Source organism: Littorina saxatilis, linkage group LG9 (assembly GCF_037325665.1).
Source record: "Littorina saxatilis isolate snail1 linkage group LG9, US_GU_Lsax_2.0, whole genome shotgun sequence".
Lineage (NCBI taxonomy): Eukaryota > Metazoa > Mollusca > Gastropoda > Littorinimorpha > Littorinidae > Littorina > Littorina saxatilis.
Window position 1 is genome coordinate 28802222 of NC_090253.1, and position 70947 is coordinate 28873168.

A 70947-nucleotide genomic window follows, 5' to 3' on the forward strand; every position below is an offset into this window, starting at 1 on the left:
TGATGCAACCAAAACGTTAGTGTGTTCTTTAGTCCTCTCAAAGATAGATTATTGCAATTCTCTTCTGGTCGATCTCCCTAAGTACCATTTAGATAGACTTCAAAGGATCCAAAATAACGCTGCCCGCCTGGTCTTCAAATCTTCCAAGTATGAACACGCCACACCCCTTCTTCACTCTCTACACTGGCTGCCAATCACTAAAAGGATCGAATACAAACTCTCCTCTCTTTCTTTTGCCGTCGTTTCTGGTTCTGCCCCAGAATACTTGTCAGAACTCCTCAATCTCTACACCCCCTCTCGTCAGCTTCGCTCCGCCGCCGACACTCGACTCTTCCGACTCCCCACAGTGCAAACAAAGACATGTGGCGAGAGGTCCTTCGCCTATCAAGCCCCTGTGACCTGGAATAGATTACCACTGCCTCTCAGACACACAGATTCTCTCACTACATTCAAGACAAATCTCAAAACACACCTCTTTCAGCGCAAGTGATTTCCCTACCAGCATCTCCCCACCCACCCCATCTCGCCCCACCTCACCCCCTACCTAGCGCCTAAAATAACGTGTATATATATTTTCTGCGCTTTGTGTCAGCACTGTTTGTGTGTGTGTAAATAGTACCGTTGACACGTTTTTATATAGAAGCCTACTGTGGTTCTTGTGCTTAGGCTGTGTATTGGACTGTCATTGTATGCCTGCATTATTAGTTGTCAGTAATTATTACATGTGCTGATTGTTCTCTTTGCCTGCGCGCGTAGTATGTTGGTTATGTTTGGTCATAGTATGTTTGTTTATGTTTGGTCGTTATCTTGCCTGTGCGTGTATTGTATGTTTGGTCGCTTTCTTTGCCTGTGCATGTATAGTTTGTTGGTTATGTTTGGTCGGTTTTTTTGTCTGTGCGTGTATAGTATGCTTGGTCGATGTATGTATTGTAAAGCGCTAAGAGTAGACATTTTTCTAGAATAGCGCTATAAAAGTTTGCATTATTATTATTATTATTATTCGGTTTCCATTCAATCACAAAACATGAGAAAAATGTTTACTTACAACCTCAACATGTCAAATGGCGGTGGCTATTGCCTAATTCTTTATTGCATTGTTTAGCTACAGTTCTCCAGGACTTGGGCTATTTTTAGACCGTTGACGTCACTTCGTGACGTTTCGTAAACCAAAGATGGCGTTTGAGACTGTTCTGTTTACATTCGACACTATCAACACCACTTTGCAACACTGAAATAATTTTTTCTGTGTTCGAAAGCTACAGCCAGTCGTTATTATATCCCCTTAGGTACAGTTTTATAACATTATTGGCAGTTAATATTATCCCGTCGATGTTTCGTGTCTGTGTGATTTGTGCTTCTGTTACCGTATTAATTTTTCGTACGAAATGTGGCTTTAAGACAAACAAGGGCAAATAACTCGCACAGGCTGGTCGACTTCTTCGCTGGTATCGCATTCAGGCAGGATTATTATTTTAGTTATTCACACACAAAGGTCTACAAACTAACTCAAATGAGCGGTTATCTCATCCCCAAGCTGGATTTGTAGGTAGGCAACTTCATATCCTCCCACTTTTGTGCAGTAGAAGTCCGTGGAATCTTGTAATTTACACAATTACTTCGGTCAACGTCTCTCTCTCTCTCTCTCTCTCTCTCTCTCTCTCTCTCTCTCTCTCTCTCTCTCTCTCTCTAACGAGCTATCTAGCAAGCTAAGTGCCAATGTGGTAATCTTGAACTTTAGTGTGTTAAATTCATAGCAAGTCCCTTTAATCAACCCAACAAATAATTATTGTGAAATTAATTGACTCATTGAGCTCCAAGATTACCAATAACGTTGAGAAATCATGAAGGATCTATAACTAATCTAATCATAGTTTAATCATTCAAAAATAGAAGATAAATCTCTCTATATATATACAGGGATGTCGTTAGGCGTCGGACATCGGACATACTCATAGACCGATTACAAGGCTCACATGTCCGATTCACATAGCCGCATTGCGGTCAGATGTCCTATCGTTTTCAACTGAGCGCGGTCATGGTCCGATAAGAACTCCATTCCTTCGGACAGCGCGATATTTGATAATATTCTTTTCGTGATAGTGCTGAAGTTGTTGGTCGTTTTTTTAAGTTTGTTTCTCTTTTGTGTGTGTCTTGCACACAATGTTGGTGCATGTACTGATGTGTGTGTTTGCACATGATAATTTTGTGTTTTGCACACAACTTTAATATCCTATTAAAATGTCTGAAAACAGTCAAATGTCCTATTGATGTCGAAGAGCTGTCCTATAGGTATGAATTTGTGGCAACATCCCTGATATATATATCGTCGCTGTCGTGCGCTAACCGTGCAACTGCAGAATCAGTGATTTTACAGGAGCCTAAAAAAACGCGTTGTCGACGGCTGCAACGTCATCCCACATGAACTTGTTTCTTATGCTTTACCTATGTGTAAACATGTGATATAATAAAAAAATGCAAACTATCTAAAAATGTTCGTATTATTTCAGTTACACGCTTCACGACAGAAAATCTGACTGAAGTTACACGGGTAGAGAGAGAGCTAACCGTGTAAGTGGCACATATATGTCAAGAGAGAGAGAGCCTAACCGTGTAAGTGGCACTCCTAACGAACTCTCATGCACATACACGGTTAGCGTGTCCGAGAAAACAGGATTTCCGGTAAATGCGTTTACAACATGTGACAAATTAGAGCATTTCCATTGGTCGCAGACACAAGATATTTATAGAAGACATGTGTGAAGTCTGTGATTAGGGTTTGAGATGAAAAAACATTTTTGTCATATTTTGTCAGTTACACGGTTAGCGCACCACAGCGACGATATGTGAGTGTTCAGCCGTTTACTCTCTCTCTCTCTCTCTCTCTCTCTCTCTCTCTCTCTCTCTCTCTCTCTCTCTCTCTCTCTCTCTCCTTTCTCTCTCTCACACTCTCTCTCACACACTCACATTTCCTCACTTTAGTTCTCAGTGTCATATTTGTCACTGTCAGTGTATGTTTATGCTTTGCTTACGTGCACTTGCAGTTGAAACACATTTGAACGGCTAAGTCAAGTTGTGTGTGACCATGGGAAAGAGGAAAGGGGATAACCAGTTTGCAGACGATGATGGTAAGTAGCTAAGTTTAGAAACAAGCAAATAAGGTGACTAATATAGTAGTGCCAAAAGGTGCATGTGCACAAGATGTGAACAAGAGGAGGTGCCATAAACAGTTGCTAGTAGTAGACAAGACATTTTTGTGTTTTCTGAAATTTGAAAGCATAAAAATGCCCTGTAGAAGAAAAAGATAATTACTTTTATGGTTTTTGAGAAAAAGACATCGTTATTAGAAGCAACGTGTCGGACGTAAGATATTAGCAGATTCCAACTACTTCAAACAATCCGTTTAAAAACGTTTCTCAAAGTACTTTCTTTCCAGTTTTCAGTATTTTTTTGCGTGAACTACATGCATTCTGCTTATTAAACACAGTTCTTCATCATTTTTGGTGTTTCAAGGTAAGACTGTTCATGTGTGAATGTGATAAGTTTTCCGTTTGCATTAAACACGTCTTACCTCCGACACCCTGATTTTTTGTTTTGAATAAAAAAAGTTTGGAATGAAAGCAAGAGCAATTGCACTGGCATGGTACGTTGGTTGTGTAAAACGATGTCTTTTTTGTCCATTTGACCAAATTTTATTGTATTTTGGTCGGTCTTGAGATGCATAATCGATGTAAACAAAGGCAGTATCCAACATATATATTATGTCTGCATTCTGAAGGTCTGTTTTCGTTCATTTTTGTTTTGTTCTTTTGAAACTCCCCAATTTATGTTCAGTTCATAGCCTGGAGCTGTAAGTATAACTTCCATTATAATAATCCCTCCCTTATAATATTAACTTTAACACCTGATTTTTTTAGATTTATGAAAGTCGTAGAACTAGAAGGGTGATTCCACTGTACAAGCTTTTCATGAATTTCTGTTCTTAACGTAAGCCTCCTTTTACCTGGCAACCTGCAATGAGACACTTCTGGTGTCATTTGTACTCATAAAATGTCTTGTTTTCTGACAGTTGCGCCCAAGAAGCACAAAAAGCACAAGAAAAAGCACAAGCACAAACGATCGGAGTATGATGACCATGATGACTCTCCTGTACCAGAGATCACTTCTCCTAAAACGTCATTTAAACTCAAGCTGAAAATTGGCGGAGAAACTGTGAGCACAAAAAAGTAGGTGCTTTTTTTTCTTTTGTTGTTGTTGTTGTAAGCTGGATTTCTGGTTTTAAAATGTCGGTTATTTCTCTCTTTCTTTTTTTCTTCTTCTTTTTCTCTGTCTTTCATTGTTTCCCTTTTCCACTGCCTTTGTTTTCCGCTTTTTCTATCAGTTAAGTGAATCATTCAATCATATCATTGTTGTTTTATACAATTGAAAATGGCCTTTGATTTTGTCTTACGTTATCGTCTGTCTCCATCCCTCTTAGTCAGAAAATGTTCAACACCAATTTGTATTTTAAAATCCTGAAGTTATACATGCATGGATTGGATCTTTTCAGTGTATTTCACTCAGTTTCAGCTAAATTTTTACATTGCCAGGGGTTTTCAGTCATGCCTGTTGTTCTGTTTTAGTACACAGTACATGTACATGTATTTCTATGGACACCAAACCCTAGAATACTGTACCTGATGTTGTGACTTTAGAGATGTTTGTTACAGTGTCACTACCATAGAGCAAGCATCGGTCTCCAGTTTTGACGACGCACAAGATGACCCCATTATCAATGTCACTGATGATGTTTCTTGGGACTGTAAGTACATGTAACAAACACATAGTTCAAACCAACAAACAATCAACCGAAAAAAATGCATTAGAAAAAAAAACCCACTCATGTTTGTTTTCCGTGTAATTATGTTATTGGATGTGTTCAGTCCATGTGTAGAATGGTAAAGGAAAATGAAATTTGTTCAATTGAAAATCTGCCAGCAGAAGAGAGAAGGAAAGGTGTTACACAAATACCATTCACCTGTCTGGTTTTACTCTTTAAAGTTGAGTAGCCTGTGTGTTGTTTTGCAATCTGAAGGTGAAGAATTGCACGTGGTAGATTTGGTTTTGGGATTGCATACCTGGAATTTTGTAGTGATTAATTTGTTTGCTGTTGGTTTTCACAGCCATGTGATTCGCTGTCTCTTGTGATGAAAGAGAAACAGTTAGAGATAGAGATGATAGTGAGTGTGAGTGGACTTCCATGTATGCGTGCATGCACTGACTGACAAGTGTATCTCTGTATAAGGCCTTAAAAAAAATATGTGTGGTTACGGTAACCCGACCTACCCTATTTTTAGGGGCCGACCCTATAACTTTTTATTACATTTGTAAAACAAAAATTAGAAAAATAAAAAAACGAGTGCAGAAATCGCAATGAAAGCGAAAGCACTTGAGTCGCACACTTATTTCCCTGTCAAGTAGGTTTAATTTGTACACATTAGAAAAAAAAGTTAAAAAATAAAAAAAAGTGATTGCCTACCTTCCTACCCTTATTTTTTGGGCTATGTTACCTTAACCACACCTATTTTTTTGTTGTTGGCCTAAGTAAATAAATATGTGTGAGTGGATTCCTGTCTGACCGTCAATGACTCAAAGCATAGACCTATATTAGATAGATAGGAAACTCCTTCACTGCGCCTGCGAGGATGGTCGCCTACCGCAGGAAAAGGTAACTGCGTATGCCACGAACTGTCCGCGGTAGTGTAATACCGTCCCTTGCAGAGCTCTTCTCTGCCGGAGATACAACTTAACCGATTCTGTTCGGCTTCCTGTTTACATTTTAGCGCTTGTTGTGGGATAAAGGATGTCGACAAAAGAGGATTTTCTGAAGTGGGACGACTTGCCACTGGAGTACATTTTTGGAGAATTTACGGAGGATGATGTGAAAGCGGTTCCGAACCTGAAAGTGACGAAATCGCAAGCGAAACGGTTCTTCCGTCTCCTGCAAGTGCAAAACGTCAACGTTCGTCTGCTAAGAATTTCAAGTGTCCCGATTGCACCCACAGTTAATAGTTATGCCTCTATCAGCGGATTCAGAAGACATGTCACCAAGAAGCACAACAAGCCACATTTGAAAGGTAAGACTCCATATATATATCTGCGCGTGTGCGTGTGTGTTTCATAATTATTATCATAATCTAGTCTAACTGAAACACCTACCCTAATAAAATAAAAATGTAAGTTATTATAGTATTACATGGAATACCAACATACCAATCACAGTAAAACCGTGTTATCAGTGGACCTTGAAGCCCAACAGATTAATGCATCTCCTGAAAGCAGTGAAGTAGGAATTTGTGAATGGGGATTTCTGTTATAGTAGACATCTGTTTGGGAACCTGCATACTTACAATACATGTTCATTTTAGTTTTTACATGATAAGCAGTGAACATGAATTGTGCTGTGTATCCTGATGTTGAAATGTACCTGACTGCATTCATTAAGTTGTACGTTATCATTCTCTGTTTCAGCCAAGAGATGGCAATGTGGATGAGATGATGAAACATTTAAGACTTTATAAGCTTCACTCATGCGTCAATAATAAAGATGCAGGGTGCACAGATGTGGACAAGGTACCATGAACTTATGAATGATATTCCTTAGGTTCAGGACTGAAGGTATTCATGTTCAGTCACTTTATGCAGCATGTGCATCTGGTAGACATAGCTTGAATCAGTATTCAGATGGCTAGCATGTTTTGGACATATTTGGCAGTCCATACTGATCTCTTTCCTCAGTACTTTCAGTGTATGGGTACAGGTGAACTGATGTGTGGAGTGCAAGCATTTGTATTTGGGAACTGAACTGGTTATGTTGTCCTGTCAAACTCTGTGAAAAGTCCAGAAGCAGAATAATGGTTTTCTTTTCCATTGTCATGTGCATTTTTTGGTACTGCAAATATTCTGATGCTTGTGTGAATTTTAAACTGTGCTCATATGCATAGTGACGTATACTTCATTCATTGTGACTGCATTCATCTGCCTGCTCTTTGGTTTTTTGTGTGTGAATAAATTGAGTTTCCTGTCATACAGTGTTATCAAGTTTTGGTATGAAGGTGATGATGCGTGCTTTCTTTTCTATCATCTCTCCCTATTTTAGTGTTTTTTTGTTTTGTTGCATACACAATAAATAAGAACAAAGCAAAGAATCAAAAAAATTCTGAGTAATTTTTATTAAACACAACACCTGTCATCAGTTAAACTAAGTTAATTTTTAAAATCTTCGGTTCCTGATGAATCGGGATCAACAGTTAGCTCCGCACACATCGGCCCAGGGTAGTCCTCAATCAGAAAATCACCCCACTCCCAAGGTTCTGCTGGAGCACCCTCGTCAAGCCTGACAAATAAAAAGAAAATATAGTCATTTGATCTAACTTGATATTTCCAACAAGTACATAAGTAGCCTTGGAAATGTGTTCATAGAAAGACTAGTACTGGTCCTTTCAAGGCAAAAACTGAAAAAGGCTCTGCCTTGTGAAAATTTCTTTGGCCCTGTTGTCATTGTGTTATGTTATTATGTATGGCTTTGCTTTTAACTCTGTCTCACAGTTGGGAACAGGAGAAATATGTAGTTAGTCCCTCCTTTTTGCATTTCCCTTCACAAATCATAAATCCAGGCTAGAGTACTTGACATACCTAAATTCGGTCATCCCTTCTACATTCAAAACTGCTGACAATATAGTGTATTATTTTAAATTTAAATTATGAAAAATACTTACTGGATCTGAGTACAAAACTGCAACAACTTGTCTTCCTCAGTCTTCATATTCCTTTCTTCAGCATTCTTTCTGCATGCTGCACCCTGTTTGGATCTCGATCCTTTCCGAGGCATTCCAACACGTTTCCACCGCCCCATCTGGAAGATCATTAAAATAATGACAACATAAACATATTACAAATGCCCCTACATAAATAACCAATTAAATGTGTTTCTGATTCCCTGTTGCAACACTCTTTGCAAACAATGATTATTATTATAAGTATAAAATTAACAGCTCACCACTAACAACATTTAAAAAAAATGTATACGCTTTGACTTTAAGGTAACTGTAAATCTGTTAAATTATCATTATTATATGAAATTAAAGTCAGATAAGCAGCAGTACAGATATGACACATGTACAGATGAATTGTACAGGAAAACCCCTTTCTTTTCATATATGACATGACATATTTTATGATTTATTTGACTCTTTGATTGTCGGTAGAGTCATGCAGCAATAGCTCTTAGACTAGGACTGAAATTCTGTTATCATCTGCAAATATGTCCAAATATCCCAACTTTAATGCAATGATTTAATTAAAGTAAGAAAAAGAAAGGAATAATGGATGCACCTTGCTTTCAAAAACATAATCATTAACACCATTACATTTTTTCTGAAATTTTCTGAATTTTTCTGTTGAAGATATTGATTGCAAAACTTTTGGAAATTAGCAAAAAAAGACGCATTTTCGAGGCTTCCCTGCTGAAAACATTTTAATTCTGAGACTTGAGCAGACTTTTTAGTATAAATCGTGGACTTCATGTTTACAAAGTTCGCCGCCATGCATTACTATCATAAACAAATTACAACACACACAGGGCAGCTTTAAAATCAAATGCTTCTTTTTATGTATTTTTCTTGACACAAAATGCAACTTTTGCACATCGGACTTTGAAACTTTTCGGCCCTGTTGAATAATTTCACGGGACACCGTTTTCAGTTTTACTTTCAACAATAACAACTAGCGTAAATCAGTTAAAATTTCAAAATTAGTTTTATTACTTACAAAGTTAGTGAATGCTTGCCCCTCTGCCGATTTTTAAAAAATCCACAATGAATGATTTCATCATGAAAATGGAACCATCGCGTGTTGCTGCATGAAAACGCCATTTTTTCTCAAAGCCGTGACCGGCGGAGTAACCGACTGCCAACTTCGATGCTAACTTACGTCGGTTTTCATGAGTTGAATGACAAAAAGAAAACAAAAACTTGGACTCCTGATAAATATAAACACTCACCTCGAACAAGAGATGTCGAATTCCAAGTGAAAACGCAGTAAACAGAAATAAACTGGACGGTAAATTCCCATGCGCAAAGTCTGTGACCTCTGGCACTAGTCAGCTGACGCGTCTCGCGCATCGCCGTAGGCACACATTTCGCGTGAGGCGGCGGAGTTTCCTATCCCTCTAAATATAGGTCCCTGCTCAAAGTCAGAGCTGCCGACTGTTACGCTTTCGGCGTAGCATGCTTAAAACAAATTGCTATGCTGTTACTCCAAGCTTAAATTTGCTACGCTCAAACAAATAGTCCCAAAACCCCAAAAAGCAACAATTAACTAACTAACTAAACAAATAATCACAAACATGCAACAGTTGGCTCTTTTTTGTGAGTTCTGGTACTACATTGTAATTTCTGATTACTGTATAGAGCTCAGAATATGGGTCATAAAACATTGTCCACACTGGAAATAGGCACTGCTGACACTCTCTTTTTGGGGCATTAAGTTCCTACCGTAAAAGTCGACCTATAAGACGCACCTGGGTATAAGCCGCACCCCCCGATTTTTAAAAAAAAATCAGAAAAATCCATACACAAGCCGCTCCGGCATACAAGCCGCGCCTAGAAGCAAAGTTCAAGTCAAGAAACATCGAAAGTCAACGAAAAAAAACCACACACACACAAAAACGAACCGGCTAACTTGTCAGTTTTGCACTTTACTTTCAGCATCAGATGTTGAGTGATTCACAGAACTCTGGACTATCAGATTCTCAGCTACCTGCTCTTGTGCGTAGTTTCGAAATGACATCATTTTCTCCTGGAAGTCTGGCGGCAGCTGTTGGCACAAAGTTGTACGTGCACGCAGTGACAGACCTTTGCGCCTCAAAAATCGGCAACACCAAGATTGACCGCCTTTGAAGTCGTCTATCTTCAGACGTGTTGCAATGGTGCGTGCTTTCAGACGAAGCTGAACAGTTGAAACACCGCGACCATCCTCACGTTGTGTGTTGACCCAGTCCTCCATTTCATTTTCTAATTGTGGCCAGCGTGCCTTGCAACCACGGAATGCTTTTGTGGATTTCTTGCATTTCACAAGTTCGCCTCGTTGCTTTCGCCAACGCCTAATCATGCTTTCATTGACGCCGATTTGTTGAGCAGCAGCGCGATTGCCTTTTTCAACAGCCAAGTCTATGGCTGCAAGTTTGTAGGCTGCATCATAGGCCTGCCTCCGTGTTTTCGGCATCGTGGTTGTACGTTGCTTTGTTTTAGGAGATGTGCGTGTTGCTGTTCTCTGTAGTAGCAATGCGAAGTGATCGATCAAAACCGGTGTATGCCAACCCATTACTGTGTGAGTGTAAGTTATTGTCATGCTTCAAACTTCCGGAAAGAAGGTGAGTGAGTGAATTGAGGTAAACACAGCTGATTCAAGGCCATTACACAGCGGCGATCCAACTTCCGGAAACTAGGTCACTGAGCGAAGTCGGATACACGCCACTGATTCAGAAAAAGTCATTCATAAGCCGCACCGCCTTATAAGCCGCAGGGGTCCATTTAGGAAAAAAAAGTCGCGGCTTATAGGTCGACTTTTACGGTACTTTCTAAATTCACTTTTTATAAATGTATATATTCTTGCGCGAAAAAGCATAAATGCGCATGTGCGAATACAATTTAGACAATGCTACACTTCAACACAATTTGCCACGGTGTAAATTCCAAAAAATTCTAAATTGTTACACTTGAGGTTTCACAAGGGTTGGCAGGTACTGTATTATGAGTACATGTTTATCAAATATGAAGAAAGCCATGTTATTAATTGGCATGGAGTACATGCTTATCAAATATGAAGAAAGTCATGTTATTCGCATGCTTGATTTCCATATTTATGTTATCTCCAGCTGCCTCGGTGGCCTTAACGCCTCAGAGCAGCACTGCAGCAGAGACCAAACCCAAAGTTAATACTGATGACGAGGAAGAGAAATGGCTGACCGCTCTGGAGGCAGGGACATTGGATGACATGGGAGAAATCCCTAAGGCGCGTGACCCTCTGCTCCTAACGGCCAGGCAGGTCAGATCATGTTTTTGTCCTCGCGGTCAAACTACAGTGGAACCCCCTTTAAGACCGCCCAATTCAAGACTTCCTCCCTTTTAAGACCCTGTTTTCTAAGACCTTCTGTTCATATCCTCTGTAAAATTACCCCCATTTTTAAGACTCCCTCCTTTTTACATTTAGTCAAGTTTTGGGGGAATCGAGACGAGGGTCATGGTGTGTGTGTGTGTGTCTCTGTCTGTCTGTCTGTCTGTGCGTGTGTGTGTGTAGAGCGATTCAGACCAAACTACTGGACCGATCTTTATGAAATTTGACATGAGAGTTCCTGGGAATGATATCCCCGGACGTTTTTTTCATTTTTTCGATAAATACTTTTGATGACGTCATATCCGGCTTTTTGTAAAAGTTGAGGCGGCACTGTCACACCCTCATTTTTTAATCAAATTGATTGAAATTTTTGTAAAGCAATCTTCGACGAAGGCCGGACTTTGGTATTGCATTTCAGCTTGGTGGCTTAAAAATTAATTAATGACTTTAGTCATTAAAAATCTGAAAATTGTAATTAAAATGTTTTTTTTATAAAACGATCCAAATTTACGTTCATCTTATTCTTCATCATTTTCTGATTCCAAAAACATATAAATATGTTATATTTAGATTAAAAACAAGCTCTGAAAATTAAAAATATAAAAATTATGATCAAAATTAAATTTCCGAAATCGATTTAAAAACAATTTCATCTTATTCCTTGTCGTTTCCTTATTGTTGGGTAGGTTTGTGATAACAGCTGGGCATTGTATGTGTGTGTGTGTGTGTGTGAGCGCACATATCTATTTATTTCTTGGACAATTTTCCCATGAGTAGACTACAGAAATTTCTTTGATCGATTTGTTTTCCTGATGGGTTTTAAAACAAAAAGGTTTTCTTGGCCTGTGAAACCTGTACTGTTGATACGCCTGTTTATTTGTTTTTACTTTCAGAGGGCAATGCTGCATGGGCACCAAGTAGAACTTCAACAGCTACCATCAGGTAAGTGATGCGTGATTTGTTTATATGAAAGAACATTTTGTAAATTTGAAGTTTTAAACTGAACCACATATAATGCCACTCATAAAAGCAGGTGGTAAGGGAACTGGTGAATAAAGCGGAGTCTGTACTATGTCACACGATGTGTATTTTGAATGCATTTTCCTAACAAAAAAGCGTGTTTCTTGTCAATTTAACAGTGTACCCTCGCTGGCTTTCTGTACCTTCAAAACAGGTTGACTGTGAATGTTCCAAAACCAAGCCTCAAAAGCAAGGAAGGAATTTTTGTAATAATTGATAACAAACTAAGTACCAAACACACACAACTGTCTGTCTGAACCATATGATGTGTATGTATGTTCTTTTTTCTTCTCATTCCTTTAGTCCGCACATATCCATGTTTTTCATATTTGAACCTTCAATGTTATACCAAGTAAAGCTTTTGACTTAACAGGTCATATCACTTCTGTAATCTGTCTTGGGTTATACAATACCCTTCCTTGTTTTTCCTTTTCTTCATTCCTTGCCTCGCGTCTGGACAGTGTGTTCATTCAGGTACAATGTATGAACAAGGGAATTTCCCCAAAATTGGAGTATGGCTACCTAAATGGCGGGGTAAAAATGGACATACACGTAAAAACCCACTGGTGCAGAAACACATGTGTACGTGGGAGTTTCAGCCCATGAATGCAGAAGAAGAAGAAGAACAAGGGAGTGTTTCAGGAGAATGTACAGTGGGGATAAATATGTACAAATCTGTTTCAATGTACTGTGCAATATTGGTTGCAGGTTACAAAACAGTGGAACTCACGGAGGAACAGAAGCAGCGCCGATTACAAAGAGCAAAAAAAAGACGACAGCAGGCACATGAAAAAAGGGAAAAGGACAAGGTTTGCATCCATTTTCAGTTCTTGTTTATTGCTGTTAAGTTCTATATTTGTTGGCTGTATTCTCCTTTGTCTTGTTTTTTTTTTACTCAATTCCATCTTTCCTTTCTTTCTTTCTTTCTTTATTTGGTGTTTAACGTCGTTTTCAACCACGAAGGTTATATTGCGACGGGGAAAGGGGGGAGATGGGATAGAGCCACTTGTCAATTGTTTCTTGTTCACAAAAGCACTAATCAAAAATTTGCTCCAGGGGCTTGCAACGTAGTACACAGGCATGAGACCAGCAAATGTTCAAAAAGTAGGAAACTAAGCCGGGGTCCAGGGGCCGCTCAGGCCCCTGGTGGGGTCCAGGGGCAACGCCCCGGTGGGGGGTTCAGGGGGGCTTTGCCCCCCTGACGGAAAATGAATTTTAGAATTATAAAGGCCATTTTGGGGCCTCTCCTGATAGCAAAAAAATAGATCATGCCTTTTTAAAAAGCTATAAAAACCACAAGAATAATATGTTTTAGCATTTTAAACAAAACATTTTGCTTCACATCCACAGGTGCCTGTAATCACATGATAATGACAATGTAGAAAACAAGAGGCGAAGCCTTCAAGGCTCACGTAAGAAATCGACAAACAGTAACACAAACTCAATCACTCCGTCACACATACACACACACAGTAAGCATAGGTGACACTGTGCAAGAAAGCGAGACACTATAGATCTAGATCTGTCTGTCTGCATGTAGCCTGTAACTTACAGGGACACGACTGCCAACTAGTCTCGGCTCGCTCAAAATGACAATGACCGAGACTTTCAGTACTTTGCGTGACGTCTAACTCTCTTACGCCATAATGTGACGTCTTCAAATGTTAAAGTTTCTACCACAGACATACACACGCACACACGCACAGACAGACAAAGTTACGATCGCATAGGCTACACTTATGTGAGCCAAAAAGCAATCAAGATAACTCATCAAAGCTGCTACAATGTCTGAACAGAGTGCACCTCCTCTCCCCCCCACCCCACCCCACACCCCCCCCCCCCCAAAAAAAAAAAGGTTCTGATCTATAAATCGGTTGTTTTGCCTTGAGTTGAGGTGTTAATTTTCCTTATTCAGGCCTACCAGCAACTGCGGGTCATCGGCTCAGCGCAGACAGGATGGAGGGAAAGAGAGAGAGAGAGAGAGAGACGTGCTTCCAAGAGCCCTCTGTGCTTCTTGCTTTCAATGTGACGAACCAACACCTTTTTTCCACCAAGTCCGTATTTCACCACGCAGTGGCCGTTGTCGCACCACGTGCACACGGCCTGACCGGGAATGGATATTTTGGCGATACTGTCGCCAATGAGCTGGCGCCTTTCTTTCTTGTTGATAGTGACAGTCACTTCTTCTGACAGCCAGTTGGCTTTTGTTTTTCACACTTTGGTCGTCGATCGTAAGAGCTTCCACAGCCGACAAAACAATATGGAATCCAGACGCCATGATGCTACATTGTTCACCTTCGGTGTTTGGAGATCGGGAGCCAATCAAAACAACCCACAAACCGCCATCGGTGAATAATTAAGCCTCGGCAATAATCGTCGGAGATCAACAGCCAATCAAACGCGACCCATGATACTGCTATGGGTTCACGCGAGTGCTGGGGTGCGAATGCACTGACTTCAGTCGCAGACAGCTTCAGCTGAACGGTTCATACCACCACCTATGGGTTCACGCGAGTGCTGGGGTGCGAATGCACTGACTTCAGACGCAGACAGCTTCAGCTGAACGGTTCACACCAACTCCCCCCACCCCCCTTTTTTCTCAACGAATTTGCATCTATCTCAAGAATGGTCTGTGAGCTAAGGAAAATATCGGAATTCCGATAAAAATCGGACCAGTCCCATGTCTGACAGTACAATGTATTACCTTACTGGGAGAATGCAAGTTTCCAGTACAAAGGACTTAACATTTCTTACATACTGCTTGACTAAAATCTTTACAAACATTGACTATATTCTATACAAGAAACACTTAACAAGGGTAAAAGGAGAAGCAGAATCTGTTAGTCGCCTCTTACGACATGCTGGGGAGCATCGGGTAAATTCTTCCCCCTAACCCGCGGGGGGTCCATCTTTCCTGTTTTGTTCTCATTTCCATCGTTTTAATACTTGAGCATGTATTCTGAGCATTTCATATGTTCAATTACTTGACAGGTTACCTTTTTTTAATGTACAAATTGCGATCATTGTTGCTTGCCTTGTGCATTCTTAGTTTATGTGTAATTTGGAGAGAAAGGGAGGGGGGTATCTAGTTTTTAAATGATTCATTTATCTTTTTATTGAGTTTGGTTGTTTATATGTTTTCCATCTGTATTACATGTACTATGGGATGGCCAGATTTAGTTTATTGATTGATTAATTCTGTTTTGCAGAAACAAACCATGGATAGACTCTTGAAGAAGCAGGAAACAAAGACCAAGGGATCAAAGGTAAAATGTTTAATAGATTACATAATGAAGTGCTCATGGGAATTGTAGATCCCAGCTTCATTTTTGTTTTTATGATAAAATTTAAAACCACATTGTAACAAGAGGCGAAGCCTTCAAGGCTCACGTAAGAAATCGACAAACAGTAACACAAACTCAATCACTCCGTCACACATACACACACACACAGTAAGCATAGCGGTGACACGTGCAAGAGTGCGAGACACTAGATCGTCTGTCTGTAGCCTACTTACGGGGACACGACTGCCAGATGGACAGATCGACACAGCGCTTTCGACAGCGCTTCCTCGCGCAGACACTGGAAACACGCTGTGCAGATTAACCTGTAGGAAATCTCCTTTGGTTTTTTCCTTATCTATTTTTCTGGAGCTACAAAACCGAACAATGTGAAATCGTCTTCTCCGAATCGGCGAACTGCAGCTCGGTGATAACTGTATCTATACCACAATCCTTCACGCGATCTGACCTAACCTTGACCCCTGACCTGGTCTACATACCACACACGACACAAACCAGTCAGCTGTTTTTACCCCCCCAAAACCCCCCACCACCCGTTTTCTTTGGATACACACTTTAACTACATACCTGCCGACGAAATGTTGATCATTGCTTCAATACTTTGAAGCTGTTGCTTGAATAATAACCAGGTAAAATTAGTATTTCGGTGTTCAGTCAAATGTTAAAGTTTCTACCACAGACATACATACATACGCACGCACGCACGCACGCACGCATGCACAGACAGACAAAGGTTAGCATCGCATAGGCTACACTTACGTGAGCCAAAAATTGGACATGGTTTGGGACATCACATCATCAAGGTATTTCATCATTTTTCATATGAAGACAGGGTAAGGGGTGTGAGAGAACATAAGCTTTGTTTTGTTATCAAATAACCAAAGGGAAATAATCGCTCTTTTATGCATACGACATGTGTAATGGAGTAAGCGAGAGTTGTACGGAACCTTTCTCCTGGCACCTGAGAGAATAACAAGCATTGAAATGAACAAGAGACTTTCATTTCGTTTTAGATTCTTTGTTTTGTTGTTAAATTATGCATTCATGATTCGATCTTCACTAGCTCAAGCAAATTTCTGTGAAAAAGGTGAAACTGTGTTGCAGTGTTACTAGAGGTACACAACCTTGAGAATATTTACAGGCATTGCCTGGAAGAACATATTGACATGCAGGGGTGTCGTTTGGGTCGGCCCTTCGGCCAATCGTCGATTTTTTTTTTACTTTGGCCGAAACTTTCATGTTCCTATCGGCCAAATGTCCGAAGAGTATTTGCCTAAATCGGCCAAAGTTTGTCCAGTTTTTTATATTGGTCAGGCTTTGATTGCTAAAACTGCTGCCGATGTACTTAGTCAACTGACTGACGTTTATTTCCTTCGCAAATACCAAAAACGAAACATCAATGTTTTGAACGGAAGCCAGTGCCAAAAAAATAGATGCCAGAGTGGTTTCCCAACAAGGGAAACCACACTCTCAGCGTTTGCGTTTGCCGGTTCGCGATAGTTTATCAATCAGTCAGTGCTTTCGATTTGGATTTGAACATCATGTCGCAACCAAAAAAGAAAAAAACTAAATTGGCCAAGGTTTGCTACCCTTCGCCAAGGTAAGTGATTCCGGACAAAATGACAGGAACGCCGCGAATGTGGACAGTGTCAGTGTGAGTGGTAGTAGTGTTGTCGAGTCGATCAAAGCAGATGACATAGCAGACGACAGTCACCGCGAATCGAAATCTGCTGAGCCAGAGAATGAAAAGCGTCCTCCAAATCGTGGTTTCCAAACAAAATGGCTCACCCTACACGATTTTTGAGTCACTTGAGAAAATGTGACTCTATGTAATCGGTCAGTGTTAGTCTGTCCGGCCGGCCGGCCGTCCGGCCGGCCGTCCGTAGACACCACCTTAACGTTGGACTTTTCTCGGAAACTATCAAAGCGATCGGGCTCATATTTTGTTTAGTCGTGACCTCCAATGACCTCTACACTTTAACGATGGTTTCGTTGACCTTTGACCTCTTTCAAGGTCACAGGTCAGCGTCAAAGGAAAAATTAGACATTTTATATCTTTGACAAACTTTTCTCGGAAACTATCAAAGCGATCGGGCTCATATTTTGTTTAGTCGTGACCTCCAATGACCTCTACACTTTAACGATGGTTTCGTTGACCTTTGACCTTTTTCAAGGTCACAGGTCAGCGTCAAAGGAAAAATTAGACATTTTATATCTTTGACAAAGTTCATCGGATGTGATTGAAACTTTGTAGGATTATTCTTTACATCAAAGTATTTACATCTGTAGCCTTTTACGAACGTTATCAGAAAAACAAGGGAGATAACTAGCCTTTTCTGTTCGGCAACACACAACTTAACGTTGGGCTTTTCTCGGAAACTATAAAAGTGACCGGGCTCAAATTTTATGTGAACGTGACTCATTGTGTTGTGAATAGCAATTTCTTCCTGTCCATCTGATGCCTCATATAATATTCAGAACTGCGAAAGTGACTCGATCGAGCGTTTGCTCTTCTTGTTTATTGGTGTTTTACCAGTCATGTTTCCCAAGGCTTGTCAAGATTAGCACAAGATTGGAAGAAATTTACTTTCAAGAAATTAAAGTTAAAGGTTTGAAAAAGTTTCAGAGAACTGGTGTCTGATGTAGTTAAATCAGCAAAGCTGATTGTTTCAGTTGCAGTATGCAACATATAATCCAGGGGCGGATTAGGGGGGTTGTTACCCCTCAAAAAAAATCCAAAAAAATCTGTCTGAATATATATATATTTTTTTCTGTCTGTAAAGCCGGGGGAAGAGTTAATTGTTTAATTGTCACAGTATGCGACATGTATTCCTTCTAACCATACTATATGATGTCGGGAGCAGATATCAGCATAGACCTATATTAGACCAGTGAAGATAAATTGCCATTATTTACATTTAAATACCAACGTTAAAAGAAATAATGAGTGGCTGCTGACACCAGTTGATCGTGTTTAAAATCAAGGATAAGCCACAAATTGTTTATAAAATAGCCAAAATTCTTCTGCTTCAGGGGGGCTTTACCCCCCAACGGGACCCTGGACCCCATGTTGTACCCCCCCCTCTGGCTTAACTGTTCCGCCCCTGTAATCTGTGTTCCTAAGATAATGATTGTATGTATTGGTGTTCCCCTCTTAAGTCTTGTGCTTCAATGTTGCGGTGACTTTGTATGAGCCAAAATAATGGCCGAAAATTTTCCAAGATGTCCTAAAGCTTTCTGACAGTTTCGGCCAAATGTCCCAACATGAAAATGTCTAGCAACGCCCCTGACATGTCAACAGTGTCAAATACCTTACCCCCACACTTGTCCATTAGCACCTATGGTATCATTTTAGTTGTCGCTCCTTTGGTTACAAGGCAATGCAAATCACATTTATTTTAAATAATCAACAATTTATGTTGGTTTTTGTATTAAAAATAAAAAGACTTGTTATTTATAAGGTACAAACGGGTTGAAAAGATTGAAAGACAGCAGTAAGAAAGTTATTGAATTTGATTTATTGCAGTTAAAAAAGAGGAGCAATGTGCCACGGGTGAGATACATGAGCACAGCCCATGGTGTATCCCTGTCTTTTCCACATGGCAATCTGTTCCCTATCACTCCCCAAGTTGCAGGGTAAGTATTACAGTAGAACCTCCCTTTTAAGACTCCCTCCTTTTTAGGACCTCTTCCCTTTTACCACTTTGTTATTTCAGATTTCCTGTTCATAACTTCTGCATATTTACCCCCATTTTAAGACTCCCTCCTTTTTAAGACCTGATTTTCTCAAAAATTTTGGAGGTCTTAAAAGGGGGGTTCCTCTGTATCTTAAGACCTTCCCAAGATATTTAGAAAATCAGAAATTTCAAATATAGATAGACTGCTAATGTTCCAAAATCAATAATCAACAAGTCGCGTAAGGCGAAATTACAACATTTAGTCAAGCTGTCAAACTCACAGAATGAAACTGAACGCACTGCTTTTTTCACCAAGACCACATAATACTCGCAAAGGCAGTGAAATCGACAAGCCATGCAGAATAGTGCGGTAGTGGTCGCGCTGAGCAGGATAACACGCTTTTCTGTATGTCTATTCTTTTTAGCTTACTGAGTTTGTTTTTAATCCAAACATATCATATCTATATGTTTTTGGAATCAGGGACCGACAAGGAATAAGATGAAATTGTTTTTAAATCGATTTAGGAAAATTAATTTCAATCATGATTTTTGAGTCACTTGAGAAAAAGTGACTCTATGTAATCGGTCAGTGTTAGTCTGTCCGGCCAGCCGGCCGGCCGGCCGGCCGGCCGTCCGTAGACACCACCTTAACGTTGGACTTTTCTCGGAAACTATCAAAGCGATCGGGCTCATATTTTGTTTAGTCGTGACCTCCAATGACCTCTACACTTTAACGATGGTTTCGTTGACCTTTGACCTTTTTCAAGGTCACAGGTCAGCGTCAAAGGAAAAATTAGACATTTTATATCTTTTCTCGGAAACTATCAAAGCGATCGGGCTCATATTTTGTTTAGTCGTGACCTCCAATGACCTCTACACTTTAACGATGGTTTCGTTGACCTTTGACCTTTTTCAAGGTCACAGGTCAGCGTCAAAGGAAAAATTAGACATTTTATATCTTTGACAAAGTTCATCGGATGTGATTGAAACTTTGTAGGATTATTCTTTACATCAAAGTATTTACATCTGTAGCCTTTTACGAACGTTATCAGAAAAACAAGGGAGATAACTAGCCTTTTCTGTTCGGCAACACACAACTTAACGTTGGGCTTTTCTCGGAAACTATAAAAGTGACCGGGCTCAAATTTTATGTGAACGTGACTCATTGTGTTGTGAATAGCAATTTCTTCCTGTCCATCTGATGCCTCATATAATATTCAGAACTGCGAAAGTGACTCGATCGAGCGTTTGCTCTTCTTGTTATATTTTTAATTTTCAGAGCTTGTTTGTAATCCAAATATAACATATGTATATGTTTTTGGAATCAGAAAATGACGAAGAATAAGATGAAATTATTTTTGGATCGTTTAATAAAAAAATAATTTTAATTACAAGTTTCCGATTTTTAATGACCAAACTCATTCATTGGTTTTTAAGCCACCAAGCTGAAATGCAATACCAAAGTCCGGCCTTTGTCGAAGATTGCTTTGCCAAAATTTCAATCAATTTGATTGAAAAATTAGGGTGTGACAGTGCCGCCTCAACTTTTACAAAAAGCCGGATATGACGTCATCAAAGGTATTTATAGAAAAAATGAAAAAAACGTCCGGGGATATCATTCCCAGGAACTCTCATGTAAAATTTCATAAAGATCGGTCCAGTAGTTTAGTCTGAATCGCTCTACACACACACACGCACAGACAGACAGACAGACAGACACACACACACACACACACACACACACACACACACACACACACACACCACGACCCTCGTCTCGATTTTTATTTATTTATTTATTAAGGAGATTTCTATAGCGCATAACTAAAAGCACTATGCACTTTACAATATACGATTCCCCCTCTATATGTTAAAACATTTAGTCAAAACTTGACTAAATGTAAAAAACAAGAATGTTAGGGTATTGGAACGTTTTGATTTTAACAAAGCAAGACGAGACAAGATGTTCACATGAAAGGCGTTCACGCAGTAGTCTTATTTTGTTAAAATTAAAACGTTCCAATACTTGACCATTCTTTTTTTTTTATTAAAAGAAAATCAGATCTTAAACGGGTAAGAGTCTTAAAACAAAAGTAAATATAAGGAGGTTGTGATCGAACAGACATTTGGAAAAAAACGGTCTTGAATGGGAGAGGGGCCTCAAAAAGGGACATTCCACTGTATTTCATTTGATTTTAAGGTGTGTGAATGATCTCAGGAAGAGCAATGTTGTAACAGATTTTTTGTCCTTTGAATAATGCTTAACCTTCACCGGGCTTCCTGGGTAGTTGAAGACGCCGAGTCTCAGAGTCTATAAATGTATCTTAGAAACTGGAGTTTTTGATTGAGACTTCATGTAATCTTCAAGCGCCATAGAACCTTCCTGTCAACCTCTTTTCAAAGGATAATCTGTGTAATGAATGATGAAATGATTTGAACTACACAGTTCGGATGTTGTGGGTCGACCCATATGAAACTAAAGAAGGAAGTTCACAGTGTTTATCCTTATTTGGATGGCGTGGGTTGTGTATGACCCATACTCTGCAAAGAGGCGACAGAAAGTTAAGAAAGTTTATCCCTATTCGGATGGCGTGGGACGTATACAACCCATACTTTTTACATCAAATCCTTCTTTGGAAAGTATGGGTCGTACACAAACCACATCATGTGGACTGTGTAATCCAAAGCGTGATCCTGTGAAGGTTGGAAAATTCAGCAGTGGAAGGTGTAGCATGTGCACACTGAATCAAAACCTCATATTTTATCAACAGTTCTTTTTGCTTTCTCATAAAGTCATCTAAAAAACATCAACACACAAAGCAATGTTACTGCTATGCATGACAGGACAAATGCTATCAGTAACAAATCAAATGTACTTATCTGACTGTCACATCCTAGCTGACAGCAGAAATTGAGAAAAATCTGCTCAAAAGCAGCAGCATCAGTTTGTGTCTTACCAGTGTTTGTTTCATGTGCCCTTGACCAAGCTGGTAAAAAAGTTCGATCAGTTTCCATATGAAAATCTGAATTTATGGGTTTCGCAAAGGGACTTCCATCCCGTTTTAAAAATGAAAGAATTTGTCTCATACATCATTTCATTTTCACAGGCCCCCCAAACCAGTGGTGATGTGTGGAGTGAAAGGCTGCAACAACCCCAAGAAATACGCTTGCTCCAAGACCCAAGTTCCGCTTTGCAGTCTGCAATGCTACAAGAAAAATCAGGCTCTGTCAAAGAATTCTGGAACTTTACCTGTGGTGACAACATGAGTATATATTATAAGATTTGATTTCAATCATGCCGCGTTCCTGTTCGAAAGACATTCAGGTTAATAGGATTCTGCCTTGCTTAATGACTCGCCATTGGTGCAAGTATAAATATTAGTTGTTGTTTTGGTAGGTATGCTTTGTTTTAATGGGTGTTTTTTGTTGACAAACTCATGTCAAAAAAAGAACTTACAACCCCTTGCAGAGTAGCATTCACAAAGTTGAAACAAATTTGTTACAAATCAGTTACACAATTTATTCTATTTTTCACTGCTCTTTTGTATTTTGTCAAATTGGCAACTTTAGAGTCTAATTGTTGAATAAAGGGAAACACATAATGATGGATACATAATGTCAAGGCCTGTTCATTTGTCATCAACAAACAGAAAATGAAACCACTTCTGATATGATGCTATTCACACAATTGCTTTATGAACTGTTGTAGCAGACGGGTGTTTGTTAAGGCGGTCCTTGACTGAGCCTGAGGTCGACTTTGCGAAGACTTCGCAAAATCTATTTACCAAAAACTCAGTGCGAAAGCTCCATGCGGCCACCTTCGGGAAGCATACTTCGCGTAGTCGACTTCGCCCAATTAAGTGTTTCTTGTATGAAATAAAGTCAATTTTTGTAAAGATTTTAGTCAAGCAGTATGTAAGAAATGTTAAGTCCTTTGTACTGGAAACTTGCATTCTCCCAGTAAGGTCATATATTGTACTACGTTGCAAGCCCCTGGAGCAAATTTTTGATTACCCGGTAGTGCTTTTGTGAACAAGAAACAATTGACAAGTGGCTCTATCCCATCTCCCCCCCTTTCCCCGTCACGATATAACCTTCGTGGTTGAAAACGACGTCAAACATCAAATAAAGAAAGAAAGAACCAATTGACAGGCTTTAGCGCAAGAAACAAAACATGGCATGTATTTGGATAAGCTACAGTATTGTTTTTTGCTACATGTAGCTGCCAGTGTGTTCATTGACATAAAGAACACGGAAAGAGAGAGTGTGTGTCTGTGTATGTGTGAGAGAGAGAGAAAGAAAAAGAGAGAGAGATGTTCAGAAAATCTGTCGACTGAAAAGCCACTGCTTCATTATGTTTTATCTTGTTTGTCTAATGGTTGCGGATGAAAGAGAGAAAGTTTAAAGACTATCAATAAAACAACTGTGCAGATTGCTTGCTTCAAGTATCTTTCAAGCGTTTTTGACTTGAGATTTTGTGTGTGTGCGTGTGTGTGTGTGTGTGTGTGTGAGAGAGGGAATGGTAGAGAAATATTTCAGAGAGTGGTAGAAATAGAATCTGTTTGCATGAGTTTATTGTCATTCTTTTTAACAGTTCCTTTTTTTAAATTTTTTATAAGGATCCCTTTGAATCCAGTTTTTACAATTGAAAAAAAAAAATCAACAAACAACAAAAAACATACAGAAGGTAGCATAACAAACAGAAAAAATAAATTAAAAAATACAATGAAAAGCGGTCTGGTGATACATCATTATTATAGTTTGATGAAATTATTGTGTGCATGATGATTTATTTATTTATTTCTAAAGCATTTTTTCTTATTGTCGTATAATTAGGTCTAGTACGATATTTTCGAATGTATCAGAGAACATATAAGCAATCCATCATTTATTCATTTTGTTACTTTTTTAGCGCAATATTTTCCTTACAAGATAAAAATAAGTTTATAATGAGCGAGTTTTAGCGTCAACTAAGGTGACTCGAGTCGAACCGGAGGTCGCAAAAACTCGGTCCGGTACGACTGGAGTGACGTCACCGGTTAACCAACTTTCAACCTTGCTTCCTGCGTAGGGTCTCTCCAGTTCCAAGATGGCTGCCAAGGCGAGGTGAGAAACTTCTGCAAATATTTTTTGACAAAGTTACGGATTGTGAGAAGACATTTGTTGTAAATCACTTAGCCTTTCAAAAATTAAGGATACTGGGTTGGATACTGTCTTGGTTTTAATGCATTTTATTTTAGCAGTGATGTTTATTTTGGGAAGAAATGAGGTCAACAGGAGTTTGGGTGCGATTTCGGCTCAAATGTACTTTAGCGCCCTGAACTTTTACCCGGCTGTTTTGCGCTCGATTTTCACGCTCACTTCTTCATTGACGTTCGAATCGATAGTTCGATGTTTTGGCATTACATTCACATCAACAATAAAACAGTACTGCTTGTTCATCATCGTCGTCCATCAACTCTCCACAACAGTAAATCCGTAACGCGCTTGTCGCCATCTTGTTGCAAGGGACGCGACTGGACACAACCCAACAGCGTTTCCGCGAAGAAAAAAACCAGACATGCGCAGTGACCCTACCGTAGCTCAACCCTGTTCCTCGCGAAAACTCGCTCAATCTCAGCACAGACCCCAGTTACGTCCCTTCAACAAGCACCTGTCCGCGCATGTCGGAACTTGAAACCCTCCACTTCCGTATACACTGGAGACGCGACAACAATATGGTGGAACTGGAACAGCAGTGAAAAAGCATGAGTTGAATATGTCGCGCTCCGACGAACAGCAGGAATAAGGTGAACGAACTCCAGACTTGAGACATGCATAAAGCAAGGCTAAAACTGTTTAACCGTAGTCCAGACAAATAGATTCTGCAATTATGGGGTGCGGTAGCAGCTCTCAAAGTGATGCGCAAGAACCTGTTGTTTCAAAACAAAGCAACGCCAACGGCATTGCGAATGGGGAAGCGAAAAAAGAACAACAGAGAAATGGCAGTGTTTCGATTGAGCGGAGAAAGAGTAGTAGCGGCACTTTAAACAATAATACAACGAAGGGGGGATCGGCGAAACGAAGGACATTGCCTGTGGAGGAGGAAGAAGAGGAGAAGGAAGAAGAGCTGAAAATATCTGTGAGTTACATACTGTGTGTGTGTGTGTGCACAGTGTGTGTGTCTGTCTGTCTGTCTGTCTGTGTCTGTCTGTCTGTCTGTCAATCAATCAATCAATTAATCGAAACAAACACCCGGGCAACACACAGACATGGGTGTTTTTTCCCACAATGTTTCTTCAACCAAATTGGTTATGCAGGACTGCACAGACATGTGCACTATAACTCAATTATTGCAAAAATACGCACATGTGGTTAATGGTGCAGAGAGGGCTGAGTATCAAGTACAGTGCACATTTCTGTGTGCAATCCTGTGATGAAAAAAGTTTATTTTCCTGTAGCCCTATACCCGTACTCTTATTAAAATCACAGGGATTAATCGGATGCAAAATTACGGGGATTCTATTAATCTACTGTTTATATCAAAGGGCACATTGTGTTCGAAATATTACACCCGAACTGAAAAAATACCCCCAAAAAGAAACAATACTTGTGTGTTTTATTTTTAAAGTTAAATAAAAATGTATCGCAAATGCAATGCAGCTTTTGCATAGGCTTGTTGAACAATGAAATGTTTATGCAAACATTTTTGAGAAGCAAAACTTTCAGTTTTTATTTAAAACTGTAAAAATCACTATACATGTGTACATTACCATCATGTACTTTACAGACAAAGAAAGAGGTGGAAACATTTATTTATACATTTTTAAGAAGCAAAACTTTCAGTTTAAAACTGTCAACATCACTGTGTTTACATTACCATCATCTTATTTACAGACAAAGAAAGAGATGAAATATTTTATCATATATTTATAAAGAAGCAAAACTTTCAGTTTACAACTGTCAAAATCACTGATGCGTGCATTACCATCATGTGCTTTGCAGACAAAGAAAGAAGTGGAAGAGCTGCTGTCCCAGTTGGAAGAGGAGGAGCTGTTCTGTGATCCGGACTTCCCCCCTGGTTACACTGCTCTCTTCAGCTCACCGGGTCAGAGTGACCTCAATGTCACCTGGCTAAGACCTCAGGTTTGTCTCTTATTTAAATCAGTACAAAATATATACATACACAGTTCAGTAGAACCTCCCTTTTAAGATCTTCAAAATCTGATAAAATCAGGTCTTAAAAAGGACATCTTAAAATGGGGTTACAGAGGTTATGGGAAAAAAATCTTACAAAACAGCATTTTGCACACGATAAGGAACCCAAGTTCATAGCAAAAGTCTCAGGGCTTGGAAAGATGAATAATGCATGCAGGAAAACGAAGAAAAAAATGGGGAGCATTTGTATGGCAGCTCACTTTCCCCAATGAGAAAGCAGCCCGAATTTTCCTGAAGATAACCTCACATGATATGAAATCTTTTCCTTATCTTATCCTCCTTATTAGCTAACTGGAAATTTGTGTGTGTCTGTTTGTCTATCAGTGTGTGTGTGTGTGTGTGCATGTGTGTGTGTTCTTCAATCGATCTGTCTATCTGTGTCTGTGTGCATGTAAGTTGATTAGCAGTTAGCTGCTTGGTCAACTTATATATGTTTCAAAAATCATGAGTTTGGTTTTCGAGAGAGGTAGAGTAGCACTAGGGATTTTGTTTTCATTGTGCATGCACATGGGATTTCATGCTGTTGCTTTTTTTCTTGTAGGAGCTTCTGGAGGAAGGCCAGATCCCTGAATTGATGGTCGATGGAGTAACGCGTGACGACATCAAGCAGGGAATTCTGGGAGACTGCTGGTTCCTGTCAGCCTGCGCCGCTGTGTCACAACACGAAACCTCAATGAAAAAAGTTTGTTGTGTTCTTTTATGTGAGAGTATTTTTGGTTGGTGTGTGAAAGAGAAAAGGAAAACATCTGTAACATGGTAGCTTAACCTTATTTTGAAGCTTTTGATTTTGATTTTGATTGCCTTAATTGCTTGTGTATTCCCTGTAAGCGGCTGAACATTTTGTCAGATAAGTTTTGTCTGATTAGTGTCTGTCTGTGCACTTACAAGACCGCTGGGTCGATATATCTGTGAACGTAGCGTTTTGTTTTGTCAATAATTAAACGTTCCAACAAAATATCTTTGTTTATTTATTCTTTCTTATTTTGAACCATTCTTGTCTCCAGAGGCATTTTTGTTGGTTTATTTAATAAGACAAGAAAATCTTTTGTGTGATGGCATACTGATCTTCAGGGCTATCAGAACAGGAAATACGAAGTCATAATAGGAAGACATTTTTGAATAGACAACTTTGATGAAAAGAATAAATAAGTGAAATGAGGATGGAAACAAAAAGGGATTGTGTAAGATGAGATAGATTAAAATGATGGTGAACTTTTTTTGCGACAGTGAGAAAAATCAAACCTGTAAATTTAAGAAGCAATTCCTCAGCGTTGAAAGAAACGTGTCAACAGAACTCATGAATTTTCTTTACAAATGAGCTCATTTCAAATTCTTTTTTTCTTCTTTTTTTCAACAGGTTTTACCGCCAAACCAGCAACTCTCAGGGCCCAAGTACAAAGGTGTCGTCTGCTTTAACTTCTGGCGATTCGGTCGCTGGCAGTCTGTCTACATCGATGATCGTCTCCCTTGCGTGGAAGGTCAACTGATTTACGGTCACAGCGAAGAGCCCAGGGAATTCTGGGTTCCTCTCATCGAAAAAGCCTATGCAAAGTAGGTTGACATTTTGTTGGATTGTTGCGGTATGAATTGAAAAAGAGATGAAGAGTTTTTAAGCGAAAGCAGAGAAAAGAATGAAGAAAAGTGTTGCTGCGTGTCCATTTTTCCCTTGAGGCCATGATGACTTCTGTGTTATGTGCAAGTATTTGTATCTTTGTCTGTCTGTCTGTCTGTCTGTCTATCTCTCTCTCTCTGTCTGTCTGTCTGTCTCTCTCTCTCTCTCTCTCTCTCTCTCTCTCTCTCTCTCTCTCTCTCTCTCTGTCTCTCTCTGTCTCTCCCCCCCTTTATATTCAACATTTATGTGAACTTTTTGCAGATGATACCACAATTCACTCCAGTAACAAAAATTTAACTCGCTTATCAGAATCCCTCCAAGGAAGTCTAAACCAGCTGACAGAATGGACTGACCTAAATCACATGTCTCTTAACCCAAAGAAAACCAAATATATGATAATTACAACTAGACAAAAACGACAGAATTTTACCTCAACTGGTCCCGATTTAATGATTGACGGCAATATAGTGGAAAAAGTCGACCATCACAAAGTTCTAGGTGTCCACATCGATAACAACCTGTCTTGGTCAACTCACATTGAACAACTTAGTAAATTAGTGTCAAAGAAAGTGTACCTCTTATCTAGAATTAAACACTTCCTTAATTGTCAAGCCAGGAAGTTATTTTTCACTGCTCATATTCAGTCTCTTATTGATTACGCATCCACTCTATGGGACTCTGCAAGTAATAATTCCCTAAAGCTACTCAGCAGATTACACAAAAGAGCGCTAAAAGTAGTATTACTCAAACAGACTACTCTCACCGACTCAGACTACATCAACATAGGGGTCCTACCTCTGAAGTCAAGAATGAATTACAACAAAGGAATAATGATGCATAAAATTATGACAGAAAATGCACCCGAAACCATTTGCTCAAAGTTCTCTTTGAAGAATTCGCACCACTTTATAAAACTAAACACTCCTCTTCCTAGGATAGACCTATTTAAATCAAGTCTTGTTTATTCAGGAAGCAGCCTCTGGAACGCTCTTCCGGACGCCCTGCGGCAATCCACCAACACAGATTCTTTTAGAACGAAATATTCTTTCCATTTAATGAACTCTATGAACAAATAAACTTGATTGGTATGTTTTCTTTGTATACAGTTGTTCATTATCGGAATTATGGTTTATTGTGACAAAATCACGAAGATTTGGCTCTGTAATACATTGTTTTGCTGAGCTAATGTATTGTTGGGTTACTTTCCGTTTATCTTCATTGCTTTACACCCAATTTTGAACACTACCTTATGATCTACAATGCTTCTACATAATGCGCTTCATGTACATAAACTTATATGTTCTACCATTAATGTTTTTATGTAACCTTTTTTTTCCCTAGTCATAGTTATAGTAAAATAGTTTAGTCCCTCTTTAGGGCGAGGGCCAGATGCAAAAAAGCATATCTATGCTTATTCTTGTCACCCTCGAAAAATAAAGATTTGTCATTGTCATTGTCATTGTCATTGTCTCTCTCTCTCTCTCTCTCTCTCTCTCTCTCTCTCTCTCTCTCTCTCACACCATATGTTTGTGTACATCTGTCTGCGTGTGTTGTTGATACCCACTTTTCTCATTTTCAAATACTAGGTCTTCAAACTTTTGAGGAGAATCTAGCAGTTAGAAGATTGAACTAACAGCTATAATGCTGATATATTTTATTTGTCATTTTCAGACTTCATGGCAGCTACGAAGCGATAGAAGGTGGGATCACAATGGATGCTATGGTTGACTTGACAGGAGGTTTAGCGGAGCGTTATGACGTGAACGAGTACGATCCCAGCATCTACCAACTGATCTCCAGAGCTCACAAGTCTGGTGCCTTTGTCACTTGTGCCAAAAAGGTACGAGATTTGTTCAGAACAGGGCAAAACATCATTCAATAGTATAGTAGTGAAGAAACGCCAAGCAGGAGCCAACAACAAGAATGGAAATAATGAGAGTTCCTATCTCAGTTTATCGGGTGAAACAGTCTCAATAACAGAAGCAAAACCAACTGAATTGTGTTGATGCATGCCAGGACAGGTATGTGTTTTAAGAAAAGATTTGTTTGATTGAGGTTTGTTTTCCTTCTTTATTCCCCCGTCTGCTTCTTTACCTCTGTAAACTTGTAGGGGTAGTGATTTTTCAATATATACCCAGCAACGAAACAAATAACTAGCCAGCAACAGCCTGAATCCTCTATAGCTCATGGGTTGAGAAGCTGTTCTTTGTGGGCACTACTTTTGTGACTGAAATGTTTTTAACGCTGTAATGACTAATGTACGAAATATACATCTCTGGAGCAAACATACTCAGTTCGCGGTGACGAAAGAGCTCGCTGAAGCTCGCATTTTTCATGATCTGCTAACTTGGACCATTATTTTTAATATTCACTGAGACTCAGCATGTAACCTCTACTTATCAGCCTGTCACTCTCACTTTTACTTCTTTTTTTGAGGGGGGGGGGGGGAGTGGGAGGGGGGATCCCGGGATGGGAGCTGATAGGTGGGTTGCATCTGTAGAATAATATATTTACTCTCAATTGTGCAGAGGAAGAGACAGAGAAGATCACTTTAAAGACTACAATTTAAGATCAGATTTACATGCATTTATTTTAGATAAGTCTTTTTTTCTCAAGATTTAAAAAAACCAAAAGTTGTTGCTGAACAGGGACATTTGCTTACTGATTGGAGATTTGGTTATAAATCAAATTTACAATTTTGTTACACAAACAGGGAGACTGGAGGAACAGTATGAAAGCTGAAGCCAATGGCTTGGTACCTGGACATGCCTACACAGTCACCGATGTCACCAAGGTTTGTTACTTGTGCTCTTAGTCTAGCCATATATGTTTTCAATTTAATGCAGTCCAAATAACCTCTTTCTGTGGGCTGAGGAAGTTCCCCAGATGAATTATTAACCTCTCTGTCAGGAGAGAGATAGAAAATTCTGTATTGACTATGACAGTTCTTTATTTTAGGGGGGTAGTAGAATAAGCAGTGATCTGCTTTTTTACATCTGGCCCTCACCCTAAAGAGGAACTAATCTACTAGGAGAGAGAGAGAGAGAGTTCAAGTAACAAAATCTTCAGAAATAGTTAAAAACCAGTGCATGCTTCCCCTCTTTTTCCTCATGACTTATGATTTGTCATAGCTTTTTTTTAACTGGAAATGCTGTGTTTATTTTACTCAGTCTTTTTGTGTAAATGTTAATTTGTTGTGTTTTTCAGATCAAACATGAGATGGGAGAGGAGAAGTTAGTACGACTACGCAACCCTTGGGGGGATGCTACAGAATGGAGGGGTTCTTGGAGTGACAAGTGAGTCTTTTTCTACAGGTGTGATTTTCATGCAGTGTAACAAGTTTAAAAGTGAAATCTTGAAAGGGAGATGGAATAAAAGGAGACAAAGAAAGATAGTGACAATGACAATGGCAATTCTTTATTTAACGAGGGTAATAGATTAAGCAGTGGTCTGCTTTTTTACATCCAGCCCTCGCCCTAAAGAGGGACTAACTAAAAATTAAAATGCTGCAATTTACTATCAGTATAAGTATCAATGCTTTTAATTTGTCATTGTAAATCTGTGTTTGCCTGAATAAAAAAACTGTTGAAGAAAAAAAATAAAAATAAAAAAATAAAAATAATGATAAATGATAAAACAGAAATGACAAATTCTACATGAGAGAGGGAGGTGAGTGGGGGGAGGGGAGGAGAGAGAGAGATAAGGAAAAGAATGCCCAATGCTGACCGATGCTTTCCTTTATTCTCAGTGACGTCAACTGGCAGTGGGTGGACGAAGCCACGAAGCGTAAGATCCAGGTGGAGTCGCGTGACGACGGGGAGTTCTGGATGTCCTTCAAGGACTTCTGTCGCCACTTCCAGGAGGTCACCATCTGTCTGCTGGGACCGGACTTTGACGGGGATGGTGTGCTGGATACTGTCGGTGAGTTCTGTCAAGCGCACGATACAGTGGAACCCCGTTTTTCTTCTTCACGATACAGTGGAACCCCGTTTTTCTTCTTCACGATACAGTGGAACCCCGTTTTTCTTCTTCACGATACAGTGGAACCCCGTTTTTCTTCTTCACGATACAGTGGAACCCCGCTTTTCTTCTTCACGATACAGTGGAACCCCGCTTTTCTTCTTCACGATACAGTGGAACCCCGCTTTTCTTCTTCACGATACAGTGGAACCCCGCTTTTCTTCTTCACGATACAGTGGAACCCCGCTTTTCTTCTTCACGATACAGTGGAACCCCGCTGTTCTTCTTCACGATACAGTGGAACCCCGCTTTTCTTCTTCACGATACAGTGGAACCCCGTTTTTCTTCTTCACGATACAGTGGAACCCCGCTGTTCTTCTTCACGATACAGTGGAACCCCGCTTTTCTTCTTCACGATACAGTGGAACCCCGCTTTTCTTCTTCACGATACAGTGGAACCCCGCTGTTCTTCTTCACGATACAGTGGAACCCCGCTTTTCTTCTTCACGATACAGTGGAACCCCGCTTTTCTTCTTCACGATACAGTGGAACCCCGTTTTTCTTCTTCACGATACAGTGGAACCCCGCTTTTCTTCTTCACGATACAGTGGAACCCCGCTTTTCTTCTTCTTCTGCATTCATGGGCTCAAACTCTCTTGTACACGTGTTTTTTGCACGAGTAGATTTTTACGTGTATGACTTTTTACTCTGCCATTTAGGCAGCCATACGCCGTTTTTGGGAGAGAAAAAAAAAGAACCCCGTTTTTAAGACCTCCTTCTTTTTCAGACAGTCTTTTTTCAGAATTTTTTTGTATAACCTCTGTATATTTACTCCCATTGTAAGACTCCCTCTCTGTTAAGAGACCTGATTTTCTCAGATTATTTGAGGTCTTCTTCTTCTTCGTACGTGGGCTGAAACTCCCACGTACACTCGTGTTTTTTGCACGAGTGGAATTTTACGTGTATGACCGTTTTTTACCCCGCCATTTAGGCAGCCATACGCCGTTTTCGGAGGAAGCATGGTGGGTATTTTCGTGTTTCCATAACCCACCGAACTCTGACATGGATTACAGGATCTTTTTCGTGCACACTTGGTCTTGTGCTTGCGTGTACACACGAGGGTGTTCGGACACCGAGGAGAGTCTGCACACAAAGTTGACTCTGAGAAATAAATCTCTCGCCGAACGTGGGGACGAACTCACGCTGACAGCGGCCAACTGGATACAAATCCAGTGCGCTACCGACTGAGCTACATCCCCGCCCACACCTCTCTGTTAAGAGATCTGATTTTCTCAGATTATTTGAGGTCTTGATAGGTGGGTTCCTCTGTACTACAAGCATCCAGCATTATGTTTATGCAGGGGGATCGCCAATATGAAAGAAACAGCTGCTGGTTTTGTTTTCATTTACATGTATCATGTTTTGTCTACTTTGGTTCTGTGTGCTGTTCTGACCTTTTTTTCTGAGGAATTTTGGTGGCCTCCTCTCCTGCAGATATGATAGATCTAGATGGTAAGCTACAGTGCGGCTGAACAAAGCAAAGAATTCCAATTTCATCACATGAATTAGATATGTAACTAACTGTAAGACCCACTGATCTAGATTGACAAAAAATGATCCCCTTATATTGAAAAAATACAGCATTAGGTAGATTTTATGACATGTAAGGGAATGAAATTTTGCTTAAACCATGCATTTCTTGGATTCCAGGACACATGGAGACTGTTCGAGGGGGGTGGGCAGCAGGTGTATCAGCAGGTGGATCTCGGAACAACCTTGACCTCTTCGCCACCAACCCACAATTCTTGCTCACTTTGCATGAGGCTGGTCAGTTGTTCGTTAGTCATTCTTTTAACACATGTTTTTTAACCTTCTATTTATATATTTTGTTTAGCTTTTCACACTCTTTTCATTGCAAATAACAAATGCTATGTGACAGCAAATTAAAAAATTTGTGTTTTTTCTGGTCAAACGAAAAAGTTGTGTGAAATAATTATAAAAATGCAACCAGCAAATGTCTGTGACTGCATGTTAGAATCTGAAATTAAAGTTGCCCTTTTTTTGCTGTACCTATTCTTGTTTGCTGTTGCTGCTACTTTTAGTTTTTAGCTGTGAAAATATTTTATTTTATTTCAGAAGGAACAATGTCTTTAGGTGTTTTCTATAACAGTTTACGTTTACGTTTCTTTCTATGATATTTGATGATCAGAGTCTCTGATAGTACAGTGGAACCCCTCTTGTGAGACCACCAAAGTTCTTAGAAAATCAGGTCTAAAAATTAAGAGATTCTTAAAATGGAGGTAAATTTACAGAGGTTATGAACAGAAAGTCTGAAAACGCCAGATCTTAAAAGGAGGAAGTCTTGACTCCTTGGTCTCACAAAGGGGGTCAATTCCACTTGACAAATGTTTTGTCTGTTAGAACTGTCGTGATAATGCAGGTTATGACAGTTTTGGTTCTTCTCTGAACAGATGAGTTCAACATAGACACAGATGATGCAGAATGTGAAGGAAAGTGCAACATAGTTATCTCCCTTATGCAAGATCTCGAGCAGACGTCACGGCGCATCAAGCCTAAAAGTCTGCAGATTGGCTTTGCCATTTATAAGGTAAACTCTCTGTTTGCTGCTCATGACCCTTTTTGATGATAAAAGAAACATAAATGGTATGTTATCGGAACGTTTAATTATTGATAAAACAAAATGTTACATTTACAAGTACGTTGACCCAGTGGTCTTGAAGTAGACAAACAGACAAACATTTAGGATAGGAATAATGAACTGATCTCAAAATCGTCTACGTAACTTGTACTTGTAAATGTATCGTTTTGTTTTGTTGATAATTAAACGCTGCAATAACTTACCATTCTTGTTTTTTTATTCTGAATTTTGGAATGTTAGCAGTCTGGATTTGGATTCTTTTTGATGATGAAAATGTTGGGCAGTAAGTGCTCCTGCCGGAGTTGTGATTGTAGGCTCCAACTACAAGGTTTTGTAAGTGATGGAGGGAAAGGCGCATTGTTGATCAATTCGGTGAGTGAGTGTATGTGTCCGTATGCGTGTCTCTCACGGCAGAGTGTGGCCACATGACAAAGTTGAAGCTTCTCTCAGTGTGCTAGCTAGGCATCTGAATGTTGTTCTTTCACTTGTTCCCTGTGGCCAGAATATTGTTTCTTTTTTGCCCAGAAGCATTCATCTTCTTCTTCTTCTTCTTCTGTGTTCGTGGGCTGAAACTCCCCCGTACACTCGTGTGGTTTTTTTTGCACGAGTGGAATTTTACGTGTGTGATCGTTTTTACCCCGCCATTAAGGCAGCCATACGCCGCTTTCGGAGGAAGCATGCTGGATATTTTCGTGTTTCTATAACCCACCGAACTCTGACATGGATTACAGGATCTTTTCCGTGCGCACTTGGTCTTGTGCTTGCGTGTACACACGAAGGGGGATAAGCCACTAGCAGGTCTGCACATAAGTTGACCTGGGAGATCGGAAAAATCTCCACACTTAACCCACCAGGCAGCCGCGACCGGCATTCGAACCCTCGACCTTCCGATTAAGAGGCCGACGTCTTACCACCCCGCCACAGCGCCCAAGCATTCATCTAAAAGGATATGGTATCCCCTCATATAAAAGAATGCAGCTACTTCAGATTGAATTTCTTTTTATTACATTTAGTCAAGTTTTGATTTCATTTCAGTTCATTAACTTTAGTATCCCATTGCTGTGAAATTGGGGTCTCAATCCTCCCAGTGGAAAGCTAGCAGCAACAACCCAGGTGTGTGCATGTTTTGGTGTAATCAGCCACTTGCAATTATAGAATGACCGAAGTCTTTTACATGCCACTGTAGTGACATGGGGTTGGGACATGGAAACCGTCTCTGAGTCTGCACGTAAAGTTGCCCCGTGTCCGTCCCAGCCTGGATTCGAACCTGTGACCTTAGAATCACGAGTATAGTGCTCGACCAACTGAGCTTCCCTTTCCCCGATTTTATTGTTGATTTCCATTTTCACGATAAATAGATATTTATTTTTGATATTGCTTTGAAGAAGAAAAAGCAATGATTTCCACCAACTTTGTTTTTCATTAAGCTTGATCATTTTATGCCAGACTGACACGCCGAACAGCAAGCTGCCAGCGAGACACTTCCGCTACACGCCTGACTGTGGGAAGAATGGCGTCTACATCAACTTCCGTGAAGTCAGCGGTCGCTTTGAGTTGGATCCTGGGATTTATGTCATCATTCCATCCACCTTCAAACCCGACAGCGAGGCGTCTTTCATGCTGCGAGTGTTTGGAGAGAAACAGTTTAGTCTTACTGGGTGAGTTAATTGTTAGTTGTTCTCTTTGTATTTGACTTAAGATGATTAGCTGTACGGTATAAATGTGTACAAAGTACAATTTTCCATGTTTTATCTGATTTATGCAGACTTTTAGAAATGATATATACTGATGAGACATATAGAAATTTTTGACTAGCTGAAAATATAAATTGTAGATAGTATGTAAGTTTTGAAGGAAAATGGCATTCAAAAATCTTGTATGATTTAGAATCTCAGCTGAAATTGGACTTTGGAATTTATAGATTCTGAATAATATCTTTGGCCAGGAGGTCAGGGGAAATTTACAATTTATGTCTTCTGGTTTTTTTCTAATTTTTCTCTTCTGATGAATAGATCTCTTCTTTTTATTGTGTTATGAGTTTTTTTACTCTAAAAATTACATTATTCTGTTTCAGACCCATTCCCACTTGAAGTATTGTTAGTCAACCGCAAATCATCCTTAAAACCAAGCTACCAGGACATCCATCTGCTGCTTAAAACTCTGGTGCCTGGACATCAAGAGGGCTCATTTTACACGACCACATTCCGCACAACTGCGTGGTTCTGTTCTGTTTGTTGATGTGTGGGACTTGATCCCTGTCTGGCAAACTTGAAGTGGAAGTGACATACCAAATGATATGCCTTTGTTGTCATTACCATCCTGAAGAAATGTGCAACAGGCTGATGAAATATTGATGAACAATATTCCAAATCTGGTTTCTGTTGTGTTTTCTTTTTGTGTGAAAATGACCTGTAAAATCCTTGGCAGATTCTATGACGGCTTACTAGTGCCAAAACCTGGGGTTACCCATTATTGCGTCATAATTACTAATTAACGCTGTCAGTTACTGTTTCCACTTGTTAGTTACTCATTTTCATGGGATAATTAGTAATTTTCACGGGAAAATGACTAATTTTTAGTTTTGGCACTAGCAATCCGTCAAGAAGTGAACCATAACTAAAAATTAGTAATTATAACAGGTGAAAGTTAGTAATTTTCCCGGGAAAATTAGTAATTAACACGTGAAAATGGTAATTATCAAGGGAAAATTAGTAATTTTCCCTTGATAATTACAATTATGAGGTTTTGGCACTAGTAAGCCCTATGACGGCTTACTAGTGCCTAAACCTGGGGTTACCCATTATCACGTGATAATTACTAATTAACGCTGTCAGTTACTGTTTTCACCTGTTAGTTACTCATTTTCACGGGAAAATTACTAATTTTTAGTTTTGGCACTAGCAATCCGTCAGGAAGTGAGCCAAAACTAAAAATTAGTAATTTACAGGTGAAAGTTAGTAATTATTCCGGGAAAATTAGTAATGTATACATACAACAGCACTTGTAGTGTGCAATTTGAATTGACACGATTTTGTTTTGTAAAGCGTGTTCTTTTACTTCAGGTTTTTGCAATTTGTATTTCTAGGTTGTTGATGTGGCTTTATTTTTAAGATCGTCTTCTTCGTGTATTTCTCTCTTCTTTTTCTTTCATGTTGCTGCTGAGAATCGAAACTGAATTTGTACATGTATATACTATTTTGCTATGTGTATGATCAATTCTTGTGCAGTGTCTGTCTCTTTTTACATTTAGTCAAGTTTTGACTAAATGTTTTAACATAGAGGGGGGAATCGAGACGAGGGTCGTGGTGTATGTGTGTGTGTCTGTCTGTCTGTCTGTGTGTGTGTGTGTGTGTGTAGAGCGATTCAGACTAAACTACTGGGCCGATCTTTATGAAATTTGACATGAGAGTTCCTGGGTATGATATCCCCGGACATTTTTTTCATTTTTTCGATAAATACCTTTGATGACGTCATATCCGGCCTTTTGTAAAAGTTGAGGCGGCACTGTCACACCCTCATTTTTCAATCAAATTGATTGAAATTTTGGCAAAGCAATCTTCGACGAAGCCCGGGGTTTGGTATTGCATTTCAGCTTGGTGGCTTAAAAACTAATGAGTGAGTTTGGTCATTACAAATCGGAAACTTGTAATTAAAATTATTTTTTTATTAAACGATCCAAAAACAATTTCATCTTATTCTTCGTCATTTTCTGATTCCAAAAACATATACATATGTTATATTTGGATTAAAACAAGCTCTGAAAATTAAAAATATAAAAATTATTATCAAAATTAAATTTCCGAAATCGTTTTAAAAACTATTTCATCTTATTCCTTGTCGGTTCCTGATTCTAAAAACATATAGATATGATATGTTTGGATTAAAAACACGCTCAGAAAGTTAAAACGAAGAGAGGTACAGTAAAGCGTGCTATGAAGCACAGCGCAATCGCTACCGCGGCAAACAGGCTCGCCACTTTCACTGCCTTTTGCACTAGCGGCGGACTACGTTCAGTTTCATTCTGTGAGTTCCACAGCTTGACTAAATGTAGTAATTTCGCCTTACGCGACTTGTTTTTTTTATGTCTTTTTCCATATGATTTGTAATCTTCAGGCAGCCTTAACAAATCTGTGATACATAGAATTACTTTTTCAGCCTTTCCTCGTACTTTTTGTTAAGGATTTCACTCTGAAACTGTGATAATTGGCCAGGACTCATCTTATTGATGAATGATATTGCCAGTTCTGCTGAAAATAGTGTACCGGTACTCTGTAATTTTTTTGTCCGTTTTCATGGCTCTCATATTCCATTACTGAGAAATTCGGGTCGATTCCTCTCAGTGGAAATAGCAGCAACAGATGTGTGTGTGTTGAGGTGTATTCAGCCATATACACTTCTGGCAGAATAACAGTGGCCTTTAACATGGCACGGTGGTGAAACGAGGATTTGACATGGATACCATCTTAAAGGTACTGAACTTGTCAAATCCAGGTGCACGGAGCCCCTGGGGCTTTTAGTCATACCTCAGGCAGCTATCCGTTAGAAGAACTACCAAGTTTCATTGACTTGCACCCAAAGAGTCAAGAACTGCGATTTTTTTTTACGAATTAATTTTGTACTCGGACCCGGCTGGTCTTGACCTATTTTTGGATCTAAATTTAGATCAGGTAGATCACCACATCATGCACAAAAAGACACGTCACTAAAGCAAACTATGTCAGACGTCATCATGAGTTTGTGTAAAACAAAATGGAGGTCGGAATCACTCAGTTGAATCGAACTCCGACCAAACACCACGTAATAACTAGGTTAATTTATGCACTCGCGTGAACAAAAAACTGTCGAGCTTCACAGAAGTCGTCGTTGGGTAGTTTTGAGTTTGTTTTACTACCATAGGAGGATTTTTGAACTGTAAATGCACTCAGCTGCAACAAAAACGCAAAACGAAGGCTGTGAGCTGCACTGTGCCTTTAAGAGTTATCACATAAAGTTGTCCATGTCCATTTTGCCTGGATTCGAACGTGTGACCCGAGAATCACAAGTCCATCGCTCTAGCTACCAACTGTCATGCAGCTACCAGACCAGACCATCCCGTATTTGTTGCAAGCAACCTTATTTTCATGGTCATTACATGTATTTTGTTTTTGAGCGTGTTTAGAATCTTTTTTTTGTTTTTCATTTTCACTACTCGATAATCCCATTAATATTACATGAACAACAGTGTTAAGTCTCCCAGTGAAAATGACTCGCATACGGAATCGACACGTCCAAATTGAAGATGCTGTTTATGGAACCTCGATCTTTTTCAAAGCCTTCTTTCTTTTCTTTATTTGGTGTTTAACGTCGTTTTCAACCACGAAGGTTATATCGCGACGGGGAAAGGGGGGAGAGGGGATAGAGCCACTTGTCAATTGTTTCTTGTTCACAAAAGCACTAATCAAAAATTTGCTCCAGGGGCTTGCAACGTAGTACAATATATTACCTTACTGGGAGAATGCAAGTTTCCAGTACAAAGGACTTAACATTTCTTACATACTGCTTGACTAAAATCTTTACAAAAATTGACTATATTCTATACAAGAAACACTTAACAAGGGTAAAAGGAGAAACAGAATCCGTTAGTCGCCTCTTACGACATGCTGGGGAGCATCGGGTAAATTCTTCCCCCTAACCCGCGGGTTTTTTTTCAAAGCCTTGTGCAATCTTTGACTCCAAAGCAATGAGACGTCACTCTAGAAAGTATATAGCGTGATGTGTAAGTTCTAAAGATTCTTCTAGGGTAAAAAAGCAAGGGCAAAAGTGTTTTCAGAATGACATTTGTCTCTGTGACTTTGGCATCATGAGCAGTGGAAAATCAAGTCCTCGCCAGCTACCTTGACACGACCTCATGATACACACACGTGTCAATTGAACGATATTGCTATCTCATGGGTGGTCTGTCATGCATGTAGGATAGATATACACATTTATGGTTAAATTTGCTGCACTAGTCTACCTCTGAACACGTAAAGCGATGCCTGGTTCATTTCTCTTTCCTGACTATTTGTTGTTGTGTTTTTACTATTGCAGCTGTGGAAACATTCTGGTTGTGTCGTTTGTTTTACAATGTGCATTTATGTGAAATCAGTGGAGACAAGGCAGATGAGACACAGTTCACACAATTAACATACAAGCAAAAAACAACAGAATCAATGCATAGTGTTGCTGCAGTAGGCCACCGAAGTGACAATTATTTTATTAAATTCTGTAATTATTTTACCTTACCTATGTTTTTCAAGAATAGATAGTTAATTGCCCAACCTGTTAATTAATTTAGTTTGGGATTCTCATGGAATCCAACAATTGAATTTCATTATAAAATCTAGAGAGTCCATAAAGCTTTTGGGGCTGTTCCGCCATAACGCTGACAATTGAAACGTAAGTTTGATATTATTTAGATATATGTTTATGCCAGATGCCACAGTCGCCGGCTGCTCAGCCCAAAAACCGCTCAGGGCGAAAGGGAAGTAGTCTGGACCTGGTGCAACTGTGGACTATAGCCTAAGTTTCGGTTCCAGACCAATCAATAATGGTACTGCACCGAAGCTCAAACGGTGGTGCCAGCACACCCTGGCAGCATGCAGAATAAAAATTGTCAGAATCAAAAGTGAATAGGAGCCAATAAGGGCATGAAATGTAATAAACCATGGACAGCATTATGGCATGGACAACCCATCGTTAGACTAGAGGCTAACTCATTCCAGTGACAGGAACTAAAAGTACAAGCAAATTTACTAACATACTGTATTCAGCAAGGTGACAACAATAATAGCTTGCAATATAATGACACCATGACAAGGATAAGAATCTAAATTTGCATTGCAATATGTAACAAAGGGGATAACTGGTAAACATAGGGATGGGTGGGAGGGAAAAGACGAAGAATAAGTCAAAAGTAGACAGAGCAAAAATGATGTTGTCTGTAGGTAGACAAAGAAGAGAGTGGGCGAACGAGGTCAAGGGGAAAGCATCCACGCTAAGCTGGCTGGAACAATCTCTGGCATTACCCAGCGATTGGTCCTTGTGCTACTCATAAATATTCATGGGGTTACAGCAGAGGAATTCCGATTTCCCATAAATGTCCTTGTTACCCACAAGACTTTTTATGTGAAATCAGTGGAGACAAGGCAGATGAGACACAGTTCACACAATTAACATACAAGCAAAAAACAACAGAATCAATGCATAGTGTTGCTGCAGTAGGCCACCGAAGTGACAATTATTTTATTAAATTCTGTAATTATTTTACCTTACCTATGTTTTTCAAGAATAGATAGTTAATTGCCCAACCTGTTAATTAATTTAGTTTGGGATTCTCATGGAATCCAACAATTGAATTTCATTATAAAATCTAGAGAGTCCATAAAGCTTTTGGGGCTGTTCCGCCATAACGCTGACAATTGCCAGGCAATTGGCTGCGCAGCGCCAAAAGTAGGAATTAAGAGAAATAGTGGCCTATGCAACAACACTGATTAGGGGGAAATCCAACGGATGGAGACACAGACGTGTCATCATATGAGTAGATTTCTGTTAAGTTTGAGGGGCAAAAGGATTCTTCTGTGTGCTTGAGTGGCGACAACGTTTTTGTGTTATATTGCTGAGGGTACTTAAGGTACCTTACTTTGTTTTTGTTAGAGGTGTGACCTATTTATCACTGCACTAATCAGATGTAACAGTGAAAACTGATGTGTAAAATGTGTGTGCAATTTATTTGTTTCTGCTGAAAAGTATTAATCAAATTTGAGGCATTCCTTCTTTCTTGTTGCAATCATGAACACAAGTGTTAGTGTACATATCCATATCCTTTCTGTGCTTGCTTTTCCTGTTTTGGTTTGTTTGGTCAAACTCAGTGTGAAAGTTATAGTTGCATGAGCCTTGTTTGTATATACATTGTGTATATATATGGTTCACAGTGTATTGTCTCCGTCTGTCTTTCTTTCTGTGTGTCTCTGTTGATGTTTCTCTGTGTCTTCCTTAATCTCTTTTTCCTTTAAATTTTTTTTTTTTTATAGTTTTCTTTAGCAAGTGTCTTCTTTTGAATAAAAGATTATGTCTGGTTGAATTGATTTGACATTGTGATCTTATTTTTTTTTAATATCACATGAACTGAAAATGTTAGAAAAAAATATGCTTACAACATGGACTCATTATTTTTCTGTAAAACAATACACGAACAGCAGTTTTTCACTGTAAAATGAATGTACATTTTTAAAGTTTGGTATCACTCTTTGTACAGAAATATTTTAACTTTATAGGTTGGCTGTTGTTCCTTTTTATTTGAGAAATTCTTTCCAGAGACTGTGATATTTAGCTTTAAACGACCCTGTTGTCCTTGAACTTGTCTTTAACTAATCAGCGATTGGTTTCCATGATATTCTGTTTTTATATATGGTTACAGAGGGTTTCCTCGGAATAGGAATTCAGGGGTTTCAGTCAACTTTATTGATCTGATACAAGAATATTCCGGAGGGTCTTCTGGTTGTTTTGCTGGGTTTTTTCTTCATATATCATGCTCTCTGACTGTCACTGTAAATGTTCTCTCTGTCACACACACACACACACACACACACACACATGTAAACATATGCATGCACACACACACACGCATACACACCTTCAAGAAAATGTCTAAGCAAGCAGCCCTCAGACATCAGAATGTGTGATGCATTACAAAATCTGACTGTAAAAATGTGGATCGTCCTTCATCATTCATGAGGCACTTTTCATGTTATAATTCAATTGAACTTTGGTCTGTTTCCATAATCATTTTACATACAGCTCAATGGTGTATTTACATGTGTGTGGATGATGCATTTTGACAAAAACATTTTCATTACCTTGTATTAGTGTGGTTTCTAAAGCTTTATGTGATACATACACACTGATGTCAGCATTGTAGATTCCCATCTTTGCCATTATGAGAAAGTGGAATCATTTTCAGGCAGTGTACAGACACTGTATCTTTAAGTGTTTCAAGCAGATTTTCAAACACTTTTTATTTTATTTTATTGATATGCTTTTCTGTTCAAAGCTTATGTCATCTAACGTTCTGTCATGAATTTAAAGCTAAGGAGTTAAATAATTTAAACTAATTAACTGGGGTTTGAAAGTAGAAGAGCACACCGTACATCCTGAATCCTGAAGTGGTTAGGACATCAGCCCCGAAATCTCAAGGTCCTGAGTTTGGATCTCCGCCGAGGCATTTATTTTTTCCCCCTCAATCTCTCTTAAAAATAAAGTATGCTCAGCCCTGAGAGAGCAAACTGGAAGTTACCACAGCAAAATTCAAGCGTTGAATGAAGCTGTAAAGGTCATACACACAGTGTACTGGTAGGGGTTAAGGCCGCGTTCGCTGTACAGAATTCTGTTAATGATTCTCAGCCCTATCTTTTCAAACACCCAGCCCCGGATAGTGATAGAGAGACCTCAGCTTTAACTAGCCTCCCCCTGTGCACAAGCCTGTCAGAGGGCCTAATGGTGTTCCCTTCTCCTTTCACTAATGCTTGTTAACTATTAAAAAAAACCACAAACATTTCTCTTCAGCTTTAAGGCTTGATATAGAAAGATGCAGAAAGAAACAGCTGAACTAGTGTTAGGAGGAAATATTAGAATTATCTGAAACGGTATGCAGATAATATTAAAGCCAAGCTAGGTACAATGTTTTTTCAAGCGTTTGAAGACTTAACTGGACATGATTAGAATTGAACTAGATAAAAATTATGTAGATAGAAATAAAAACACAGCCAGTCATAAGTACAGGTTTTGAGTGCATTTAACAATGTGTGTTTTATCAAAAGATTCAAGTTGTTGCCAGGTTATTTGGCCTTGATGGTTGGGATGACTAGGTGCCCATTTTATGTTGGAGCTAGTCTTTATACGTTTTGGGTAGTACTTGAATTAAGGTTTTAGCTGTGTGTTTGGTGGAACTGAATACCTCTTCAAGGGATTAAAATATTGCAATATGTTGGTTCATGAATTTTTGTCAGAGAATTCATAAACATTTTGAACTCAGCCTTAGAAATACATACTTGTTTGTACATTGCATGTTTTTTACCCAAATACATACGTTTTAAAAATAGTGAATATTCTGTTTTCGGGTGGTTGCAGAATTGTTTGCCATAGTGTGTGTGTTGCATGCTGTACCGAGTTGCATGTATTTCACATTGGAACAAAATTATCTGCATGATTGTAACTGGTCTTGTAAAACAAACACACACACACACACAAACACACACACACACTCTCTCTCTGATCTCCCTGCCAGTCTGAGACATGCTTGCCTGTCTGTTTGTCCTTTCTCTGTCTTTGTCTGTTTCCCTCCCTCTGACTCTTTCTTCCCCCCCCCCCAAAAAAAAAAAACCACCCACACATATACACTAAGAGCTGAAACAGCAAAACCACACAAATAATTATGACCAAATTATGTACAGCAACACAAAGTAACTAGCCAGCTCAAATTTCAGTAACACACAAACTCAGGTACACTTTACAAGATGGGTTTAATTAATAGTTTTACAGATGAGAATGAAAGTGTCACTAACCACTGCATATTGGTTAACAGTGAACCAGCATCTAATTGCGTATACTTGTATGTGACAAATAATGCAACAGAATACACATTTCCACGCAAGTTGGCTGCAGTAGTTTAAGGTATGGCAGACAACTACAGTATTATTTCACACTCGCACTCACATATACACTGTAATTGACAATCAAAACTGGCTGTCCATATGAACGGACACTGCTCAGTAATAAGACTAACCGATTACTCAGGCGAGTCAAAATCCTGTGTTCTGAAACACATTACATTTCCAAAGGACTTAAGTTAGTGTACAGCTCCCAATTAAACTTTAAAAGTAAATTTGATTTATAACAATATAAAATGTATAATGCCAATCTTATGCACTTAAAAAAAAAAACTATCTTGAATCTGCACTGCCATGTCAGTTCAAGAAGCCAGTGTGGAAGGTGCAAACAAGCAAGCGCACAACTGCATGCAGAATATCAGGAAAATCTGAAACACAGGCACACACACAAACATCATCTCTCTTACTGCCCCCCCCCCCCCCTTACCTTTCTTTCTCATCAATGATAAATAAGAAAGCAACCACACTAACCTTTAAGAAATTCATTGCTGATTTGTGTGTAAACAAAATCATGATACAGGTATAAAGTCAGTGCACTTTTGAGATTGCACTGAATGATTATAATAAAATGTCTGCTGTTACTTTCTCACTCAAACCAACATTCTTCATAGTTATCATGCAAGCCTCAAATGAAATAATAAATAACACAGGTGGACAATACTAGCTTCTAAGTAAAATCAATTGGGGAAAAAAAAAGTAAATGTGATTTCATGTTATTAAATCAGGTCTAAGCGGATAGACAATTTTGTTCCACCCATAAAAATTGGGAACAGCCCTTTGCTTCATGCAAACTAAACACATCTCTGTTTTGTCCCTTATTCTCATACTTCCTGAAAGTATCACATATTCATTGCTTAAACTTCAAGGTTCTTTTTGCTGTTTTAAAAGATGAAAATATATTTATTTATGTTTTGGGTGCTTGCCTCACTCTTGTTTTCCAAAAATGCAAGCTGCTTTAGATTTTTGAAAAGTACAACCTTTTAAAAAAAATTGTTGTTTTTTGAAATGGTCATTTTTAACATCTGAACTCATATGAATCCCAGTTAAAAACACTATTTTTTCTAACTTTTTCAGACTTTGTTTCTTGAATGTTATTTTACATGAGAGACTAACTGTTTCTTGAAATTTCAGTCTGCATTCTTTCTTTCTTTATTTTGTGTTTAACGTCGTTTTCAACCGTTTCAGTCTGCATGAGATGCTTAAAAAAAATGACAGGTATTTGTAGGTTAAGTATTTCTCCGTGCAGATTTTGGCTCAGCACTTTATATTCAAAGTCCTACTTATCACACACAAAACGGACAGGATTTCGCAGGTTTGATTCACAAGAAGTCACAAGGCAACCATGCACACAATATCAGATCACAGATTTTAAAAAAGATGTAAGTAAGTAAAGTTACCCTTTTCATGCACACATACCATGACTGTTGGCAAGAATTGGGAAGACAGAGAAGTAACATGCACAAATAATACAAAAACAATGCAGATTTCGGATTTGAATTTACAAGAGCATGATAAAGTTTTTCAAGAACAGGGTTACGTCTGTGAGACGAAATTCATCATACCATGTCAAGTATTATCTCAAATTATCAATCTAAGTTCTCCCACATCACATACAAACTCAGTTGTTCATTTTCACACAGCTAATGACATAATCGTTTTTAAGTCACAGAATGACCAAAATCTTGGAAAAAATGCTAGTTTTTGCAGATTTCTGAACCCATTATTTTATTTACTAATTATACCAATTAATTTACTACTGATTTTCATTTTAATAAAGTACGGGTTTATAACTTTTTTTTCTTTAGGAAAGTAAATCACGTTTAACTGGGATTTCAAGAAACATAAATCTATCCTGCGATTTGTCTTGTTAAGCCCATGATGTGTTTGAGGACACTGGTCACTGCACTAGGTAGAAACCCTGTTCAAAATGGTTAGTTAAACTTAGTTTTTTTTATACAAACAAACATTGTTTAATTATGAGCGTTCTTCTGTTCAAAATTTAAAGAAACAGGCACCCTCAGCAAGTAAAAGAGATCTGCTAACACAAAGTGTCCTATAATCTAAAATGGTTCACCTTTGAATAAGAATCTTGAGCAATGTAAACAGAAAAAGATCTATGTTGTTTTTGGTTCGTTTTTTAAAAACTGATAAGTTTAATACAGAAATGTGATTGCACAGCCGAACAAACAAACTAAAGAAAATGTCATTTCATTTAGCCCGAGATTTAAAAAGAAACTGAAGAACTTCAAGAGCACCATTTTAGAGAGCATAATTCGTAGTATCCTTCATATAACCACAACATTATAAGAAATGTACAAAGAATAGTTAAGCCTTTTGGAAGCATTAAAAAAAGTTTCATTTTATGATACTACTGATACAATTGTGAATTCACTGTGGTTACACACACACATGCACACACACAAACACACAGGCGCCCACATGACAAAACAAAATGTTAAAGACAATAGTGCTGACCAAGCCCTTATGTAAAATAATGGCCATAACACTAACAGGCCCAGCCTGATAAAAAAAATCCTATTGATGTAATTAGCTCATAATAGCTAACTCATCTCATTCGCACAAAATACTAATAAAATAAATAAATGAATAAAAAGTTATAGAAAACAAAGAACAGCCTGATTTAATAAATGCCATTTATTTTAGGTAAATGTATTACTGAATTCATTTGATCCGATTAAAAAAAAAGAATCACAACACTGCTGTCTGGCCTGATCATGTGACCTGTCACACATAACTAATCATCAGATTAATTTGCAAAGAGATTAATAAAAAATAGTGATCTTGTGGGTACAAAATACTACATGTACTATGAATGCTTGAAAAATGTTGAAAACGACGTTAAACACCAAATAAAGAAAGAAATGAAACCCTCTGGTTCAAGCATACAATTCAGAAAATGAGACTATGATAATTATGTCTGGTGCAGCAAAATACAGTCATAAAAATGACAAACATGTTGCTTAGCAATGACACGTTAATAGTATAATACAGTGGAACCCTAAATGCAGATCTTAACAAATCCTGAGAAAAGTTAGGGAGAAAATGAAGGGTCTTAAAATGGAAGTAAATTTTAACAGATTCTTAAACTAAAGGACAACCTGAATAAATAAGGTCTTTCTTTATTTCTTTCCTTATTTGGTGTTTAACGTCGTTTTCAAACACGAAGGTTATATCGCAACGGGGAAAGGGGGGAGATGGGATAGAGCCACGTGTCAATTGTTTCTTGTTCACAAAAGCACTAATCAAAAATTTGCTCCAGGGGCTTGCAACGTAGTACAATATATGACCTTACTGGGAGTATGCAAGTTTCCAGTACAAAGGACTTAAGTTTCTTACATACTGCTTGACCAAAATCTTTACAAAAATTGACTATATATATTCTATACAAGAAACACTTAACAAGGGTAAAAGGAGAAACAGAATCCGTTAGTCTCCTCTTACGACATGCTGGGGAGCATCGGGTAAATTCTTCCCCCTAACCCGCGGGGGGTATAAATAAGGTCATAAAAGGGGGTAGCTCTTACCTTAATATAAAAAACGCTCGCGCTAGACCCGAGTACTCTTCAGACATTCACACACACACACACTCTCTCTCCCTCACTCCTTCTCTCTCTTCCTCACTCACACACACACACACACACACACACACACACACACACACACACACACACACACCCACATCTCCATTCTAAAACACGTCACGTTCCAAATCAAAAGACGACATTCTATTTTCTTACGTCACTATTCTTGGTTTACGGTACCATTCGGCGGCTTTGCTACGAGTATGGCATAGTCTTGGTTTGCCGAGACCTTGCACCGTTCTATCAGACTGCCTGGCTGGCTGTTGCACCGCGAATTCCTCCCACAGCCAAGTCGTTTTTTTGTGGTTTATTTCGCATTTAGGTCCCAGGTAACATTATGAAGTTTTAATACGATCAATCGGACCTATTATCAAGTTAGTGTATCAACTTTTGAACGAACTGCGCCCAGTAGTTTCCCAGCAATAAGCTGTTAAGTCGAGACACACACACAGACAGACAGACACACAATTAAAGTCTGCTGGACCCTTGTACTAGCGTACTCGGGGATGAGGTTTTAAAAAGGGGTTGGTTTTAAATCAGGGTCTTAATAGGGAGGTTCCACTGGGAAGAACACACAACCAATTTAAAAATGTAAATTTAACATTTTCCTTAAAAAAATCACTCTTTCAACTTCAAGCTTTGGTCTAAAATAGTCATTTTGATGTTTTGCAAGCACTCTCCTCCATCCACAGTAAAGATGACATGATTGTATACTTATGCATGCGCACACATTCACTTCCAATTGAGGTCAAACAATAATGCTGTTATCACAAAAGTCCATTCTTTTTGTAGCTACACAGTGTCCATGACACACAAGACACTACAAAAACACATCTTCACACTTTCCGTAGAATTTGAGCTTTCCGTACAAGAAATAGCTGTACACTGTGATTAATAAAGCCATACAGACCCATTCTTTGTTGAATGGGTCCACTGCCACAACCTGTTTGTGGAAATATGCACAGAGAGATAGTACATACATGCGAATATATTGCAACAGCACAACAGTTTAAAAAAAGAACCCAGGACTACAATAGGCACAGGCACTACACGTAACTACTCATCTGTCCTTCTAAAACCCCTGCAGGTACCACACCCAGAGCAACTTTCTCTCGGTCGACGGCCCGTCGCTTGCTGTGAGAGGGCAGTTCACTGTCAACGCACATAGTTCTAGCTGAATCATGACTGGGCTCTACAAAACCCAAGTCCACACAGTTCACCTTTCTCTCCGGTACTTGAGCACTGTCAAGGTTCGGATACGATTGTCGACCCTTTTTCAAATGCAGGGTCTTCCCCCGCCGCCGAGCTACGCTGTTCTGTGGTAAAGCAGCCATGGGGTCCGCGGGGTCTCGACCAGGTTCGACCACCGGCCCACCTGACAGCGGCCGAGGTTTGTTCTTTGGACGAAGGGCGGCGGGGTTGGCGTGAGGTTTGTCGCCATAAGAGACCTGACGTCGGTGTCCTGCCTGAAGGTGCTGTGGAAGAGGAGTGTGGCCGTGCGGTTTGTGCGGCAGGGTGTGGTAGGAGTGGGGGTGGGGTTGAATCCCTGTTGATCCTGTGTCTGTGTTTCTACTGCTAGGTTCTAAGTACCCGTCCTCATTGTGGCCAGAGGCGAAGCTATCCACAAAGCCGTACTGCTTCACTGACTGCGCGTTGCTGACCGCAAGCCGCCCGCGCATAATGTCCGCCAGCTTTGGCTGATGCATTCTGGGCTCGCTGCTCTCAGCCACAGCCACTGAATGTGGATCGGAGAGAGAGTTGGGTCTGGTGCTGCCGTCATGACGGCGAACACCCTGCTCCACCTCCCCTTTCTTGCTGCTTTTCCCTTTCTCCTTTTTGGCTTTGAAAGTTTTGCTCTTTTCTAGCGGCACAAAATGGATCTTCTTGTGCTTGGGTTTGGCGGAGTGTAGACGGCCTCCCGGACCCGTCACCCCAGCCCTCAACTCCTGACTGGGAGGGTTGGGGATGGATCGACGAGAAGAAACGGCTGTCCCCGATTTGCCTCTAGGGGCTTGGACCTCTGATCTGCTGGCACAGTGCGGGCCTCCAGGGACTGGGAAGAGTGTGGCGTTGGTGGGGAAGGTGTAGTTTGGCAATGATGAAGGGTTGTCATGACTAGAAGAAGGGTCCAGAGGGTGATCGATGGCCAAGCTGAGCTGGGGGGGAGAGGATCGGGGTAGGCTGTGGTCGGGGTACTGCAAGTCATTCTGAAGAACAGAATTCTCCGCTTCCGCCATGGCCCTCTTTAAGCGCACCTCCCCTGTCTCTGAGCAGACGGAGAAAGTGGAGGTGACGGACTGAGACCTTGGAAGGGGACTTAAAAGACCATGCTCTGGAGATGTGGAGGCGATACCTAAATCAAGGTCAGGGGAGGTGTTATCGTGTTTACTGTCCTCACCACCGTTCACAGCCTGAAAAGTCTCACCGATGGGTGAATGAACATGACCAACAGAAGCTGCACTTACATGGCTACCAGGCGCAGGGTTTGGCTGCCTCTCACCAGAACTGACTGGTGGCAGGTTTCGGCGCAGCTCTGCTTGCAAGAGGCGGTGACTGTTTTGCACGGATGCGTCACACTTTGTCATAGGCTTGGTCACCATGCGCTTCTCAGACGAAGCTTCAGGTTCTTCCTTCAACACACCTTTCACGTGATCGGCGGTGGCGTTGTTAGCTGCTCTAGCTCTGTGACGGGAAAGGGAGGCAGTGTAACTGCCGTGGGTTTGAACCCCGCTTTCTGCAGTAGTGGCATGGTAGCTCTGCGACATGGGGGCCAGGGCGATACCTGCCATAGACACGTCTTCGTCTGGATTGCGGGCGACTGAGAAGCTACAGCTACGTCCAGTTCTTCTTGCCCCACGCAATCCATTTCTATTCCCGTGAGAGTCGCCGTTTCTCTGCCTTAGATCGTGACCTGCTGAAGCCCCTACTCCTCCTCCATTCCCTGTCTCTTTTCTTACAGCGTGGTCACTGGTGCCAGCAAAATCTCTCCCATCTCGGCCAGCAAAGAGGGAATAATCCTGGTGAAACGGTACAGTACTCCTTTCCAAGGGGCATGACTCTCTACGAGAAATGACCTTCAGCTCGGTTTCGTCCTCTCTGCCATTGGACGGACCTGTACTCCTCGCACTAGCGGCGTGGAAGGTCTCACCTGGACTGGTCTGAGAGCTATCGTTGAAAGTGTCCATGATGTTGATTATGTTGGCGCCCGAGTTCTGATTGGTCGATCGCCTTTCCGATTCCGGACCGGGATTCACACCCACCTCCTGCCTGTGTTGACCACAGCTTTGGTCGTTATTGTTGTTGTTATTGGAGACGTTGGCGTTGGCGTCTACTAGATCAGTGGACGAGTTTTCGACTTCTTGATAAGGGGGAGGCGACTCCTCGGGGAGGATGTGTGGAGGTTTGGGGGGTGAGTAAGGGGGAGGGGGGTCCTCGTAGGGAGGGCACTCGATATGGAGAAATGCGGCCGGGATGTAGTGGTCCAAATCATCCTCATCTCCTCGCTGCTGGCGTGCCTGTGCCTCAAAGCCTGGAAGGTGCAAAAAACAGTTTGTTAGCCTGTTGGAGAGAATAACAAAATACTTGAAAATGCAAGCCTCAGTTTGTGTGGTGGTACTGGTACCATTATTTAAAAAGTTACAGCCGTACTTGTAACTGTTCCAGAGTGAGAGAGAGACAAGAGAGAGAGAGAGAGAGAGGGAGTGTGTGTGTGTGTGTGTGTGTGTGTGTGTGTGTGTGTGTGTGTGTGTGTGTGTGTGTGTGTGTGTGTGTGTGTGTGTGTGCGCGCGCGTGTGTGTGTGTGTGTTATTTAAAGGTAGGAGAAGGGATGTGTATCCTTAAAATGATAATTAAGAAAAAGAAGAAAAAATAGGAGGGTAGGGTAGTGGGAAGTAAAGAGAAAATAACAAGAAAAACAGAATCAAAGAATTTTAAGAAATATAGTACCATATCAAAAGAATGAATAAAGATACTTTTGAAATAAAATATAAAATTTCTAAAGTAAATTTTGATTTGATTAATATACTTACCCCAATCACATATTGCATTTGACTACGTCTGAGATGCTAGGTACTGAAAACGCTTACCCATCTAACACAACAAGGGGAAGCAAACCCATCACCAAAAAGGCAAACATAGCCATGGTAACGAGAGGGTATCCCGGGAGTTACCTCCCCTCTAGTGGATACCACGTCACTTCCTACCACAACACGTGGCAACTCATACGACTTGAAGAAAACCCAAACCATAAGCGGGGCAGGCGGGCGGGCCTACGCTATGTGATTGGGGTAAGTATATTAATCAAATCAAAATTTACTTTAGAAATTTTATATTAAATTACATATTCTTACTCCCAATCACATATTGCAGATAACATCAACAAGGCGGTGGGAAAGAAAAAATTCAACTCCCATTAGAAACCCTGCCAGAAACTGGCCCGCTGCCCAAAAAGGCATGAAGGGCCCGGTGGGAAAGAAAAATTCTAACCCCCTCTAACACCCTTACCAGGAACTGGCCCCCTGCCAACAAGCCAGAAAGGGGCCAGAGAAAATCCTGAAAGACAGCCAGGATGTCGCTTAGACCCAACTTGCTAAAGACACCTTTAGATACATGAACCCGAGCCAAGAGGAGGGGAAGACAATCTGACCCCCCCCCCTTCTTGTTGGAAGGCTATGGCAAAGCCCGACAACAACTGAGCGATATAGGTCAGCTCCAGAGAAGAGTGACCCAACTCCGCGCAAAAAGAAAGAGAAAGACCTGAGTACAACGTACCAGAGTCCGACCCGATGATAAAAAACTCAAAAAGAGCATAAGCGTTCCGAAAGTTCCAAGAACGTGGAGAAACGCTCACCCCCCCTAAGCACACTGTCTGCTACTCTGTGTTAGAGTACAAACTAACCAAGAAACGATCAAGGTACTCTTAGGAAGTGACACAAGAAAACAACAGGAAATACCCTGACTGCGATCTTTTGACATCGTCACCCATAAAGCATGCTAAAGAAGGGTGCCGTAAACGGCAGACCTGCTGCTCTCAAAAGAGATGGTAACCCGAAATCCTCTATCCGTTCGTGCCAAAGCAGAAAAGGACAGTACGAGGAAGACGATACTTGCAACAAGCATAAGCACCCGAAAGTGCGGGAGTCACAGAGGGCAAAAGTCTAGAGTGACCAGTAACCATGACCAATATGGCCCCCAAGCCATAGAGCTCGCAGTTCAGTCCGCTTGTAGGTAATTGAAACCGAATCAAGAACCCAAAGCCGAAAACACGACTGGTAAGCATACCAGACAAAGCGTGAAGCCGACCAGCCAAAAGACTCCCGAGACAAGGGGTCTCAGGAAAAAACTGGAAATTATATCCCAGATCAAATCAAGAGCCCTCCTGGGTTTGAGCGAAAGGCCCGACAAAGCCTGTCCACGTCTGAAAGACTGAGGGACAAACACTGAGCCAACGGGCCAACACCATAAACATAGTAGCCTGTGATAGAAGGGTGACTGTAGCAAGAAACCCGACCGAACGGAAGTCGTACTGACTCACCTCAGAAAGAGGATGCAGAAAGCCTAGAAATCTACCGACACAGGCGCCGGAAATGCCATAGCTACCTGTGAAATGCAGGAGACAATCGCACAGGTCAAGACTAAAAGCCATAATGTCCGTAGGACAGCCATAATTCCGAAGTACCCGCCGTACGCAGGTAAACGAAAGAAAATAGGAACATTAGCCAGCTCCCCCCTTCCCGAAGGAGAGGACTGGCCGAAACTGAGAGAGAAGGTAAGCCACAAATGATGACTCCGCCGACCTACATTGCCAGAGACAACGCCCCCTCAGAAAACTGAATGTAACCTTCGAGGCCAACTCAAGAACAGCTTAAGTTAGGACGAAACACCAGAACAAGTCTGATCGCCGAGAAAGGCAGAGTCGGACCCCGCGACAGACAATAATGACCACAAAGGTCAATCTTTGTTCTAAAACCCTGACGTAACTGAGACGCCGGTAAGAGAACCACCTCTCCGGCCAGCCGGAAGTGCGACAGAAGCAGCAGCCCGTGGCTGAAACAACTGTTCGCCGCCTGAGGGCGGGCACACGTAACCCCGAAGGGCAGAGAAGCGAGGATCAAGCACCTGATCTCTGCTCACACTGCTACGGAAAACCCCAAAAGATGTCTCTTCTCCAGCCACCAACTGAAGTCAGAGTGGCCGAGCGAAAGAAAATGCCGAAGTCACATCCACCAGAGGCAGAAAAAGTACACCGAATAACCGGAAAACCGGAAACGCGCGTACCAGAACATCATACCAGCTGATACCCTGACTGACAGCGAGTCAGAAACAGCCAAATGACGTCCAAGACGACGGAACGGAATGGACAGAAGCCCCCCCCCCCCCCACCGGAAAGGTGACGAGACAACTACCCCGGCCGATGAGCTGGAACGCCCGAAAGCGGCAGCCGTTCCTTTCTCCCAGAAAGCAACCGGAAAGAAGAGGAACAGTATATCCAGCCACAGCCAGAAATGCAACCGACCAAGTCGCAGCATGCGAAAACTAAGGCTGCTGAGACTGAGACCGGAAGCTGAAAAGCCCGGAAGCCAGTCTCCGGTCAACCCCAGCACAGCCACAGAGTGACCATGTGGTGAGAGACTTAATATTCCCAAAAGGAAGGTACCGGGAAGTAACGTCCGCCACAGCTGCAAGAATAGCCTTGAGCCTTGCCGGAAATCCCGACCATGTCCCTTCGCTGACCACCAACTGAACCTCAGAGTGGACTAAAAAAGGACAAAGGCCGAAGCCATAAACCCAGCGGTGGGAGGAAGAACGGAATACCCGGAAACCGGAAAACCGTAACCCAGAAAAGGACCTCACTCATCCCTTGACCATGAGGATAAGGGTAAGTAGACCACCCCTCCGACCGCAGGCCCGGGCAAGAGGCCGTGCAACGCCCTCCGGGCGAAGCACCGACTGCCCTGACCAAAGCACAGAGTGCTGAAGGCCGACTGCTATTGTTCCCTCTCTGACGTCCCACCGGAAGTGACAGAGAGAGGAACAGCATACCCGACCAAAGCCGGAAACGCCGCCGCCGAAACCACAGAAAGCGGAAACAAAGGCTGCGTAGGCTGAGGCAGGAAGCCATAAAGCCAGGAGGCCAGTCTGCGGCCCATCCTACCACCAACGACGGGGCGTACAAGTAAAGGAGGGCCTATCGCCAGACACTGTTGCCTTCTCCCTGCCATCCAAAGGAATTGCCAAGAAGAAGAACAGCAAACCGGCCGAAGCCGGCTAGCAGCCGACGTAACCGTCATAACGGAAACGAAGACTGCAGAGGCTGAGGCCAAAGCCAGAAAGCCCGAAGGCCCGTGTGTGGTCCACCCAAAACCGAGCGTCAAAGCGAACCTGTGTAGGTGGACCTACGCTTTCAGTCAAAACCGAAAACGCAGCCGCCGAGACCGCCACCGCGGAAACGAAGACTGCATAGACTGAGGCCGGAAGCCATAAAGCCCGAAGGCCAGTCTGCGATCCCCCGTACACCGCCGCTACCGCGTACGTGTGTAGGTGGACCTATACTTCCGGCCGAAACCGGAACCGTTTATCCCGGCCGAAACCGGGAATGGCCGCCGCTGCCAGTCAACAAAGTCCGAACCTGCAACAGGAGTTCTTGTTAACTGGCCGCAAACCACCCGAAAACGCAGTCGCCGAAACCGCCACCGCGGAAACAAAGACTGCAAAGACTGAGGCTGGAAGCCATCATGCCCGGAGGCCAGTCTACGGTCCCGCCATACACGGCAGCTGCAGCGTACGTGTGTAGGTGGACCTATAATTCCGGCCGAAACCGAAAACGCAGCCGCCGGAACCACAAGAGCGGAAACGACGACTGCATAGACTGAGGCCGGAAGCCAAAAAGGCCGGAGGCCAGTCTGTGGTCCATAAACTCACCGCAAACAGAGCAAGAAGTGAGAGAAGAACCTATACTTCCGGTCAAAACCGGAAAAACGCAGCCGCCGAAACCGCCGATAGCGGAAACGAAGACTGCATAGACTGAGGCCGGAAGCCATAAAGCCCGGAGGCCAGTCTGTGATCTATACCCTCACCACACAAGCTGAGCGGGAAGTGAGAGAAGGACCTATACTTCCGGTCGAAACCGGAAAGACGCAGCCGCCGAAACCGCCGATAGCGGAAACGAAGACTGCATAGACTGAGGCCGGAAGCCATAAAGCCCGGAGGCCAGTCTGTGATCCATACCCTCACCACACAAGCTGAGCGGGAAGTGAGAGAAGGACCTGTGCTTCCGGCCGAAGCCGGAAATGCAGCGACCGTAAACGGAAGCTGCTGCTGAGCATCAAAGCCCCAGACATTCTGGCGGGGGCTGACGCTAGCATAAAGCACAGACTGGTTACCAACGTCCAAAGCCGAAACGGGAGGACGAGTCACCAGTAGAATGCAGAGAGTGACTCTGCCCAATTGACCTGTCTCCCGGGAGGGAGTGTCCCGACGCCTCACGAGGGCTGTGGGACCAGGTCAACTTACTTGAATGGCCTGCGAAGAAGGAGGAAACGGCAGAGGCAGGAAGCTGCACTCCAGAACCGGAAGCCACAGCTAGCAAAGCAAGGGACTGCACGACCCCAAAGGAAGAAGGCAGAGCAGAGCTGACGAAAAACGGAAGAGCGCTGCATCTCCCGCTGGCCAATGAATCGGATATCTGAAACAAGAGATATATAGCAAAGAGGACCAAGAGCCCCCTAATCCGGAGCCAACAAGGAAGAAGGCGGTGAAACAACGGCCGAGCTAGACGTACAGCAGTAGTCGAACTCGGAGGAGAAAAAGTCACCGAAAAAAACAGTAAGAAGCCCCAACCCAGCTAAGAAGAGGACGACATTGGCTTGTTACATTACCCCTAACGTCGGCCTTAACCCCTTTCACTCGTCTGAGTCAGCCATGCTGACTAACCAAAACGAACAGGGCAAGACAAAAATTTACTGAAAAACGTACGTTCAAAACGGACAGAAAACTCAGTAAACAAACAAAACAAAGAACGTGCAACGAACACAACTACCGAGCTTGCAACTACATGAGAAGACAAGCCGGTACATGCCAAACAAAAAACATCAGCAAAGCTAACGAAAATACAAATGGCGGCACGCAACAGCTACTGATAACACAAGTCCCACGGACGAACTATCAGTAACAACACAGAAAGGACGTTTGCAAACAACAAACCAAAACAAGAACGGCTCACCAACTGGAGCCGGCACAGGTGAAAGACAGGTAAAACGTGGCAGGCAGGTGAGAAGTCTCACCAAGATAGCCACTGTCAGCGAAAAATCAGGACACCCTCTCTCTAGGACGCTGAAAGATCGTATGAGTTGCCACGTGTTGTGGTAGGAAGTGACGTGGTATCCACTAGAGGGGAGGTAACTCCCGGGATACCCTCTCGTTACCATGGCTATGTTTGCCTTTTTGGTGATGGGTTTGCTTCCCCTTGTTGTGTTAGATGGGTAAGCGTTTTCAGTACCTAGCATCTCAGACGTAGTCAAATGCAATATGTGATTGGGAGTAAGAATATGTAATTTAATGAGAGTTTATTTGGTAATCTGAAGTGAAGTAGGACAGAGAAAAAAGCTACAAGTACAAAGGAATGAGATATGATCCAGCATAAATGAAGGAGAAAATAAGATAAAAACACCTACGCCGCATAGCCATCATGAGCCGTCTCTGGCGAAGTCGGTGGACCATGAAGAGAAGCAGGGCCAACACAAGAAAGGATGTCACGGTACTTGCCACTAGGCGCAGCGACAAGTTGGTGATGTTGTCATCATCTGTAATGACATGACACACCATCATATACATGTACATCCAAATGCTCTCGACACTGAAAACTGTACTTTGTCTGCAACTAATTCACATCTATGTGTGGTCTTTTTGAAACACACATAGTCAAAACTCGCAAAGATTTTCTTTTGTCGTCTGATGATAAAAAATAAAGGAAAAGAAATAACATCTCCCCAGAAAACAACAAAACCTGCCATACACATTGAACAGATTGAAAACTCTAGGATGCTGAAGCAATACACTTACACAGTACAGTGGCACCCCTCTTTTAAGATCACCCAATTTAAGACTCCCTTCCCTATGACTATGTATGAGACCCTGTTTTCTCACATTTTCTGTTCATAATCCCTACAAATCCCCCCCACCCCCCTTTTTTTAAGAATAAGACCTGATTTTCTCAGATTGTTGGAGGTATAAAAAGAGGGATTCCACTGTAGAAAGGCAACTCTTTCTTTTTTTTAACTCTAACAGAAAAACACCACCAAACCCCAAAAAACAAGAACCACACACACACACACACACACACACAGAGAAGACAACCCTGCATGCAAGAAAACATGGAACGTACCGGCTGATTCCGTGCCGTCTAAGGTGGTGTTGTGATCTAGGGAGGGCGGTTGGGGAATATCCTCGCAGACAAACTTGCAGCACTCCCGTGGAACTGGCTTGGTCTGCTTGCAGCCTGGAGGCGGCGAACAGGCGGCAGTCTGGCACAAGATGGGGTAACCCCTGTCGCAGATGCAGGTCTTGCAAGCATCACTGTAGTCTGGAATAAAGCGTGTGCCATCCGGAATCACTCCGCCCTCACTGTCAGTGCATGATTTCTTTTCGCCTGTGTCGCCTGTCAAAAGAAAAATTTGAATGGTTTTCAGATTAGTAGAGTGTTGGCCTCTGTGAGTGTGCATGTACAATGTGTGTGTGTGACACAGAGAGAGAGAGAGAGAGAGAGAGAGAGAGAGAGAGAGAGAGAGAGAGAGAGAGAGAGAGAGAGAGAGAGAGAGAGAGAGAGAGAGAGCTTGATGAAAGATGTGTGTGTGTGTGTGTGTGTGACTATGCGTGTGTGTGTCAATATATATAATATACATGTATGCGTGCATGTGTGTATGTGTGTTCCTCTTGATAACAGCCATGGAAATTTAACATACTCAATATGAAAATGATCTTTTCTTTATAGACATTACATATTGTATGTATAATTCTCACCAGGCATCTGGTGCACTCAAATTCAAAACCAAGCCAAAATCAACAAACTCGGTCAGTGACAATGCTCATTCTTGAGCTTACAGGCAGCTGTTACCTAAAACGAAAGTTATAACACTTCCAAATTTATAGACAAGTTACTCTCGTCGGAAGCATGATGCAATACTTGTAAGTCACTATTAAGAAAGTGTAAATTCGGGGACACATTGGAAACACAAGAAAAATGGCTTCACAGATAAATTTCTTCTTCTATTTAACTTTTTCAGCTTCATTTCTTCCTTTGTTTTAGTTGAATTTCTTCTCACGCCTGCTAAAATGCTTTCCATAAACGAAGGGTCTTCATCCAGACAAACCTTCCAGATTCTAGTTCAACAATGCCACTTGACATAGCTTGACGTCCCCATCCATTTAAATTGATTTTTATCTGCAGGCTTGCCTCCACCACAGGGACAAACTGGCACACACAAACCAGCAGCTAAGCAAACACACAGCCCCTCCTCCAAACAGTCATTATCGCAGCCCTCAAGGGGCCCAGGCGAGAAAAACGCAAAGCCACCGGGTTTGTAGGACAACCGCCTTCCCCAGGTTTAAAGAGACACCTTATCAGGGAAGAGACCACCCCACTTGTCAACACACTGTTATCACCTCTCTAGTCTACATACCACATAAATACCTGCAAGGTCTTGACAGGTTGTGAACATCCCTTTGGATATCAATCGAGAGATTAACATACCTTTGTATACATGTACATACTTTAGAGATTCTTAATCTTATGTTGTCTCTACTACCTGTGTTGTCTGACATAACAGTGTCTTCTTATTCAGTCTCTACTGCAAGTGTTGTCACCGTCTGGCAACGGTTTGCTTTGACATCCAGCAACCCGCAGGCATCATGAGTTTTCTCACACTCACACCTTGTGAGTGTCAAATTCTTGTGAGTGGAATAAGGGAGTCTGCAACTAGCGAAAAAACGTGTGTTCCATTGTATACCTTGTCACACTCACAGACCATTGTTAATTTAACTTCAACTTTAGTTCTGTCATAATCCTGAACATCTCTGTATTTTAAGACTTAAGTTGACAGTGATTTTCCAATTCCATTTCCAGAACTTGAAATGAGCCTAATAACTGAACCTATCTGAACCCAAAGCATGACAAGTGCAAGGGAATGAACTGAATGCAAGAGGATCCCTCAAAGGTTGGTAAACTTCTCAGTCCCCCCAGTGTGTACATGTGTGTGTGCTGACAGAGCCCACCTGGGGGAACTGAACAAAAGGTAGACAGGGTTTCACATGGTAATGCTAAACCTGGCCACACTGTCAGAGGGCAGGGGTACATTCTGTGACCTCTCTCTCTCTCTACTGTACAGCTCTCTCCTTCTCCCCCCCCTCTCTCTCTCTCTCTCTCTCAAACACACATCTAGTCAAACAAGCACGGAGACACACACACTGGCAAAGGTACTAGTGTACACATTCAAGAAAGGGCATCTTGTACCAGACTGTGTCAGTGGGGAGGCCTTCATCAAGTTCATGCATGCATGCACACAGACACACAGACAACTGCACATACATCATGTTGGCGTGTGCACGCACACACACACACATATTTGGATCTAGATCTCCTCTTCACAATATGGGTCTCACAACCACACACATGTGCACACATCTGTATTCATTCTGTCAAAATAAGACAGAGATAAAATGACAAAATAGTTCATTTGACATATTAAGCCAAGGACAAAGTTGTGAATACAGTGGAACTCCCCTTATTTAAGACCCCCCAATTTAAGTTTTAACTCTTCACCCTTTTTTACAATCGTTACTTTTGAGATTTTCTTTTCAATTCATTACCTCTGTAAATTTACCTTCCTCCTTTATAATTTTAAGACCTGATTTCCCCAGAACTTATGCGGTCATAAAAGAAAGGGGGGGTCCACTGTTCTGGACATGTACCCCAAATGGGGTGTGACTCAATGTCTGTCTCTGATCATAGACTACCCAGAAACTGAACCCAATTACAGTTGCATCTCATCTGCTGGTGCTGTTTAAAACTGACAGGATTCCTAACTTAACTGTTATCTAATAATCTAAACCGAATGATTGTGATTCATGGTTTTCTCACAGAAGACAGTGATTGAGTCAGAAACTAAGAACCTTCTTCAGACATGTATGCAATACGTTCAACTTACACAAAAGACAACATTCTTAGATGAATCTTCTTATCCCCAAAATCTAATTTGGTGCTATACCAACGAGGGCAACACTGGTATAATTCGAAAGAATAAAGATTTCACTCAGTAAATGTGATCTTAGACAGCTTGGGATACATTCCCAGCATCTTACTGCTGGCGTAAGCTGAGCACTGTGTTATCTCTGGACAGACGATCATTATGAATGTGTACAGTGTAGTCTCTTACCGCGAGCACACAACAGCGTAGAAAGAACCATCACCAGCCACATATCGCTGTTTCTGTAAGATTTCTCCATGCCTGAGGTTTCGATCACTCCTCTCCCATGCTGTACAAGGTCTTAATTGCCAACCCGGTCTCAAGATTAGCACAAATTTACTAGGTTGAAAAGCCGTATCTTCCCAGATACGACATGACTGCACCCAAAGGCCTCGAAGCGCACGAGACTTTGCGAGATTCAACATGGTGGGCTTTAATGCACTTTCGCTAATAAATTCATGCTTATTTAGTGTTTATTCTGTCTGCGATACACTTGCTGATGACACAGCAACCAAGGACGTAAACGGGAGAAACATGAATGCATACATTAAAGTGTGTTAAAAGAGCAGGTTTGTTTTTAACAACACGACTTTGCCTCTATACCTGACAAGAAATGAGCAGACGACACAGACCTCATTCCGCTGTAACATTATCATACCTTATCATAACCTCAACAGGCTTCTTTACGAAACGCAGCGATTCTGTTGCTGTCTGAATGCACATTTGTTTATAAATGGACTTAAAATCCCTAATTTGGTGTTGCACCAGTCACAAAAGACGTAAAATGTTCAGTGCATGCATGGCCCACTGTTGAGATTATTACAAACCGAAAGTAACCCAAATTGCCCACCAAAGCATTGTATTCTGCATACAAAGCAGACTTAAACAGCGTGTTACGTATCGGTATCATTCTATAAGACTTATGTTCTTACTCGATGCACCAAAAAAAACCAGCGCAAGGTAAAAATTAAGAGAGATTACAAAAGAACACAGGCACACGAAGATTGAATGTTTTAGTCAGCCGTCGGCTGTGGGTGGTTTATCTGCTCATCCCCATCATGGGGACTGCCACCCAGTGTAACCATCAAATCAGCTCAGTGGGTTAAGTGCTATATATTTAAATTACAGTGATATTTCACAACAAAAAGGAAAAAAGTGAGAAAAAAAGTTATGGAACTAAACTCCACAAAAAAGTAGAAAAAAGATGTAAATTTTCCTAGGCAAAAAATAAAACAACATCAACAACAACAACAAAACGTTTGTTTCTGATGACAAGGCACATACAAACTTTTTTTTTTTTTTTTAAGTTTGTAAGTGTTTGGTGTTTAAAAAAAATGTAACATATATTATTATATGCACATTTGGAATTTTCTTTTTCCGGAGCTCATGTCAGATGTGTCAGAAGGGAAAGCTCTCCATGTGAAGTCACAAAGTTGTCATTTTTAGTTACTTTTGCTTTTGTTTTCCTTTTGAAGGATTAAAAAAACATGCAGGGGTTGAGAGGAAATTTAGGGTTGTTTGGGGAACCGGAAACACTGACTTTTTTTTTTAGGCCTAAGTCTTTTTTTTTATGTATCTGCAGGGTTGATACAATACAATAAAATAAAATGAAACACCAGAGAGTATAATACATTACAATACAAAACAGTTCAACTACATCATCTGCCTGTTATGTGGGAGACAAACAATATGATGTGGTTTGATAAGTCATACATACAGCAGGGGCGGATCAGTTCATTTTATGGGGGGGGTTTCCAAAAGTATATTGTGAAGATATGGGTGTGAAGGCGCGAAGCACCGAGCCGACGGCGCAAAGCGCCTAGCTTGCTAGGAGGGTCCGGGGGCATGCCCCCCCAGAAAATTTTGAAAAAAAGGATGCAAAATGGTGCAATCTGGTGCATTCTGAGGATGATCATTACCAGTTTCAGGCAGCAGATTTTTCACTGATTAATACCCCAAAAATATTTTTATTTTTTGGCTGGGGGGGGGGGGGGTTCCGGGAAACCCCAGAAACCCCCCCCCCCCCTCGTCCGCCCCTGTCCAGTGATAAAATAGACACAGTAAAATGTAAGATCCTAGGTAAATATAAGATCCTATAGCTAGGTGCATAAAGAATAGTGAATTTTAAAATTGTGCTTTGCAGATCAAAACATTTTTCAAGTTGTGCTGATAAACATCCACAACTCACATGCCCCCTCCAGGTACACTTTCTACCCCACCTATGTTGACCAAGTTTTTTTTAGCCGATACCAGCTGTGCTGCAGCAGGCCACTCAGAATTGTAGTAACTATGTATCAACACGCTGGAATGCAGGCGTTTGATGGACGTTACAGGAAGCGACTGAAGCTAACAGTCTGAGCGGATATATCCGTACCTGGTCAGATAGAGCCATATGAGTGGGTACGGATATATCCGTACCTGGGAGACTGAGTTAAGACCTCCTCAAATCTGAGCAATTTACGTCTCAACAGAGAGGGAGTCTCAACAGAGAGGGAGTCTCAACAGAGAGGGAGTCTCAAGATGAAGGTACATTTAGTGACACTTTGAAAATGAGGTCTTATAGTTATAGTACAAGGATAGTCTGATCAGGTCTGATTTTTTGTTTCATATTTGAGAGAAGAAAAAAAGGTCTTCTGGTTCCCTGACTGACCCTAATCAGTTTTTCTTTGCCACCCCAGAACGTTTTTGACCCTACAAAAACAAAAAAATAATAACAATAATGACAAAACTGGTATTCAACAGACTTTACAAGGAAATCTACCTTCTGCAACATCAAGGGGACACAGCTTGCACAAGTCCTAGGCACTAAGTACTAAGGTAAAACAAAATAAAGAAAGACTTTTATCTTCAACAATTTTGTTTGTTTTGAAATTTGAAAAAAATTACCACATCCCGACACATAATTTTTGTTCTTAGTTGTTGGGTTAATTTTTTAACACATAATAATGACTAGCGTGAGTACACACAGTAAACAATTATCTACATTGTACATCAATCACTCAAACGGACTTTCACGGTCACACTCTTCTCCCTTAGTAGTACAGCTGCACTCCAATCATGTACTGATGGTGACAAGGGAGGGTGCACTCAAGGCTCCCGGAAAGTACGAAGTCTTGCGAGATTCAACATGGTCGGCCTCTGAAGCAACTCGCACTATCTGCTGTGTTTATTTACCTTTGAATTTGCAAGAGAGATACATTTTCAACAGGACGTGTGTTCACTATTGCATGATGAGTGTCAGTAAAGATGCAAAAGATGGAAACATTTTTGAACGGGCGCTGAAAGAGTATGTTCGTCTTCTGCAACAGCGGCCTGTCTTGACAAAATCGGTAACAAAGTGAGCAGACGACACACATTTATGAAGTTTGTTATGAACCTATTGTCGGCAATTATGTTGTGCCACCAAATTTGGTAGTTCTGCATAGTGTTTTTCACATTTGAATACAAACAGTGGTTACAACAGTTGTTGATGCTAACACTCAATCGGTCAGTGTAGAACTTTGCACAGCTGGGGACCCTTTCAGGTATACAAATATGGTGCAAGTAATTTGTGGGGTCAAAGGACAACCACAGCCGAGTTAACCTATTTGAATGGAAGAGAAGAATCTGCAAAAAATGCTCTCTGTCCCTGTGTCTGTCTGTCAGTGTGTCAGTCTCTGTCTGTCTGTCTGTCTGCGTCTCTCTCTCCCTCGATCTCTGTCACTTGTCAGTTTCTCCACGGTCAGCTAGTCTCCCCCCCCCCCCCCCCTCCCCCCCCCCCCCTTTCGATCCTTGTGTTAGTAAATGTGCTACAGCAACTCTGTCTCTCTGTTTCTCTCTCTCTCTCTCTCTCTCTCTCTCTCTCTCTCTCTCTCTCTCTCTCTCTCTAAAACTAATTTTACTGAAACAATCCGGTCTTGTATTTGATGATTATAAGAAACTTAAGATTCTCCCATTAAAAGAAAGATTTAAATGAATTGAAGGCGTGCTCCTTCACAAAATACTTTCTGGCCGTGCACCACGAACTTTCGTTGCAAACTTTAAAGTCAAACCAAACCGAAAGTTTAACGTCCCAATTCCAAGGATAGATCTTTTCAAGTCAAGCTTAGCCTATTCTGGTAGCGTCCTGTGGAATTCTCTCCCGGAATTTGTGAGAGTCCCAATGAGTCTCAATACTTTCAAAAAACACCTTTCATTGTATTTTTACGAAAAATCACAGTGATGGAAGACTTCGTTTAGTTATATTTTCATTTGTCCAAAGCATCAGTGTTCATAAGAAACACTCAAACTTGCTTTAATAACACATTTACTCATGCATACATGTGTATTCAGCATTGTTTTCACTACGTTACATAATATGTAAATATTCATATGTTGTTGTTTTTCTCTACCTTTTTTTCTACGTGAATATCCGTGTAAATATGTGATTAGATTAGTCCCCTCTCTGGGTGAGGGCTGGTTGAAAAAAAGCTCGTTGTATTGCTTATGCCACAACCCTCAAAAAATAAAATTTGATTTGATTTGATTTGATCTTTTTCGGAGTCAACTTTGTGCAGACTCTAGCTCTTCGGTGTCCGAACACCCCCGTGTGCACACATGCGCACGAAAAAGATCCCAAGTTCACAGCGAAAGTCTCAGGGCTTGGAAAACACAAAGACACGCATGCATCATCTCTCGTCTCTGATTATCATGATCGTATTTCGATACTTTGACGAGACAAACCCAATGCTGGTGTGTCGAAGAAGACAGCCACAGTGGGCTTGTTCGAGTCAAAGTATCACACCATATCTTCAGCATATTACCAATACCTGTCCCAATATAGGCCAACTGGTCTAAGAGGATGTTGAACCCTAAATAGTCAGTCAGTCAGTCAGTCTCTCTCTCTCTCTCTCTCTCTCTCTCTCTCTCTCTCTCTCTCTCTCTCTCTCTCTCTCTCTCTCTTAGTTCTACACAGGCCAACTTTGGCATTTTGATATTTTCCCTTTGTGTTTTTGTTTTATTTGATTGTACATGTATACACAGACTTCATTGTCCATGCACGGTTTTAAGCAGAGGGTGTGTGGATGGACAGGGGATAAGGTGGGAATCAGTAGGGGTAAGGGTGAGAAACTTCAGGCAGTAACTCCTATGACCTGATACAGTTCATGTCATGCAACATGAATGATAATCTAAGGTAGTTATAGTGCAGCCTTTTAGATACCTCATTTTGACATAATGCATATATTAGTGTGTGTATGTATCTGCTGGTTTTAGAGAAACATATTTTGTTTCAGTGCATGTGTATCAGCTCTGGGGACCACCATATCTCAGCTGATAGCGCCAGACCCCAGAACAAACGGGAAAATCAACTGGCGCAGTGTCTTCGCCTACACTTCATTTGGGTGAGTAGGGCGAAAGGGGGTCGAATCAAACCAGCTTCTACCTATACTGGGCAATCCAATAACATGTATGCCAATTGAGTCAACAGGCTGTGTGCCACTTACTAGTTTGGGCCATAACTTATTTATTTGCAATTTAAATGTTTGAAAAAGACTGGATAAAAGTTAAAACCAATTCAGGAGGAGTGATTTTTGTGTGATCGGAATCAAAACAAAGAAAAACCTGTTTCTTTCATAGCGTTGGTAGTGGTAGGTCTTGACCGGCTTCTGATTTGACTTGTGATATTCTCAAATTTCAACGGGTAAAATACAGACCCCACCTATATTGACTGTCTTGGTTCCTGCAAAGTTGGATTTTTAAGCTTCATGCCAGAGGCATTATGTTTCTGTAGGTACATGTAGTTGATTGATTGATTGACTGATTGATTTATTGATTGACTGATTGATTGATTGATTGATTGATTGATTGATTGATTGTTTTTACAGGTTTGTGGTGAATGGCCCCTTGATACACCACATGTATGCTTTCATGGAGAAACACATGCCCCGGGATAAAAAGTATTCTGCCATCAAGCGGCTTCTCTTCGACAGGCTGATCTTCGCTCCACCTTTTCTCCTCATCTTTCTCTACTACGTTGCCATTGTGGAGGTATCTTGTGTGTGTTGGGCTTTGATGTACACTGTCCTCTTAGATGAACGACATGTAATAACATGGGAATGGTCGGTCGATTGCTGATACAGTGGAACCCCCCTTTTAAGACCTTCAAAAATCTGAGCAAATCAGGTCTTAAAAAGGAGGGGTCTTAAAATGGGGGTAAATTGACAGAGGTTATGAACAGAAAGTCTGAAAAAGCAAGGTCTTAAAAAGGAGGAAGTCTTAAATTAGGGGGGGGGGGGGGGGGGGGTCCACTGTACAGTGGTATCTCTGTTTTAAGACCTACTCAAATCTGAGATGTTAAGGTCTTAACTGAGATCGAGGGAATACTTAAGTGAAGGTAAACATATCAGGAAAACAAGGTCTCAACAAAACTGAAGGGGTCTTAGAACAGAGGTTTCAGTATATTTTGATATTTTACAGAAAGAAATTACACACACGCATGCACGCATACACACACACACACACACACACACACACACACACACAATGTCTCAGTCAATTTTAGGGCAAACAGACACACTGACACATGTACACCACTCCCTGTAACAAAATGTGTGGATGTGGATTTCAGGGGGCAGGCACTGATGCTGCTATTCAGAAGATCAAGGACACATACTGGACAATACTGAAGCTGAACTGGACAGTGTGGACTGGCATACAGTACATCAACGTAAACTACATTCCACTGAAGGTACGTTGTCATTTTGGAGAGAATCTTGCACTGTTAGATCCCTTGCTATGTTTGTTTTTTTTCCTATTCAGGGCTCAGTCACAGGTGAATGTTTCTTTGCTGGTGATGGTTTTCGCACGTTATGATAAAATCAATTCAACATCAAAATTCCTACTCTGCATGGAAATGATATGGCCCTTAATTCGTGGTCGGCTGGGCGTTAAGCAAACAAACAAACTCTGCATGGAAAGCAGTTGATTGTTAGTATGTGTTCAAGTTGAAGGATGATTTTAGTCCTATTTAAAAGCCTGACCAGACCTGTTGTGGGGAACATGATTGCTTACACTAGAGAGAATTTACCTTGATATGCAAGATTTGTTTACCTTGATATGCAAGATTTTTTTCTCTCTTTCTCATGTGTACTTTTTATTGTATGGTTCCTCTTTTTTCAGTTTCGTACGGTATTTGGCAATGCCTGTGCCTTGATTTACCTTGTGGTTGTAACCATCCTACGTCGGAGGAGTGCTTCCTAGGCCCGCCATGATACTGATGTTGAGGAGCCTGGGATCCGGTACACATCTGCCACACATCTTTTTTGCCTCCCAGACAAATCTATTAAGTACTGATAAGTAGGGAGGGAGGTAGGTGGCAAGAACAAGTGCATTTATGAGAACGTGACCAACTCTGTTTTTGTGTGTACTGTTGCATGATCGTATACTTTTCCCCCAGGTAGAATGAAGAATGGATTAAACCTATGCCAAAAATATGAAAGCTGCAACAAGAATGAAAGCTTAAAAAAAATAAAAACAAGAGAGAAAGAAAGAAAGAGAGAGAGAGAGAGAGTAGCGAGGGAGTTATGAGAAATCAATCTAATGGCATCTTAGATCATAAGATAAATTGATTGAAACAAATGAATTTCAGGCTCCTATTTTAGTAAGGGTATGTAATGTTAGGAGAAAACATTCTTTTTTTCTTTTTCATGAACGAAAACGTGTATTGCTCATTTTATTCTGTTGTAAGGAATAGGAAAATATTGTAGTTGTGGTGTTGACATTTTACAGCTTTTAGTCGCAAAGTGCTTAGTGGACTTTTCACATCATTATGATCATGTTACAGACAGCAAACTGTAGTCTGATGCAACTGCTCTTGAATTTGTTCTCTTGGGAATTTTTAAGTGCCTTTCATTGTGGGATCAAACTTAACGTCCGTTTTTCTTAATAACAGGTCTTGTAGTTGTGTTTGTGTAAGATGGATGCAAGCCCAATCAAAGTCTGACGGTTTTGAAGAATCTTTGTATGCGGTAAAAAGAATAATCATGTGGAGGTCTGGTATAACTACATTTGTGGTGAACATGCAATATTGTACATGTGCTGGAGAGGACCAACATGCTGATGTGCGATGCACATATTTTCTTTCTTATTTGTAGATATACAGTGCACTAAAGAGTAAACAGAATGAAAATAATGAGTAAGATGATACTTTGATACTGTTATTTATATTGATGATGGCAGCATGATTGTTTTGATGTTTCAATTAACTAAACTGATTTTTGAGTGTCGTTTTATCTGTTGCTTAATGCTGTATTAAATGCCGGTGCGCTGTGTGTCTGTGTGTGTGTTTGAAGAGTTCATTGTTAATCACAGGATGTACCTTACATACATGTACTGCCAGATGTTCGAGCATGTATACAGATTTAGGCTGTGATAATCAGACTTTGTATTGAAATTTGAACTTATGCATGTACTGAAATAGAAAACTGGATGTATACAGTATTTCTGATTTTATTATATACAGTTATTGTTCTGGTTTGCTATGTGTGTATAATAATCTTTTGTTTCATGGTTTCCAATGCAGATGCTAATACAGAAGTTATATTTTTCATGAATGTGAAACATGCTCACTTTCAGTGTACTGTATATGTTAAAAAAATGTTGGGTTTCCTGGATCAACACAAACTACTAGTATGTGATAATCAGAAATGAATAAAAAATAAAAATAATGAAGGAAATGCTGTTATGTGTTAGACATAAATGAAATAAAATAAAAATGACAGGATATTATGTTTCTGAAATGGTTTATTTTCATTGTAAGAACCTGCATCTCATGAACACTGTGTGTGTGACCACACGTCTCAAGTACAGGCAAAATATTCCACATGC

At 40.8% G+C, this 70947-nt stretch overlaps 5 protein-coding genes and 2 long non-coding RNA genes across 10 annotated transcripts in view; 4 read left to right on the forward strand and 3 right to left on the reverse strand.

Annotated features, from left to right (window-relative positions):
- The first annotated feature begins 1407 nt into the window (after positions 1-1407).
- LOC138975797 (INO80 complex subunit B-like) lies at positions 1408-23600 on the forward strand. Of its 2 annotated transcripts, none has more exons than XM_070348549.1 (10): positions 1408-1458; positions 3042-3125; positions 4067-4223; positions 4707-4798; positions 10913-11082; positions 12045-12093; positions 12880-12980; positions 15381-15437; positions 19000-19109; positions 22258-23600. In XM_070348549.1, the coding sequence occupies exons 2-10, from the start codon at positions 3083-3085 to the stop codon at positions 22415-22417; spliced, it is 939 nt and encodes a 312-aa protein (XP_070204650.1). In that variant the 5' UTR covers positions 1408-1458; positions 3042-3082; the 3' UTR covers positions 22418-23600. The 2 variants fall into 2 exon arrangements, with proteins under 2 accessions (XP_070204650.1, XP_070204651.1); XM_070348550.1 differs by having other exon boundaries at positions 1411-1546.
- Positions 5745-7063, forward strand: LOC138975800 (uncharacterized). Its single transcript, XR_011458756.1, has 2 exons — positions 5745-6113; positions 6508-7063. It is a non-coding gene; the product is annotated as an uncharacterized lncRNA (long non-coding RNA).
- LOC138975799 (uncharacterized) lies at positions 7190-9191 on the reverse strand. Its single transcript, XR_011458755.1, has 3 exons — positions 9038-9191; positions 7755-7891; positions 7190-7372 (listed from the first exon to the last, which is right to left on the reverse strand). It is a non-coding gene; the product is annotated as an uncharacterized lncRNA (long non-coding RNA).
- Positions 23601-24855: 1255 nt separating the features above from the next.
- On the forward strand, positions 24856-40087 carry LOC138975807 (calpain-A-like). The gene is made up of 12 exons (XM_070348558.1): positions 24856-25271; positions 26135-26275; positions 26889-27029; positions 27705-27898; positions 29631-29799; positions 30673-30753; positions 31167-31255; positions 31708-31880; positions 33630-33746; positions 34391-34527; positions 36025-36236; positions 36653-40087. The coding sequence occupies exons 1-12, from the start codon at positions 25023-25025 to the stop codon at positions 36666-36668; spliced, it is 1719 nt and encodes a 572-aa protein (XP_070204659.1). The 5' UTR covers positions 24856-25022; the 3' UTR covers positions 36669-40087.
- A 5012-nt stretch (positions 40088-45099) lies between these two features.
- Positions 45100-62489, reverse strand: LOC138975804 (uncharacterized). The gene is made up of 4 exons (XM_070348553.1): positions 62293-62489; positions 59247-59519; positions 58537-58665; positions 45100-52394 (listed from the first exon to the last, which is right to left on the reverse strand). Exons 1-4 carry the CDS (start codon positions 62360-62362, stop codon positions 49912-49914), a joined length of 2955 nt encoding a protein of 984 aa, XP_070204654.1. The 5' UTR covers positions 62363-62489; the 3' UTR covers positions 45100-49911.
- Positions 62490-65200: 2711 nt separating this feature from the next.
- Positions 65201-70850, forward strand: LOC138975815 (peroxisomal membrane protein 2-like). The gene is made up of 5 exons (XM_070348577.1): positions 65201-65440; positions 67356-67463; positions 67947-68109; positions 68690-68809; positions 69241-70850. The coding sequence occupies exons 1-5, from the start codon at positions 65331-65333 to the stop codon at positions 69319-69321; spliced, it is 582 nt and encodes a 193-aa protein (XP_070204678.1). The 5' UTR covers positions 65201-65330; the 3' UTR covers positions 69322-70850.
- The window catches only part of LOC138975808 (serine/arginine repetitive matrix protein 2-like), a 55074-nt gene continuing 54972 nt past the window's right edge, over positions 70846-70947 (reverse strand). For all 3 annotated transcript variants that reach the window (XM_070348561.1, XM_070348559.1, XM_070348560.1), the window contains one exon: positions 70846-70947. This exon is cut by the window's right edge and continues 2631 nt beyond it. The gene's annotated coding sequence lies outside the window, so the exon portion shown is untranslated.

Bases quoted from the DNA above. Each gene is read 5' to 3' on its own strand.
- LOC138975797 (XM_070348549.1), top strand. From the start codon at position 3,083: ATGGGAAAGAGGAAAGGGGATAACCAGTTTGCAGACGATGATG. The intron at 4,224-4,706 runs GTAGGTGCTTTT...TGTTTGTTACAG, and splicing joins GAAACTGTGAGCACAAAAAA to TGTCACTACCATAGAGCAAG. The intron at 15,438-18,999 runs GTAAAATGTTTA...GATTTATTGCAG, and splicing joins CAAAGACCAAGGGATCAAAG to TTAAAAAAGAGGAGCAATGT.
- LOC138975807 (XM_070348558.1), top strand. From the start codon at position 25,023: ATGGGGTGCGGTAGCAGCTCTCAAAGTGATGCGCAAGAACCTGTTGTT. The intron at 27,030-27,704 runs GTTTGTTGTGTT...TTTTTTCAACAG, and splicing joins ACGAAACCTCAATGAAAAAA to GTTTTACCGCCAAACCAGCA. The intron at 34,528-36,024 runs GTAAACTCTCTG...ATTTTATGCCAG, and splicing joins TTGGCTTTGCCATTTATAAG to ACTGACACGCCGAACAGCAA.
- LOC138975804 (XM_070348553.1), bottom strand. From the start codon at position 62,362: ATGGAGAAATCTTACAGAAACAGCGATATGTGGCTGGTGATGGTTCTT. The intron at 58,666-59,246 runs GTACGTTCCATG...ATGTCATTACAG, and splicing joins AGACGGCACGGAATCAGCCG to ATGATGACAACATCACCAAC. The intron at 52,395-58,536 runs GTAGGTGTTTTT...TGCACCTTCCAG, and splicing joins GCTCATGATGGCTATGCGGC to GCTTTGAGGCACAGGCACGC.
- LOC138975815 (XM_070348577.1), top strand. From the start codon at position 65,331: ATGATGAGTGTCAGTAAAGATGCAAAAGATGGAAACATTTTTGAACGG. The intron at 65,441-67,355 runs GTGAGCAGACGA...ATTTTGTTTCAG, and splicing joins TTGACAAAATCGGTAACAAA to TGCATGTGTATCAGCTCTGG. The intron at 67,464-67,946 runs GTGAGTAGGGCG...TTGTTTTTACAG, and splicing joins TTCGCCTACACTTCATTTGG to GTTTGTGGTGAATGGCCCCT.